Genomic DNA, 72089 nt, shown 5'->3' with positions numbered 1-72089 from the left:
ATAATTATTGTGATCTGTATTATGACTTTTGTTAAATAAATAACTTTACCCAGAGCACTAACACAGACTTCTAGAGGATATAAGAATGCGCCTTGATCTTTCCTTCCTTCGCGAACACTGTTTAACACGCTGAAAAAGCGTTCGATTTTACCCCAACGCACTGTAAGTATGTTTGCCTTTTCTTAGTTGCTTTGAAAGTGGCAGTTTTGTTTGTCTTTGGCAATAAGATCATTACGCCTCATTTATAAGTACCACTTTGGGGTAGAAATAGATCACGGTATAATCCTAAGCGGCGATAGCCTAGTTGGGTGTGGAACGGACTGCCAAGACGAATGTCCGCAGGTTCAAATCCCAAGGGCACACACCTCTGACTTTTCTAATAAATCATGTGTGTATTCTTTGTGAATATATCGTTCGCTTTAACGGTGAAGGAAAACATCGTGAGGAAACCTGCACATCTGAGAAGTTCTCTATAGGAATTTCGAAGGTGTGTGAAGTCTACCAATCCGCACTAGGCCAGCGTGGTGGACTAAGGCCTAATCCCTCTCAGTAGTAGAGGAGGCCCGTGCTCAGCAGTGGGCAAGTATATAATACAGGGCTGATATTATTATATTATTATTATAATCCTAAGCCTGGACTACTCCACCCCTCAGCTATTTCGGTCTTCGTGGTGCGAGGCGCTGTCAATTGTTAATTGTTAGAAGTGTTGCACGCGTCGGGCATTTCCGGATATTTCTGTTGACAGTCGAGACGTGAGAGTGACGGCGACACGCCCTGTGTCGCTTATTAGGGTGTATGCAGATGGCGTATGGATGGACAATGCGAATTTTTGATTATTTAACTTCCCGTAAAAAATATAAACTGCTGTCTTCTTTCTTTCTCTATTCTTATTTATCTCCATTCTTATTTATATCTCTTTTTTATTATTTGTTTTATTTTTTTCTCTTTTGTATCAGAATAAAGTTTGTTTATTGTTATAGATGAGTTATTTTTATTAGTTTAAATAGCTATTAACTTATAGTTAGCGGTTGGCAACGGAAGTAAAAGAACACAGTCCCAGATTGCGTCGAGTTCAATCTGGAAATAATATGCCATCTGCATAAGTTCTTGTGTATATGAATTGATAAAAACTCGAATGAGATCGTTTGTTTCAGGACATCTTAAAATAATATGTTGAATGATGATAGAGAAAAAAGTAGGTGCATTTCACTTAAATACAATTTATTTTAAATATAAAACCATGCTGTTTGCATCGTGGGTAATAAAAGAAATTATTACTTGGTTATAATAGCTGTTGGAAAAACTGCATGAAATCTTTTTTTTTTTTACCTTTAAAAAATCAGTCTATGTTCCCCTTCAGCGAACTAATTGACTGGATAAATTAAAAATGGCAGTATGCCAATCTTAATTTGCATTTGCACTTCCATTGTTAAAATACAATGTTACGTGTTTAATAATTTGTAAACACGTTTGCTTGACGAAGAAAAATGTTTGTAGGTGTACAAATATTTGTTAGTATTAGTCGTTCACGCGGAACAAAGGTTTTTTTTTATACAGGCATGTAAAAGTGTCCCCACTCAACTGATGGTAAGTGGGGTGGGGTTCAATAGAATGTCGACTGACGAGAGATGATTACCCCTGGGCAGTCGACACAATTATATTCACAAGCTGATTCCGGAACTCGACACACTTACATGAGCCACTATGGCGGGTTTTAACACATTGTGTACGGTGGTCGCTATCCGGGCGAATATAAAATATATCCTACCACCAGCAAACAGCTACCACCAGCGAACTTTCTTCATGTTTACATTTCCTTTCCTAACCCAACGTGAAGCGGACGCAACACTCTCATTTTATATATTTTAAATGAGTTGAATTTGGCTAAGCGATATGTGTAATATTAGACTTTGAGTTGCTAACGTAAAAATAACCTTATTGCTATAATCCGTAATGCGGTAATGGTAGCTAATAGAGATCAACCACATAATCACACTAAATCTGCGGTCATAATGGCTGATTTGAAATAAATTATAACGTAATAAATATTGTATTACATTGTTCATTTCACTCATAGATGATTAAGGGTTTAATTGTTTGGGGGTTAATTCGATGTGGTAATAATAAAATGCATTATATTAATTAACATTGAATATAATTTCGTAGAGTTTAATATACTGAATAAACTGATCATTAACTAACTGACAAGTTATTAATTGTAATAGTATAAATCACGTCACACATTCACAGGAGTAACTTCTGTCTATCGGTTAGAAAAGGACAGCACATTTTGTCTCTTTCTACACCCAATTTTCTATTGCTATATAACATACCAGTTAAGTTTAACACGCGGGCCGTTCCGCGTCCTCTTTTATGTCAAAGATCGGATAAATAAATAGTCGGGTATCACATGCACCTGTCGATTCTCAATTGTGTGTATGGAATAGGCTTGTGGAATTTTTATATCTAGAGTTATTAGATCAATGGTGGTAATTTTATTTCAGACCTATTTTATCAACGAGTAAAGATATTGTATGAAAGTCTCTTTACTATGATTAGTGATGAATTACTTTATTAAAATTGATATAGAGTAATAATCGATTAAGAGTCATAAAGTGATGCGCGTACGCTGTCAAACTGTCGCGAAACACTACACTACTATGAAACTGTAGATTGTTAAAAGTATTAAAGCTAATAATTATAAAATACTAGCTATTTCCTATAGCTCCGTCTGTAATGTAGCTTCCTATTAGTGAAAGAAATTTTAAAATCGGTTCAGTAGTTCCTGAGATTGACGCGTCAAACAAACAAACTCTGCAGCGTTATATGTATATGAGTATATGCAATCTAATCAATAACCGTTAATTATTAATATTCAATTTTAATATTCTTTGTTCGCAATGAATGCGTTAAGAGAAAATTTTAAGCCTGTTTATCTCCGAAAAAGTAGTTATTTTTTTCTCTAACGATATAGCCAAACGGAAGCGGATAGTGGTGGGTTTTTCCCCATTTCATACTCATTTATGGACCCAGCCGAGAAAATATTATATAAACCGTGAAAGTATTATCTAACTTAACCTACTTTCCTCGGGTTTTTCATCGCATTTTCCTTTGTTTTAAAAATTCCACGTCTAATAAAGGTGTTTTTACTAACTGGAAAGATAAGGCTGTCCGGCACAATAGTCTGAGTTCTAAATTAGAAAAAAAAAAAACTAGATATGATCGAAAAACAACACAAAAACTTGAATATAAGAACTTCATCCAAAATATAGTCGTTTGTGAAGATAATCAAAAAAATTAAAACGTATTTAATGGAAAGTTTCGAATATTGTAACAATTACCTAATCTCTGTAATTTCCTTATTATGGCCAGCAACGTATCCATAATAATAATTTTGTACGGGCACTGCAAATTCCATTGCACCTGATTGTAAGCGGAGTGGGGCGACATAGAGTGTTTTCTGACGAGTGGTAATCCTCGCCATTCAACAATTGTGCCGGCATTTTTGATCCCGATTTACATTGGCTGATTCCGGAACGCAACATACTTACGCGGTCCATTGTGGGTTTTAATACTTCTGGACAGTGGTCGCTATCAGGGCAGATGCAAAATATATCCGCTACCAACCAATATTGCGAAAAAAATGTGTGGTACTATGCGACATAAAAAGCTTCTTCCATATTATCCCATTCAAAAATAACCCGTAATATGACAATATCTAGTGTTAAATCGGAGTGGGGACAGTCAGGCATAATCTACTTCCCTACTCAAAAATATCTGACGGGAATATTGTCCAGTGATCCCCCGTATCCCCGATTTACCTTTTGTATTAACAGACTGCTTTCGCGCTTGCTTTATAAGCCCGGATTTTGAGGTTGGATTGGGTAAGCCTAAATGTTTATGGTAAAACTGATTTTAAATAAGTGATGAAACGTGTTATCGTGGTTTATGGAATTTGTAATGCATCAATTTTATCAGATAGTTATAGGCTTTATAGTTTTTATATTATGAAATCATACTATCGGTGAGTTTTTGGCTGTAAGAACATAAGCACAATAATGGGGGGTAATGGTACTGAGTTGGTTGTGAAAAGGAATGCCGAGACGGATGTCGGCAGGTTCAAAACCCAAGGGCACACAACTATTACTTTTCTAAAAAAATATGTGTGTATTTCTTTGTGAATTATCGCTAAACATCGCGAGGAAATCTGCATACCTGAGATGTTCTCTGTAGACAATTTGAAGGCATGTGAAGTCTACCGATCCGCACAAGACCAGCTTGGTGTACTAAGGCCTAATCCCTCTGAGTAGTAGAGGAGGCCCGTGCCCAGCAATGGGACAGAATATAATTTAAACCATTTATTTCTCTTTCTCTACACACAGAGTAATCACCCAATAAACATAATGCTGCAGCAAGCTGTTACTTCGCGTTTGTAAGGCAGTGGTATCCCGGTAGAGTCTGTCTTGCTGAAACTAGTATCTAAGGCTTTGCTCTCATACTTTTTTTTTAACTACAACGCTAAAGTGATCTCTTTGTATCTGATGATAATTGTAGGGAGGTCCAGATAGAGAGTCAGTCAACATGGATATTTATCAAATACCGGTTGAGACAATTTTGCCGGCCTGGTTGAAACTAGACATATGCAGGCTGATCCCGGAATGCGACACACACATGATTCACTATTGCGGGGTTTATTCTTACTATACTATGGTAAAAAGTTTGCATAGCAGTTTCATTGTTTATTTTGAAACATCTTGATACGGTAACAAACTTTCGCATTTCTAATATTACTAACATTAAACATACACCAGTTTTACTGTAGAATATCCAAGGACATCCGTGTCTTGTCGAAGGCAAACTTAAGATTTATTTATACGCGTAGGTATTGTCATGGGTGTGATAAAAGGCCACTTGAAGTTTCTTCTTGTTGTTGCCCCAGTTATTTTTGTATTTGGAATGTTATTCGGAAAATTATTTCAACTTAAAATACTTGGTTATTGGACAAGGTGAGACTTGTATTTTGACGTTTAATGTATATACTGTTAGGATAAAAATATTTTTGTGAAAGTATATGTGACAGTTATTGCTATAAAAGCAGAGCATTTGACAGACCAAAGCATTCTCTCAGTGGCCGTCCTAAGCCGAGGCCGTGACCCTTTAGAGGGTCGCCCTCAGCATGGTCACTTAAGGGCTCGCAGTGCCTAAAGCACTCACCCGCAAGACCGGTGTGTTCGTATAAGTCGACCCTGCCAGGCTAATAAACGTATATTCATGGGAAAAAAAGACCAAGGCTCTTGGTAACTTACAGTCGTACCGGTTATTTAGTTTGTGTAATATTTATGAAAGTATATTTGTAGTCAGTGACACTTCTTTTTATTTTAATAAAACCCCTTCGGTTCCTAATAATACTATACTTGGTTGCTCGCTGAAAATAACTTTTGAAGATGCCATAAACTTATTTATTTATATTTTTACTTAATGTTTAACATATCTCGAATGTTTGTGGAATCGAATTTTTACCCAATTTAATTACAAAATCGGTAGACGACAATTAATTCTAAGCAAAGAAGTCCGTAGGAAGCGTCTAGCTTCAGGGAAGCTCATTTTTAAAAGGGATGAAAGAAAAAAATCCCTTAATTGTAATCAATTTAAAAGATTTTTTCGACTTCCAATTAATACTTCTTGAGATATTTTAAAATCGATGATATTATTGGACAATTATACTATTTTTGCGACTGTTTTTTAGTATGTCTGCAAGTGGAAGTGATACATCTGACGATAACAAATGAACGGCTTTTCAAAAACGTTATATAAAGATATGATATGAGAGAGGACTATACCCAGCAGTGGGTCTTTACTGGTTATGGATGGTGATAATGTATGAAAAAAAGGCAAACGTGTTACCGACTCTGAAAAAAGAGACTACAAAGAGCAAGAAGGAGAATATGGACCTTTCGTAGTTTCTCAAAACATATGAAACCCAACATAAATATAACACATTCTCCCGAAATGTCCGTTTTAAAACCAAAACCGCCCGAGAGCTACCAAACAAACCTCAATAATTATTAATTATGAATAACAGTTCGTTAAAATATTTTATTACGATTCTTTGAAATCCTTTTAAGCTTAAATAATTGATACAAAATACGGCGAATTCATAAAATTCATCACTTTTGATTAATTTAAAAGCTCTTTGAGGCCTATTTGCTGAATTAATTTTCATTCAACTGAAGGTTCGGGTCACGTGGTTACTTGGTTGAGGCAAAGATATACCTGTCTATTAATAATGGCACTTTGAATATGCTGAGTCATATCATGTTGAATCATAATAAATAACATTATGCTAAATGGTCACCTAGCGGTCACAACCGCGACCAGACATTTTTTTTAATTATTATTTATGTACATTATGTTTATGTTGCGACTGTGACTAATAAGTCGTTTTTTTTTTAAATAATATAAAGTCTTATATAGGCTCATGGCATTTTCCTTAAAATGTCAAGGCGTAGGTATTGAATTTATTCTGCTGTTTATGATAAGCTTATAGAAAAATCGGGTCTCAAAAATGTGGAGTTTTTTCTTATATGGCTATCAAACCTAAGACAGACTAAAATCGTTGTACAAACAACAAATCCTGAAGTTATCCTAAAACAATTGTAACCTAACTAAATATTTAAATGAGACAATTTAACAAACATACAACTGTTTCATTTTCTATAGCTTGCTAAAGTAATCTCACTGTACCTGATGGTAAGTGTAGTAGGGTGGACCCCACTAGACTGGACTGGACTAATAGAGATGGTGTTGAGAGACGAGAGATGATTTCCCTTCGCCAACATAACTTTGCCTGTTAGAAATTGTTATTTTCCAAATTCCTATAGTACTAAAATGATTGATAAACATCCCTAATAGTACCTTCCTTTCTAAATGTAGGACATCTTGAATGTCCCCGTTTCCCAAGCGAGGAATATCACCCGTTTAAAATCTATTTTTCCCCAACAATATCTGTCTTCGTATTTATAAGGAAACCGTTTGTCTACTGCGCCTTCATTATTTCGAAACGGAACTAAGATGGCTTAGCGGGCTGTTCACGGGCTTGTGTTTTGTAGTATTTTAAATGTTGCTTTGTGATGTTGGGTAAGATCTTTTATAGATGATAAATTATAAATACGTACGCTTTGTGCGGGGAAGTATTAGATTGGTAATATTATATGAAAATCTTTATTCGATACACTAATCTTTGTAACATAAGCGATTTCAATATGTGTGTATGTCTGGTTGGTTTCAGCTTGATTTTTGACCCGATATGTGGCGGTGCAGTCGAGATTTAATTGAAAGATAGTTTACATAAAATGCGGTCATGTAAAGGAAGAGTCTAACGTCTGCCAGGCCTGCTAGTAATATTTTTAGGATAATCATATTTATGTGAAGGTATTTGCGACACTTTTTACTATAAAACCACTTGAACGCTTGACAGACTAGCAGTTGTCCATTAACAGTCGTATTAGAGAGTCAGTTTTGAAAATATTTCTGTAGTCAATGATATTTCTTTTTTTTTTAAATCACTAAAATTCCCAGTTTTATATTGAGATAAATATACAGACGGAGCCGGAAGCAAAATGTAGTAAAACATAAATAATGTTAATCCAACTGTAGTACAGAGAGTGGGCGTCTTTAGCAGAGATTGTTGCCAAGAATACAACATAGAACGCTTGAGATTTAAAAAAAACTAAACGGTTCCCATTCGGACAAAGAATAATAAAGATCAAATATTGTGAGGAACTTTACCATGTTACAAAAATGAATGAGAAAAGTCATTGTGACTTTTTAACTTGCCAGTATTATTCTTTACAATTCTGGGCCAGTTTTTAACTAATTCTGAAGATGTACACTTTTGTTTCATGAAAATAAATAGTCTTTATTTTACCATTGTTTTAATTTTGGTCGTGGGATGTCCTACATTGCATTTGAATAATTATTTTTGTACTGGATTGGTAGAGTGCGTATAATGCGTTGCAGTATAATTACCGCCATTATTTATCGATTATCGAAATATGTGTCCGCAGTTGTTAGGATTATGCTGACCCAGCAAGATGAGTGTAGTCCTCCGCTACGCAGAAATCTGTAAACGAACAAACTTTATGTGCAATAACGTAATTCAACATAACAGCTTATACAAACTCTATCATCCGTTTTGCGAGCGATATCCAGAATCCTTTCAAAACTGCGGTCCATTATCGGAATCCATTTTAAAGTTTCATTAGCAATTGCGTTTAGAGAGCAGTCGGTGCATATTTCAATATACATTTATGTTTATTGAACTGCAAACTTCAGCCGAACCAATTACAATGAAGTAATGAGTTTAATTAAAACTTTAGATCAACAGCTTAGTGTTTGCAGATTTTATAGTTTATACAAATATTTAATGATTTAAAATTATATTTACTTTATAGTGGCCTGAGTATGCGTGTCGCGTTCGGGGATCAGCCTGTGTATATCCCGTTCTAACAGGCCGGCATAATTGTGACGACTGCCGAGGGGTAATCATCTCTTGTCACACATTCTGTTGGACCCCATTCCGCTTACATCAGGTGCAGTGGAGAAACTTAGCCATGCTCGTATAAAAAAAAAACTTCACAAGCACTAAGACACAAAATAAGTATTATGGGTATGAGCAATTTGTGGTCCCGTAACGCTCAATACCGGAATAAATTAATGTTTATGAATGCAATGACTGCCTCGACGGCGTTGTATTTCTAGTCATCGCGAATACTGCTCTGAGGTTTCGGGTTCAGATATCAGGTCGGGCAAAGTGCTATTGGGTTTATTGCTTAATATCAGCTTGGGGTCTACCATTTGTGCCCGACATGGCGATAGACTCCCACACTGTAACATCACGGGAATGCACATGAAGAAAAGTAGGTTGCATCGCTGCCTACCTTTCCGGGTTTAAATGCGTGAGTGTGTATCTGTGGATAGTTGTATTTGATTATAGATAATAGGTGCAGAGTTTATTTCAACATAACGTAGAATAGAAGTAGATTATTGTAGTGAACAATCATATTGTTTTGGACATTGCCTGTTATTAATTGGAAATCATCTTACAGAAGGATCAAATCTAAACTATAAAAAAATCAAATATTTTTAATAGCGAAAGACTCACAGCATGTAAAATATCTAAGATCCATCGTCCGATTCTCATAATCAAGTCTCGTACTGAGATCGAAAGAAAAAATGCTAATGGGCCACGTAGAAGCAATATGGGCGAGGATCGGTCGAACACAGCCGAAATATTGGCTCACGTAGGGACGCCGCCACAATAGCCCCGTCTGATCGATCCGGATCATTTTTCGCGACTTAAATCTTGTTATAGCGTTCTCAATGGGCGCATAATGGCCGCAATCAATTATGTGATTTGTTATTGGGGTAAATGGATTCGGATGGGACATTAGTAAGTGTAGTATTTCAGTTCCGAGTTTAGTTTTGGAAGTTTGAGAAGTATTTTTTTTTTGAACGGCATAGTGACCTCACTGTGCCTGATGGTAAGTTGGGGTTCAATGGAATGTCGACTGCCGAGAGATGATTACCCTTTGGCAGTCGATAGAATTATGCCGGCCTGCTGGAACTGGACATATACAGATTGGTCTCAGAACGCGACACACTTACGTGGGTGAACAAGGCGGGTTTTAATACCTTGTGTACGGTGGTCGCTATTCGGGCGGATATAAATTTATCTGAAGAACTGGTAAGTCTCTGGACGAGAGCCCATCTGGTACCACTGTGATATATTATATTCCTTACGCCAAGCAGCACTGTGTATGGACGGTTATGTTTTTTATTTATATTGGCCAGCGTACTTACTGGATACTGGATAATTTGAGACTTAACATCTTACGTCTCAAGGTGAGAAGTGCAGTAAAGTGCCACGCAGTACTTTATAATACAAAGTTTTGTATTACTTTCAGAATTTAATAAGATGACGTGTGCAAGATACAAGCAAAGAAAACCCTTAATTTAGAAATCACAGACATTCATGTTGAATAATCTTCTATCAAATACAATACAAACTAAACTTATGGTTTCGAGTTTGGACCAGACAACATACTGTTATTAATCAAATAACGTAGACTAGTTGAGCACTTATGATTAACCACTGGTTGCGGCATCGATTGTGTGGCAGTTTATTTGTATTTTTAAGGAAAGGTTAGATATTTCCTTACTCAACAGCTTAAATACATACTGGATGTTTGATTAATGTAATAGGATCAAAGTCGGCTTAGCCATTTTTAGTTGTATAATATTGTCTGTGTATTATATGCTGTCCCACTGCTGGGCTCGGGCTTCCTCTACTACTGAGAAGGATTAGGCGTTAGACCGCCGCGCAGTGCATAGCTTGGTGCAGTGCATGTAACACATATTATACATAAGGTTAATTTTTTATCATGCCAAACTTTAATTATGCCAAATCCCATACTTTCCCTTGCGCGTAATGTGCTTATAAAGGGATACAATGTTTTTTTTTCACGTAATACAATATAGAAAAACAATATTTATGTCTTAGTTTGAGCACATACTTTAATCATTAACGAAAGAGTGTACTGGTATGTCATACGGTAGTGTGTAATATATTGTTATTTATTAAATTTATTTCAAATGTATATTGATTTCTTAAGTTTACGCGAATGTTAGACATTTAAATTAAACTGTCCCCCCGTGACCATGAAGGCTGCAAAGTCTTCGAAACGTCCGGAGAAAATTAAACTATTTTCCGGATTTTATCGCGGTTTTAATATTTTAGTTTTATTTCGAATTTTCTAAACTAGCAGTCTTCTAAAATATTAAAACATTAAAACCGCGGTAAAATATGTAAAACAGTTTAATTCAAATGTATATTATATAGAATTGTTAACTTTCTGTACTTATTCTCCATACAAATTTTACTAAATGCCACACTCCTCGGTTTTTGTTTACGTATTAACATGTAAATTACAAAGTGTTTTATTGATTTCAGTGTGGTAATTTTTGTGATAATAAGTTGAAAACGTCTGCGCTGTGAATAATTTTTATACCAAGTTATACCATTTCAAAATTCGTCTATTGTAGGAACAAATTAATATCCGCATTAAATTACGTGGCCATGTTAAAACCAGATCTGAACGGCCGCGCATTATCCGCTCTTCACAAATTCTGTAATTTAATATTTTATTAACAACTAGCTTCCGCTCGCAGCTTCGCCCGCGTGGATTTCGGACTTCAAAAATGGAGGAGGTGCTCAATTTGTCGGGATGTTTTTTTAAGTATGGTGGTATGCAGGTGGTCCGATTGTCCTGTCAGGGTCTGATGAAATCGAAGGAAGCTTATAGCATGATTCAGTATTCACGCGTGATGGCTTATTATTAGCGTATTTCATGTATAACTTTGGTGTTTCTATACCGATTTCTATGAATCTTTTTTAAGGAATATATAATAATGTTAACTTTTTTAATTAGGGATGACTGAGAGTGTTATAAACGTAAGAGTAGTCAAATATAATGAGAAAGCTTCAAACTGCTAAGCTATCGGGAGTTACACGTGTTATTGTGAGTCAACCATAAAAGATAGACATATGCTGTCGTGGGATATTTTTTACATAATTTTAAGGAGAACATTTCCGTCATACATGATTTTTGTATAGCTTTAACCATTAAGGTTGCACACGCGACGGAAGCTTAAAAAATGGAATAACTTCTCCCGTTTTCCCAACATTTCCCTTCACTGCTCTGCTCCTATTAATTGTAGCGTGATGAAAAGTATACTATAACCAGCACAGGAGTATGACAAATAATTGTACCAAGTTTCGTTAAAATCCGTCGAGTAGTTTTTGTTTCTATAACGGTTATACAGACAGACAGACAGACAGACAGAAAGACAGACAGACAGACAGACAAAAATTTTACTAATTGCATTTTTGGCATCAGTATCGATCCCTAATCACCCCCTGATAGTTATTTTGGAAATATATTTCATGTACAGAATTGACCTCTCTACAGATTTATTATAAGTATAGAAGAAGATAAATTAACATGGAGGAAGCCGGAACAAAATTGTATGCGAAAATTAGATACAATTTGTAAATTCTATTCGTAAATGATTAATAAAAGAACATAATCTGTCTATAAATATTATAAAACGAGGTCCCTTTTTCTGTCTGTCTGTATGTTAGCATGTTTTTTTAAATCTACTAAACGATTTTTATGAAATATGGTATAGAAATAGTTTAAGACCCTGGGAAGGTTATAAGATTTTTATCTCGAGAAAATATATAGCAGAACTTTTAACCCGCGAAAAGTCCTTCACGGGTGCGAAGCCGCGAACAAAAGCTAGTATTGTATATCTAAGTCGCATTGCAGAATAGGTATAAGTCGGTGACATGTAAGCGATATCAAATAAAATAAGTTCAGCGCATCGAGAGACCTTTTATCCGACGCGGTACCGGAAGACAGTAAATAGAGTCGACTTTTCACTGACAAGTTTTGATCTCGCGTCCAAATGTGTTCTTATAATTTTCTCATACGCGCTGTGTCTGGTACTGTTTGAAAGTAAACAATTTTGTTTGATGTAGTTTTTATAGTTCGTGTTAGTTAGTTGACAGTTATTTCAAACAATTGGCAGTTATATAACTCATATTTTCGTTAAGTTTTCTTAAATTTTCTAATTTTCCACGCAATTTTTTGATTTTATTCTTTCATAAAAACCTTCTCCTGACAATAAGAAACACAACAAAAAAAAAAATGTGAAATCGGTCCAGCCGTTCACGCGTGATGGCATGACCAAGGGAAATAGGGATTCCCTTGGTCATTATGAACCTTATAAACACACGTTCTGATGACGTTACAATGGACATTGCTTAACATTTAATTTCTTAACATTTTCGCTTATAACTTTTTTATTTATAGTTCTACGACAAAAAGTTACTGGATCAAAGTTCTAGAGAATTTAATTTGCAACAAAAAATGTTTATACATTTTTTTTGTCAGATAAATAGTTTAAGAGATACATCGTAAAAACCATTTCAACCCCTATTTTCAAGATGGCGTCCGTGGGACAAGGGTGGCGACCCCACAAACTTGGTTTTAGCGTTACACTGACCCCCCATACACTTAAAAAAAATAAAATTGCGTCCTCTAAAAAACGCAACCCCAAATGTAACTTTTCAATGGACTATCTATTGACTAATTATTTGAAGTAAGAACCGTCGCAAATAGTCAGTGTCAATGGTGATAAGTTAATTAAAGTTTAAAAAAATATTAAAACAAACAATCCCTTCTTTGGCTACATAGAACTGCAAATCAAATGCAAATAATAAATTATTTTAAGTACAAAATGTTACTATTTATCAACCTCAAACATTACGGTTCATAGTTCGAATGGTTATTACAACAGCAATTTGTATGTTGATAAAACATTATTTATCAAACGTTGTAATAAAAACAATAATTCAAATGAACTGGTGTACTGATGTTTTAGTGATAAGGACAAAATATCGATAATAAAAGCCTTGGCTAGTCCATATACCATTATAATAATGTATGTGACTTCGAAATAAACGAATCTCTCAATGTCGCTTGATTCTTTGCAGGTTACTTTAATCTGAACACCTAAAAATACTGTCTATTAAATTCGGATGAAATCTTAGGTTTAACTGCCGAGACGAATGTCCGCAGGTTCAAAACCAAAAGGCGTACATCTCTGATATTTATAAAATGAAGTGTGTTTTCCGTGTGAGTATTCGCTTGCTTTAACGGTGAAGGGAAACATCGTGAGGAAACCTGCATACCTGATTAATTCTTTAAAGGAATTTTAAGGGTGTGTGAGGTCTATCAATCCACACTAGGCCAGCGTGGTGGACTATGGCGTTATTCCTCTCAGTCGTAGAGGTGGGCCGTGCCCAGCAGTGGGACAGTATATAATATAGGGCTGATATTATTATTTACCGTAGCTGGTAAAATACAAAGAGTAATCTAAGCCACATTGCTCAAGGAAAAGGATTTTACACCGATGGAGTTGCGAGTTAAAATTGTGTCGAGTGAAATCGATTGTCTTCGAGCCGGGTTGTATTATTGCTTTTGACAAATCACTTTACTTTAATTGGATATTTTACTATTTTATAGTCAACTCTTGCTAACATTGGTTTTTAGAAGTTGAATTAGGTGTCCTGATGGGATCTTGAACTTGAATTCCAGGCAGTAAAGGAGTCGCTTCTTCATTTGCATTATTAAAGTTTGTCTGGACTTGTGGGTGTTTTATGACACTTACAACATTATAAGTATTTTTAAATACGGGCACAAGAAAGTGAACCCTCTGGACCGGATGTTAAGCGGAGTGAGATATAGATAGAATCTCAACTGAAACTTCTAGCGAAATGAAGATTATAGATCTCTTTTTCCTAACATAAATAAAAATTAAGATAGGACCTTGTAATAGTAAGATCTGTATATAGTCCCCATATTTTTTGCTACTTATGCTGTGATATGCAATACGATTGCTTATACATGAGGCGTGAGGTCCGCTTTATATCATATCGTGGCATGAGGTATGCTCATAGATAAGGCGTGAGGCCTTTAATAGACCATGGCATGACCAGAAGTTCGGAATTTTTTAAATTTAGTATTTACACATAACACCACAACAGTTATAGTACTAATGCGATGTTAAACAGACAAAAAAATTAAGTATTAATTTTAACAACTGGTTGCAAAACACCAATAAGCTATTTCCATGAATTCCTGCAGGTTGCATATAAATATATACAATTACTGGGATGTAATGTTGAGCAATCGCATAATATACTAATCGTATCTCTGCTTACCCTTTCTATTGGACGCTAACTGCAATTATAACATAATAAAAACATAAAATTACTTAGAAACTACTTAGAATATTATCGTGTCTGGATATGAAGACAGCTGTCAAGTAAATAATTGTTTCTAGTGTTTGTTAGGAGTATATTTACGTATAAAATAGTATCAACATTACTAAACGATACACGACTCACGAAGAAGAATTTTCTAGAAGCACCATTTAATTTGAAATGTTTTGTTGAAGACTCGATTTGCCTGGAATTCGAGGAATAATTCTTTTGAACCTTCTAGAATAAAAATAATCTATTTGTATTAATCCAGATGTAGCCAAGACACCATTCTAAAATCGTTTAGTGGAATAGAAAACAAAAATGTGTATGGGAATTACATATTCCAGGAATAACACTGTTGCTTAGATATGGCATTCTTATACAATTGTTTGTTTTCTATTGGTGTTAATGATTGTAAAAACTTCTTGGTTACTGCCTCAGATTTTGATCATGTGTTTTATTATCTCAATTACCTTACATACAGATTTCAGAATTAACATTTAAGCATTGAAATTAAACTTTCAAATTAAATTTGCAACAAGATAATTCTGTGTATTATTTAAGGCTATGCATTAAAAATACATTGTAAAATTTTAGCAATACAAATGAACTTTAAAAAACCACTTTATTACTTAATAAATATAACTTAAACTCCCCTTGCCACATCTAGTGAATTACATCCGACCTGACTAACTTTCTTGCGAGCTTTGCTCAGTCTAACCGGTGATACCGCGGCGGACAGTCGTCCCATACTAGTCGAAAGCTCCAACTAACTTCGTGTCGCGTCTACATTCTCCTGCCTTAAACGGTAATTATATGTGAATTATCAAAAGTGTCCACTTAAATGGGAATTTATCGTGGAATTTTTTCGGTGTATTTTCGTTAATATTTAATATGTACGCTTAAATTCCGTTTTCCGAAGGACAGGTGATGTAAATTAGTGTTGATGTTTAAAACGATGTTTTATGTTCAGAGTAATAAGATCAATTTTAAACGTTGTACGAATATTTTTGCGTTATGATTATTACAGAATATTTTGAGTTGATATTAAAATTGAACTTAAACATTTAAAAAATATACTAATTCTTACATCTTTTCCCTTGGTTTAAATCTCCTGTTTTATGAACCAATTCGATATTATGTTAAGAGGTTATTCCTTAACCTTCGGGATCCTATGGGAGTCGTTTTAAGAGCTTCATTCGTTATTTACGCGCTGAGATTAGCTCTGATCCAAATATCTTTATTTGATAAAATTCGGATTTCATTGTGGTGTAATGGGGAATAAGGAATTCGCTGTTTTACCCGACTCCTCTGGAACTGAGGGTTATTTTTTTGGGTCTAAACGTTACTTTATGGTAAGTTATATGCAATAAGAAAATTATGGCTCAGTTAGTGGCTGTATTAACTAAAATAATGCAAGTCTTCTTGTATTTGGACGTATTATTTCTATGGTCTAGAGTATCACAATATTTTTCTCTACTTTAAAAGTGAGTGTTTAATGTCAAGTATTTCAACGCAATACTTATTTCACTGATTAATCAGTTTTACTAAAGACTTTGTGATTAATAAAGTTTAATATTATAAACATCCAATGAAAAATCTTAATATTTTTGTTTATAAAATTACAAATATTACCATGTTTTTTTTTTATTAATTAGAGTAAAATGTGGTACTGTAATGTTTACTTTGTGTTAATATATTTTATTCTACAGTATCGAGAACGTATTTATATAATTGTTTTTCTTTCAAAATAGCTAGATTGTACAGTAAGGGGTGTATTTATTGTTACTGTTCACGCAAATAAAATGGAGTACTAGGTTTAAATTCGGATTCGTAGTACGCAGTTCACCAAAAACATTTTATTCGCAATAAAATATTTTGTCGATGAGTCAGTAGTTTAAGTTGAAATACTTATTTGGTTAACTAGTTGGTTGGAATAAATATAGCTGGGATTATATTAAGTAGGAATTGAAGTATTCAGTAGGGAAAGGAGACATTTTACGAAAGGGAACTGACACAACATTTAGGTACTAATGTGCATAAATGTGGTCTGCAAATCGTTCTAATGATAATTAGATTCTACATAAAGGAAAGCCGGCAGAAATCTGGTTATATGGAGCCTTTGCCACTGAAGTATTTTAGATTGTCTCAGTGGCTTAGTAATTAGTTGTATTACGTGCTCTCTGAGGTCCTGCGTTTGAGTCCCGGTTCGGCTAAGTGGCATTGGGTTTTATGGTTCAGTATTAGTCTGGAGTCTGGAATTTGTGCCTGATATGGCGATAGGCTCACCCCTATTACAACATGGATAGAATATAATATGACAAAAAGTAGTTGCACTTCTGCCTATCTTATGTTTGTTTGTTTTTATTTTAGGCGATTGACTGTCCGAGTAATAATATATTTAAAACTAATAAGGTGTAACTTTATATTTTTAAGTTATTACACCTGTGTATTATACATGTGTATTTTCATTAAGAAAATAATTATTGGAGATATATTTCATATTTCCTATTAAATATATTAGCTTAAAATATTTTCCTAGTTCAAATGACGTAAGAGGTATCATAATAAGAAATAAGGTGTACTTAAATTAATTCTTGTAATACACAGCAGTCTCCTATACAATTACTCTCCCACTGCGGGGCACGGGTTTCATCTATTACCAGTTTAGTCGTTAGTCCACGAGTTCTATACAAATGTCCGTAGTTATAAAAGTGATCTTGAGTGTTATTTAGGAATAATAATAATTCTTATAAATTGTTTTGACGTTTCAAAAATGCAACTTTGTTCGCCTTGGTTATTTATTTTATTTTTAAAACTGTATCCAAATTCTGTCATCAATTACTGTATAAATTCAGCCAAAGCCCTCACCAATTCAGATGCAGGCCTCCCCTAATTCTCTCCCTGTCCTGTTTTACGAGCCACTATTTGCCGCCCTATGTTTATGACAACCTTACCCTCCTATCCTTTTCAATATACTAAATTATTTACCGTTTTTCCGATACTTGACTGGAATTATTGCCTGTCGTGGCGTTTGTGCTTCATTATGTATAAATTGTTTTGTAGTGTGCGGTGTTTTTATAGGTCTGTTGGTGTTTTGGACTATTTTATTTGCTGAGTTTTTTCGGATATAAAATCCAATTTAATCCAATCCAATATTCAATTAAAAGCACTGCCTTAGTGGCGTTGTACTGCATGCGCGGTATGACAGCGCCCTGAGGTCCTGGGTTTGAAACAGCCAACAGGATCAAACTTCTTACTTTTAGGGTAAAAAGAAGTATCAAATTCACATTGTGCTATCTATGTTAGGTCCCATGCAATGGTGGTCTTTTGCTATTTATAAAAAATCTAGTTTAAGCGGACATTGAATAGAATAATCTAACATCACTGAAACAAATCAATATCAAGCAATTTGTGTTTGAATATTAAGGCCATCTAAATCGAACCTGCGACCTCACGATACAAAAGGTACGATATTATACTAAATGACATAAGAGTTATTTAAAGAATCAATCCATTGCATCTGAAATATTGTCAATATCGCCGAGAATACCTGACGAACGAAAGTCGGTCATGCTTCGGGAATATCTGCTGACTCAGGACGTCTCTCAATATTTCGCTTTGTGGATTGTTTGGGGATTTATTTTGGTATTTATATCAAAATCAGGATATTTTATTACATAGAAATTTAGAGGATGTTTGTGAAATTTGTGTTGGTGTTGTATTTTAAATCCGCCCGGATAGCGACCACCGTACACAAGGCGTTAAAACCCGCCATAGTGGCCCGCGTAACTATATCGTGATCCGGGATCAGCCTGTGTATATCCGGTTCCGTAGGGGTAATCATCTCTCGCCAGTCCAGTTAAAAGTTTCTTCGATTTGCTATATATATATATATATATATATATATATATATATATATATATATATATATATATATATATATATATATATATATAATTCTTTATAACCGATCGCTAGTATCGTATGAAGACATTATAGTTAGTAAAGAACAAAAAAGCTGTCTGAAAGTTCGAAAGTTTCTCAACTTAGTCCTTAAGGATTACATGCCTTACCCGCGTCTATTGATATGTTAATATGACAATAGATAGAGAGCCAACGGGGAATCGAATTCACACCACTGAAATTTTATGTTCGGAAACTTTTATTTTGTGTTATTTTAGATATGTTAGCGGGTTAGCAAAACTCGACTTGACAAAGAGTTGATAAGTAGTGCTAGGGACTAACGAAAGTAGTCTTTAAATTTATTGGCATAAAGTTTGACTTTCCTTACACATATTTTATACCTATTTTTCGATTATTTCTTTTATATACGTTGATATTGACATATATGTATTATACTATGGTATCCTCTGTTTTTTTTTTTATAATTTTCTGATCTTTCATATTATCTTAATGCACCTACCTTATTTAACTCTACACCACCCTAAGATTGACTGCTAGAGAAAACCTATGGCAATAAGTCCGCCTATATACATTTGTATATTAAGTGCAATAAATAAAGAAATCTTTCTTACTAATATATATTTATAAATATTTTTTTTGTAAAAATGTTTGGTTGTTTGTTAAAAATAAACGCAAAAACCGCTGAACCAATTTGGATAAAATTTATCCCACGGATAGACTATATCGTGATATAACTATAGGTTACTTTCTCTCGGTAATTTTTTCCTGTAGGTAATATTTGAACATTTAATCTTTTTTTAGGGCCCTATTGATTGCTACAGTGACTTAGTTTTTTGTAGCGGGAAGGAATATCACACTAGCGAAGTCGCGACTAACACCTAGTATAGTGTAATAGCTGCTAAATAACCATTGTTGAAACGTGAGGCAGCGGTTCGATTACAGGGGAGGTACAAATCTTTTATCCAAGATTTATTTCGTGGTTCCGTGTGAGAACCAACATTATGAACCGCAGCTCTATGACTACCGCCTCTGCCTATCCTCTTAAACATAAAGGACGTGAGTTACTAGTATTCAATCGCTATGCAAACGGAGACCTTACGTAAATGAAAATAATCAAACAATTAATTAAAATAACTTATAAACAACGTATAATGCTATGATAAGGTATGAAGTCTATAAAAATACATAAATAATTGGGTGGAAGTTACAAAATACGTAGTAAATTAGGGAGAAATATGACCAAAACAGCGGTAGGCCGCGATATCAGCTAATTGGGGTGCCTGAACTTCAAGTTAACCACTTTTGTTGGACAGTTTAGTTTATAGTCTTAGTTAATCGCGAACATGTTACTGATGATCTATTTATAAATTAAAAAATTACTACTTCTCTACTTCTTATTTTTATGTATTTGCTCTCCTGCGATTACTACTACTGTTTATTTGTATTGAGTTACATTACTGCCTTAGGTTATCCTGTAATAGTAGATGAAAGAGACGAAAATAAATAAATAAATAAGTTTGTTGCAACATACCTTTTCACGCATTTCGCAACGAAATATAGTTTACTTTCGATCAACAACCTACTGTCTAAAATATGTAATTCCAGGCTAATCGAATTAAATAGTCTGAATATTTTTGCTTAACCTAGGCATTGAACTTAAGACCTATCGGTTACAGACGAAGCCCACACCTTTTTTGTTTTAAATATTAATATGTTTAAGACAGAAGCTACAGCATCGTACCTTGCTTAGACATTTTGTTTGTCTGATAATGTTTGATAAATATTTTTGTGTTGTGAGGCAAAATGGGTACTTACTGACACCCACAAAATAGAAAATAAAATTTATAACGTGTACTCTATGTTGAGTCACGCTTGTATTTGACTGTTAAGTTTTAAATAGAATTCAGGCGACGTAAAACACCTAAAACCACTGTTTGAAAATTTGCATAAGTGCCATTTTAGGATTTAAAAAAATGAATCATAATACAATTGAAATAAGATTTATTTTTTAATTCGTATTCGTCTAAATTTTTCTCAATGAATTTACAAAATAAACATATTAAAAAATGTTTATTTTGTATACCGATAACGGCTAATTATTATTTTAAATCGCAGAAGCAAGTTTATCAACGACTTTATGTTGATATTTAAATAATTATGTACATAAACAAAAATTTCTAACATTCGTGTTGTAGAAATGGCCGCGCGTCACGACAAAATAAAACGGGCTGTTGACCCCACTTTTGGGGAAAGCGAATGAGTAAGTGAAATTAGAAAATCAAATTTGTATGAGTGCATTTATTTGTACGTGAACAGGCGGATTTAAACCCGCGTAATATAGATAACTGCGGATATAGATAACCGCGGACTGCCTCGGTGGCGTAGTTGTATTGCATGTCCGGCACAATAGCGCTCTGAGGTCCTGGGTTCGAATCCCGGGTCGGGCAAAGTGATATTTGGGTTTTTCTGCTCAGTATCAGCCCGGAGTCTGGAATTTGTGCCCGATATGGCGATAGGCTCGCCCCCTATCACATCATGGGACGGAACATACTTGGCGAAAAGTGGGTGCCCTAGTTGCGCCTCTGCATACCCCTTCGGGGATAAATGCGTGATGTTATGTATGTATGTAATATAGATAAAATTGAGTATTTAAGCAAAGGGCAAAATGTATTGTTTTATGTTTAATCCTTGAGGCATTGTCTATAATTATACATTTGATATTTATGAAGAGCTTAAATATTTTATATGTTATACTTTACATGATTGTCATTAACCATTAAGATTTTTGTTTTTGTTTAAACTCTTAACTTTTATCATAACATTCTTTTATTTCCATCTAGTTATAGGCACATTTCAGCGACAAGTATGAAATTTTAATATACGAAATTATAATCTAAACAATTGAAAATGTTAAGCCTCATTAACACAGATCAATAAATATTAGTAATAATCGTACGCAATTATTGCTTAAAAATAATTACCGTGCATGCGCAATGGTGAGGAATTTCTCGATCGCGTTAACGTATATGACTCTTTTGATAGATATTTAAAAATCGAATACTGCTAGCAATAATTGCTTCGCCTATTCTAGGCTTTGTAATCTATTGGGGTGAAGCGTGGAAGGAGGGAAACGGGTGGGTAATGAATAAATAAAACTCCTAATAGATAAAATATACCGTAGTCTAATTGATATATTTCTGTAATATATTTTTTTCTAAGGGCACAGAAAAATGTCCCTTCTGCACCTGATGGTAAGTGAAGTTGTATTCTTTAAAATGTCGACTGACGAGAGATGATTACTCCTAGATAGTCGACACAATTATGCCGGCCTGTTGGAATCGGATATACACAGGCTGATCCCGGAATGTGACACACTTACGTGGGCCACTATAGTGGGTTTTAACACCTTGTGCACGGTGATCACTATCCGGGCGGATAAAAAATATATCCTACCACAAACATTTCTGTAATATTTTGAATTGATAAGTATATCAATCCATTTGTGTAGCAGTGGTGAAGGGTGAAATTTTCCAAAAGGGATACCAATATAACATATAAGTACTAATAATATGCACAAATGCCGACTCCAAATCCTTCTAATGATAATTAGATTTTACATGCATTGCGAAAGGGAAGTCTGCAGGAATCGGGTGATATGGAACCTTCGCTACTGTTGTATAGAATATCTGCTTTGTTCCGATGCAAGTATCAAGTACTATAGTTTATACCTTAAACTGATTTTAAATATGTTCACATCTAGAAGGTTGTAAATATTTGTTATAACAATATATTAGTAAGACTGTATGATAGGAATTTCTAATTGTTTGTAAGTTATGTGAACCTAATAAAATAAAATAATAACAATAATAAAAACAACACCGCAGTTTCTTGTCCTTTCTCTGGTGAGAACTGCTTTCCGAACTAATAGAGTTAATATTGACGGAATCTAAACTATATATAACATTTACAGGTTCAAATAAATAATTTCATTTCAAGTGTCGTCCCCACTTGACTATTACAATATCGTCCTTCGTGCTTTCATATTATGGATACTGATTGTTCAACAATTTCACAACCCAATTGGCTCATGCTCCTAATACATAAATCGCTGTATGGTAATTAACGTTATCAATAATTAAAATATTCGAGTTGACAGCCGACACGGTCCGTTTCATGAATATTCAGTTTTAATTACAGCCACCGTTCGCTTTGTAAGCCCATGTCTGTATATGGCGAGTTAATGGCGCATTACGGTTTGGTTTTTATATAGAACTAACTTTTCGAAACCTCGTTCATATAGATATAAAATTATAACTAAAATTTATAGTAAATTGCAGATATCTTAAAACGACGGTATACCGAAGCGTCGCTCATATAGAAATAATCTAACAAAAGTTGTAATTTACAAATATTTAAAAATACTAACTAAAGTAGAAATGCAGATATCTTAAAATGGCGGTGTAGTTTTTTCGATATATAAAAATAGTGAGTATAAGAGATCGCCCAGGACAAGAAATTGATGGCCATAATATGACAATAGGCTCGCCTACAATACATCGGATATAACAGAGAAGTATTTTACAAGTTGTGATTCTGCCTACCACTTTGAGATATGAAGCTTATGTACATACTTTAGGTACTAGAAACTTTACCCCTATAGTAATATAACAATAGTCTATTTCTTTATAGAATATATTATTTCTATAGTAATATTCAACCTCTAAAGTATGTATAACAATAAAACAAAATAATCTTACACGAAATAATATAAACATCGTTCATAAAACATGCTAATAACTAAAATTACTATAAAAAGCTTTAAGGATGAACTCAATTCATTTATATTACATAATACCAAATCCCGAAGGAGGCATAAAAGTCTCTGGATAACGGAGCGTAACAATGGCAAAATATAAACATAAATACAGGAATAAAGGGACGTATTATAAAAATAATAGTTTTGTAGAGTCTATGTCTATTTGGGTAGAGTCATGTAGTACATGAAAAGAGAAGCTTGACCGGGGTAGTGATAGGATTTTTTTATTGTGGATTTAATGACAAAACGAGATTGCCCTTCGCCTGATGGTAAGCGATACGACCGCCTATAAATAGTAGAAACACCATCCAACACCTTGAATTACAAAATATTGTTTGGTATTCCACTGCACCATCCTGAGACATGAGATGTTAAGTCTCATTATGTCCAGTAGTTAGACTGGCTACAATGTAATTCAAACCGGAACACAGCAGTGACACACTGCTGCTTGGCGGCAGAAATAGACATTGTGGTGGTACTTACCCAGGCGGACTCTCACATATGAGAGACCTACCACCAGTAAAGGAATACCATCTACCACCAGTACTATATTATATTGAAATAGGGAGTCAGCACATTAATATTTAAAAGTATGCCGCTGAAATTATTCGATTTATTATAGCGTGACCAACGTCAACTGCTTAAGCAAAATCCAACTCTAAAATATGTATGTTTAAAGCCACAAAAGTCTATTGAACCCAAGACATCACAGTAAAATAAATTCTGTAAAATCAAGGCGACAAACCGCAGAATAAATTTATTTTATTAATAAATTAATTCATATTCTTGGAACCTACAAAAGGCTGTGGTTGATTGAGGGTTTATATTGAGAGATAACAGTCTACATATCGACATATATGCTGAAATATCACACCAAGGAGGTCATTATAAAAAGAACAATAATTACATACATTGTCGCCTTTTATCCCTAAAGTGGTAGAGGTGACACTAAGCTTCTGCTGGTGGTAGGATGTATTTTATATCTCCCGAGATAGCAACCACCGTACACAAGGTAAACCCGTCATGGTAGCCCATGTAAGTGTGTCGCGTTCCGGTATCGGCCTGTGTATATCCGGTTTCAACAGGCCGGCATAATTGTGTCGACTGTCGGGGGTAATTATGTCTTGTTAGTTGACATTCTATTGGACCCCACTCCACTTATCATCCGGTGCAGTGGGGGACATTGAAAATAAAAATAAACTCAGACACCGACTTTTCACCATGTGTGTTCCGTTTCAAGATATGATAGAGGTGAACTTATCGCCATATTGGCCACAAAATCCAGACTTCGAGTTAATACTGAGCAGGGAATTCTAATATAACTGCTCAACCCGGGATTCGAACCCAGGACCTCAAAATGGCGGTCGTACCGCGCACGCAATGCAACTTCACCACGTGAGCTTTCGATAGCGATAAATTAATTTAATTCTATTATTAAATAAATCTAAATTCTGAAACTCAAACGAACAAAAATAAAACATTTCGAGTGAATTAAAAAATATATCGAGGAAAGAAGTCTTGCTCTTTACTATTACTCTGGTCGTTAACCCGGCGAGCGTGTGGTGAAAAAATGTAACAAGGAGTATGAGGCAGGGTATGACATACCCCTTAAAAAAATTGGCTATAAAACTTGTTTCTGAAGAAGTATTATACTATTTATTTTTTGGTATAATAAGACAATACCATCATGACGCATTGGAAATAAAACAATCGCGCCATTTTAACAATTTTATTTTTTTATTTCGATGGAAATAAGTCACTTTGAATTTCAAACAAACACTTTCAGTCTCTTAAAAACTAAAAGGAACTAAAGTAAAACCAGTTTTATGATAAAAAAACTTAATCGTATGATAGAATATGAAATAATTTTCTTTATAAACTAAAAAAAATCACAAAAAAATTTAGGAACATCTTAGGAACTGGAGATAAAATCTGTGCAGTTTTTGCAAAAAAACGTTGCATGCTCCACACTAATAGCCTTTCCTCAGCTTGTTCATGAGTATTTTGTCTTATGATTATTTTCTAAATCTAATAAAATGACCAGGAACATTTTGAGTCGATGAAAGTGATTCGTTGATCTGGGAAGAAATTCTCTGACGTATATAAATCGGAATATATATTTTTTGTCATTTCACATCTTCAGGTGTTCGTAAACTAAAGCCAAGCCTAAGTTACGGATGAAATCGGTCCATTTAGTGTCTTTGCCCTGATTTTCACGAAACATAGGACCCCTGGGGGCCCGTGGGCCCCTCTCAGGGGATCCGCAAGTAAAATAAAAGTTAAAAGAAAAACTATAAAGTGCACGCTTTTGCACTCTTGTATATCAAAAAAAATAAATACAGAAGTAAACTGCTAGTAAAAACAAATTTAAGAATCCAACTGAACAACATCAACCCAAACATTACGACTTTGGTCGCAAAAAAAGTCGCATAAGGTGGCATTAGTGGTCCGCACTAAATAAAAGTTTGCGAAACCCTGTAGAAGTAGAAGTACATCTTCTATCATGGACCGAAGTTGTTTTTTTCTATTTTCAACATATATTTTCTATTAAAATCTACAATTAAACAAAGAAAATAAGTTAAAATAGCAGAAAAAGCAATTTTAGTTTTTGTCACACCAGCTATGAGGCGGGGTATCACGTACCCGAACTCAGTTTGCAAGCGTGTAACTCGAATGCAGGTTGCCGCGACACTGTGATCACCCCACTATTACCTTCCGCAACCCTGTAACTCCAGCTACTCAAAGAGACTATAAGTTTGAAAGTCAGGCACAAAAAATATACGCCAGTAATTAACATGGGGGGTATGACATACCCCGCCACACGCTCGCCGGGTTAATTGTCCAAAGCAATTAAACTTCCATCCAGTTTCATTGCTACTTCGCAGTAAGTTTCCATTGCGAGTAAATTATTTTCTTACGAGATTTAGTTTTAGCCGTTACTCTGAGTAATTGTTGAGAAACCACTCAAATTTCATAATCTCTTATTAACTGAAGAAATAAAACTGCTTCGACAGCGTAAGGTCGAACCATTTCATCATAACTGAGTGTAAATATACTTTTATTACAAAACTAGGTTTTAATCACGGTTTTGCCCGTCTGAAAAGCCTTTTCTCTAAAGCCACTAAATCACTGTACCTTTTAATAAACGCCAGCTAGCCAGCGCACTCTACTTAATTTTTTTTATTGAAATTTCAAATATGTCACACAGGATTCAATTATCATGATAAAAATTAATCCTAAATAATAAAAAGTAAACCTAAATACTAATTCAGGACATGATCTATCCGTATACCAAATTTCATCTAAATACATTCAGTGATTTTTATGTGTATTCCTAACAAACATTCAAATATTTTTAAAAATATTCGCATTTATATAAATATGGGTTAAGATAAAAAGTAAATCGACGATATTAAAAGGTTTCAGAATTTGATGCAGATTGTTATAGTTTTAACATGTTTTTAAAATAGCCAGGTAAGATGTTGGTTACTTAGATTGTCTCGGTGGCGTCGTTGTATTGCGTGTGCGGTACGACCATTGTTCTGAAGACCAGAGATCGTATTTCGAGTCGAGCTAAGTGATATTGGGGGTTTTCTGCTCACTGTCCTATCCTGGAGTCTACCAATCCGCACTAGGCCAACGTGGTGGACTAAGGCCTAATCCCTCTCAATAGTAGAGGAGGCTCGTGCTCAGCAGTGGGCAAGTATATAATACAGAGCTGATATTATTATCCTGGAGCCTGGAATTTATGCCCAATATGGCGAGAGGCTCGTCCCCCATCACATCGTGGGATGGAACACACTTGGCGAAAAGGGGCTTTGTTGCACCTCTGCCTACCCTGTGATGTGTGTTTGTTTTGTTTTTACTTAGAATTTTTACTACACTGTAGATAGAAGTTTCACGCTTGTACAGTAACCAACTTATATGCTATAGACCGAAGTTTCACTTCGTACAGTAACCAACTTGCATATAATAGTAAGATTTCCTGAAGCCAAAAACTCTGTTGAAATTGTAAGCGCACGTATAACTGGACAACTAAGCTATTTTTGAACCTTACACACATAAAGTTACGTCACAATTTTGAAATAACAAATCACTGTTCATTATCCCACTAGCATATGTGAGTGTGCGTGACACGCGGCCCTTTATTCTGTTTTATTATAATGTATTCTGTTAATTGTTCCGACAGCTGACGTGCTGTGCTGTGCTTCCTATACTTTTCCAAATGAGTCGTCATTAATTATAGGTCACGCCTTACTAGCACTTTTTTATTCAGTTAAAGTATAGGATATAGTCATACTCATGTACAGAGAATCAGGCTTCTTACAATTAAAACCAAACTGAGGTATAGTTAGTAGAAAAATTTTCGTCGGTCAGCAAAAATATGGAATTCAAAATTTGGAAAGATATTTCGGGGAGGTATGTAAAAAATATTATAAACGGTAAGTACTAATAAAGTCTTAACGGAAAATGTGCCTCACAATGATGGTTACATAAAAAAAAACGAAAATCGAAAATTATTTTCATGTTACTTAAAGATCTTTATCCTGGTTAAGCAAAGAGATATTACCGGACGTCAGTTTAGGTGCTAAAATTAGGTAATATGCCAGCTGTATGCGTGTCCTCTGTCTCCAGAAGTTTGCGGTTCATTTTATTAGATTGGTCCCGGAGTGCGACACTTCCGAACGAGTCACTAATAATAACGATTTTAACCATGTGATGGTCGCTGTGTACTCAGATATTAAATATAATCGGTATTCTCACAACCACAACAGAGGAGAGCAAGTGCAGCGTGATCAAATAACAAACAGGGTCAAATCTTTCTTCATTTAACTTCGCGTAAATTATTATAATGCATAATTACATGTACTACAAATAGGAGTTAAGTGAAGTAGGAGAGATCAAAGACGTTATCATCTCTTTATGACCTTTTTTTGCGAGTCAAAAACACGTTGTCACTACCACCTTGGGAGGTGAGCGGTTATGTTGGTTTTACCGGTCTCACGGCCTAATGCCGACTTAGGAGTATAGCATCTTCCCAGCGAGCATAAGACCCAGTCCCTAAGGCTTATATACCCTGCACTGGCATACAAACTAAAACCCGCGGGGCGGGGGGACGAATTACGTATCAAATAGCGGAACCTCGCTCCTCATCCTATGTGAGTCACAATGGTTACCTATCTTCGATTACATGTAAAGGCCAATTTCGTATCATTTGGAAAAAAAATACAAAACCCGCGGTGGCTTTCTTCAGCGCATACGGGAGGGCCTCGAGATATCTTCTTGCACTAAGATAGTTGCTCAGAACCGTCCCTGATATCTCTATAGCCAGTCTAATTCCCTCTTACCACTTCACAGGCCTTTGAACTCAAAATCAAAACCACGAACAAAAATGAAAATTTGTTAAACTGTCAGATGGTGTTAAATAGGATCTAACGAGGTCGAATAAAACTTTACGATTATGTCTTCAAGTTTGGCAAGCGAAACCTGCGGAATTGATACTTCGGTGCCGCGCGCAGTATTCTTTTGGGGAGTTCTAATAACTATGAATATTAACTAGATTTTTGATGTTACGTCATTACGCGAAAAGGTGTATTTGATTGTTGTTATGTTAAATTTTATTGTTACTATATTATGTTATTGGTGCAAGTGAAATAATGATTTGCAAAAATGCCTCGTATTAGTCGTAATTTATAGATGTTTTATGTTAGAAACTAGAATTGATTTTAACATCAATTTTGTCTTAAAAATGTATGGGATATTTTCTATTCCATTTTATACAACAGCGGAATTAGGAAGTGGCAAGCAATTTTCAACCAAATCTAATGACCCAACGTAGCCAGCAGTTAACTCTTGGTAATCGTTCTAAGTGCCCAAATTACTAAATCGGGTTTCATTTTCTAAAATAACCAGTAGCAAGTTGCTGCCCATGCGCCGGCCACCATCCACTTTGTCACAAAGCTATTATCGTCATCCTGGCACTTGTTAACTCTCATAAAATTCATTAATTACCGACTCATCTCTCAATACGCAATGTCCAGTATATTGATCACAATTTTCACCACTATAAAGTTCAAAATCCAAATCAAACTTAACTGTTCACGCTTGTAGTTTTTTAAAGCTTGAAACTTGCTTTACGTAATTTTACATTTCGTGCCTGCCCCATATCGGGCTGCTCAAGGCCGTAACTCAGATAAGCGGTTATTTTATTGCCTAACAATACAAAACAACATTATTACAGGCCTTGTGGAATTCCTTCACATTCGGAAAAACCTTGAGGTCTGTCTTGTTTGTTTTTGTACAAATATTTGTATATTCGCGTAGCATTTGTGAATTTTATTGAGCATTATTAGTGGTGTATTCTATTATAATAATGTAAGACGGTAGCTAAACAAATGAATCCGATATTAAACGTTCTTAATAAGTTGTAAACATTATTTTTTACAAAGAAAACAAGTTTGCTTTCTTGAGTATAAAACACACCACAGTAGTTCATGTGTGTCGCGTTCGGGGATCAGCCTGTATATATCCAGTTCCAACAGGCCGGCATAATTGTATCAACTGTCGACGGGCAATTATCTTGTCAGTTGACACTGGACTATAATTCACTTACCCTCAAGGGCACTGGAGTCCTTAGCCGTGTTTGTATAAAAATACCTTTTGATATCACATTAAAACAGTTAACATAACTATTGAACATGAATGTGTTCTAGAATAAACAATTCTCATAAACCATCTGCGCATGTAATATTATAATTCGTATGGAACAAATGTTAATACCTTATAATGTATTAACATTTGTTCCATACGAATTATGGACTGCACAAATTTTTAACCTGTATACAGGTTAAAAATTTGTGCAGTGGATTACGCTACTAATTTTCCAAAAATTAAATTTGGGTTTGTAATATACTAAAAATAATGTATATAAAACCTAAAAATTAGTCATTGATGGTCAGTAACTACATCTGCCTGAATTACTATTTTATTTGGAAAACTATAGAAAATACATAACACTTAGGTTAAACAATTAAATAACACATTATCCAAAACAGTTTCTACTATATGTTGATATTACAATAGTATGTAAACAAAAACAAAGATGGCGCGGCGCAATATATGTATGTATGCACCTACACCCATAAACCAATAATTAAAATTGCTCTAATACTATTGCATTTAGTTATAATTTTGTACCGAGTTAGAGAAAGGTGAAAGATTTCAATGCCGTCAGTATTCACAAATGTAATATTATACAATTGACCAGCTCGTTTCATAAATACGTAATTTACGTAGAAAAGAACGCGATTCTTTGGATATTTCACTATTTTCGTTAGTTGCTATACAGTTATAAATGATATCGAATACGTATCTAGAACGAGTGGTGTATTCTTCTCAGTTTATAGCTTTACCTCAATACAGATAATAATAAATATGTTCTTATTACCGTTGGGAGCACATTTTTTTTCCTTGCCTAAATTTTATCGCGGTGCGAGTCGTTTACGGTTTATTATTGCTTTATTTGAATGTTGGCTTATAAATTCACAAGAAAAGTAATAGAATTGTTTGCATAACAGTTGGCAGCGAATAGGAAGGTTGCTGCCAATAACCTATTTTATAATGTTTAATTAAAAATATATATAAAAAATGATATATAGTTAATGGTATTGAAAACGAGGCTCAAGATTGAGCTCACTGAATTGAATTTGAAGTTGGATCCTACTTGTTCAGGATTAAGGTCGAAGCCGAGCGAAATCTTGGTTACTAAGATACCTCGGAGCCGTCTTATAGGCGCTGAAGAAGACCACGCGCGGGTTTTAGTTAGTATGCTGTTGTAGAATGTATTTAGGTTTGGGGCTCCGGGCTCGGTCCAATGCTCGCTTGGATGATGCTATACTCCCGAGTGTCCCTATTGAACCGTAAGACCGGTGAAATCAACATAACCGTTCCACTTGCTCCCCAGTGATAATGTAATATCGCCCACGAAAAACAAAGCACTGGTCCAGGATTAATAAAAGAAAAGAAAGGTATCAAAAAATAATTTCAGCGTCATTTTATTGCGGCAAAGGATAAAAAATGTTTTGAATTTATTTTAGTTAAAAAATGGTTGTCGTCATAGGCAGATAGTAAATCAACATTTGCCAGTTAAAACAATACTGAATGCATTATTTTACCATTTCGGAACGTTACTTTTTTTTTTATTTTTTTTTTATTATTGGTTCACAAACCAGACAATACAATTTTACTTAATTCTAATTACATTTTCTTTACTTATTTATATAAATTTATGTCCTAAAATAGTGAACGCGGCGTACATAAAACTTAACTTTTATAAATTATCTTATAAATGTGGGCTCAAAATCTTTTAAACTACACATAAAATAAAAGAGAGAAAGAAAAAAAAAAAAAAGAAGAACATAACAAAAAGGGTGTGATACAATTACCTTTAAGCTAAATTTACAAAAACAATTATAAATTAATTAAGAATATCATATTTTGGGTTAGAATGTGGTCGTTTATATTATAGAAGATTACCGTTTAATCAGACATACTTGAAAAGGCGCTTAATTCTATTTCCTATCACTTACCCGACTAGCGTTTACCCAAACAACGTAAAGCTGATTCTCAATTCTATATTTTATTACTTACCAGGTACAATACGTCACCAATCTTAGTCACGAGTCGTTTAAAATCCACGGCCATACACCTCACTCAGACACCAAAGAATAATAACTAAATAACGAAAAACACTCAAGAATACATTTGAACTTACATGGTATATTACTAATGCATAGAAAATTAGTATCGCGTGCATAACATTCCGTAAAACATGTATTTGTCAAGGCAAATGCGATAAACATTTTCACCCGAAACCCCTCGTATAAATCAACATTCAACCCCAACTAAAAGGTTATTTTTAAGTAATTAAATGGCCCGATGCAGTTATCGGTCACCGACAAACACACTTCATAAAAGGTTCTATTAATTTTAATTAACTTTCAACTATGGGCTTAATTAAAACTGATAGTTTCGCAGTTCGGTGTTGCTAGTTTCGGATAGGGCATTTTTAAGTTTTAAATTTAGGTTCGTTTTTACATAGTTTTATGTCTGCCAGCCTTGAGGGAAAATTAATATACATTTTACATAGTTAAGTTACTTACAAACAATTAAGTTATGTAAAGAACTTTGTAAGCTAGTTACAGTAATACGAACTTATTTTTCGCGAATTATATTTTACATACAACTAACATAAGTAACTTAAGACAATTTAAGAATGTAACCACCCATCTTTCTTAGATTTTTCCGACTTTATATTTCAGAGCTCTATATAACCAAGTAGATTGTAAGGATATCCCCAATATTATTGTAATAAATTATTAAAATTAAAATAATAAAATAAAATAAAGGTTCATAAAATATATTATACAAGATTTATTAAAACACTAATTTTTACTCACAACTTCGCTTGTGTGAAAGAGATTCCCGTGAGATAAACATGACCTATGTCCTTCTTAGTATCTCAAAATATCTCCATACCAAATTTGATCGAAATCCGTTGTGTAGATTTTGAGTATGTCGCGTTCAGACAGGCAGACAGACGGGATCTTTGTTTAATAATATGTATGTTTTATAATGTATATTGTTTTATACCTTCTAAGAGGAACAATTCCATCATACGTATTTGTTGCATAACTGTTTATGTAGCGCGCGCAACGGAAACTCTTAAAAGTTTTAATTTTTCCCTGTTTATGCAACATTTTTTCATTGATGTTCCGCTCCTAATGGTCATGACGTGATGTTATATGACATTTATTGATAAATGGGTTATGCAACAAAAAAAAAGAAATTCGCACTAGTAGTTCATGAAAAAAAATATTTCAAAGTAGTAGTTCCCGAAGTTAGCGCCTTCAAACAAACTCTTCAGCTTTATATATTAGTATAGATAATTTCAGAATACATATAGATTAATATTAAGAATTTAAAAACATTTAACAAGTTAATAATAAAGTAACAATATTCCACAAAAAAAAAAACAAAAATTCCTAAAAAAAAGTTCAGTCATCATGACGCCATAAAGGACCAAGTACCGGCACCTTTCACCTTGATAATTATTTATGATCATTGACGTATATTCTATAGACACGAACATACATATAAACTATTTATTCAAAATCTGAACTAAAATGGCAACCAAAATGTCACTGTTATAATCTATTTATTCATTTGAACAGCAAATAATTTTACTTATTTGACAAATATTTTTATTCACATCCAAGTTTGCACTTAGACTAGCGTTTTTATATTATGAGCGCCACTCCGTACACAGCCACAAGCATAAATATTGACACCATACTAAAATCAGTTTGAATGGATAACAGTTCAATTCAGTTGAACAAAGTGAATGTTCGGAACGCCAAATCTAGTACGTAGTGTATATATATATATATCGATGTTTATAACAGTTTCCACACAACTTCCCGCAAGTCACGATAACAATTTATCTTTACTTTACTAGAGGTAGTTGCACTTAGTCCTTGAGGTTTCGATGCTAACATTGAATTGTAATTAATTAATCGATTCAAGTGACACCTTGGGAGTCCCAATTTAATTATCAAATGGATTACAATATTTAGTAATTGGGTAATATTGTAATTAAATGGGATTCTCGTAGTATTCTCTTTGACACAATGCTGGCTCTCTATTACACGGTTCTATGTTATATTTTTTGCAGTTTGAATTATAACATATATATCACTTATATATTTCAAAGTATTTTTTTGAAATATATACCTAATAATGAAACCATATACTTATCTGCTTGGACATAACACTTCACAATACGTTACTTGAGCCGTAGATGTAAAATAAAAAAGTGTAAATTTCGAACAAAGTAAACATCAACAAAAAGTAATTATAATTTTACACAGTCTAATGTCACTACTACAGCTCCTAGAGCTAAAATATAAAAAAATACCTTGCAATATCCCTTATATAAATACAACTTTAATGCTTAGAAAATAGTGATATAAATAGAAAATGCTTAGGCTCCCAGATAAATTCTCGTAAAACACTTATAACTTAACGAAAACCTTAATTACTTCTACTATTATACTGACATCATTAACGAAATTGACGAAAATACGGTCCTCTTTCTCCATGCGTATATTTTATTCGTGCAGAAATGACGTAAAAAGTAGACGGGCTCTCGTCTCGTTTATGCTAAGTTGATTTCTCTATCCATTATTTATTTCAGTAATAGAGCCTAACATAATTCAAAAGGGCGACGAAGTCTTGAATTTTCAATACGATCGCGCGTTTTCATCTCACTTTAACTTGCTTATATACACACATCACGCATTTATCCTCGAAGGGGTATGCAGAGGTGCATCCGGGCGCTCACTTATCGCCAAGTGTTCTATCCCATGATGTAATAGAGGGCGAGCCTATCGTCAAATCGGGCATAAATTCCAGACTACGAGCTGATACTGAGCAGAAAAACCCAAATATCACTTTGCGCAACCCGGCATGCGAACCCAGTATATCAGAGCGCTGTCATACCGCGCAAGCAATACAATTACGCCACCGAGGCTGTCAACGTCAACGGCAATTGTTGTTAAGTTGCTTGCAGCCTAACAATATAATTTATATATATTTTTTTATATTATAATCCAATATAATATACTTTGTGTTGGGCACGGACCTTCTGTGCTACTGAAAGAGTACCCATAGTCCATACGGTGCCCTAGTGTGGGTTAGCAAACACATATCTTTGAAATTCTTAGGTTCGCAGCTCCCTCGCTACATTTTCCTTTGGCATTAAAATAATAAGCATAAGGGATAAAATTAAATATTTAAGAATACATCATATATTTTTATTAAAGTTTGCAGTGTGTATCTACGGGGGTTTGGTTTAACCCAATCTTCACTTAGCACTAAGTTTTGCTCCCTAGCAATCGTATTCATCCCTTACTAGCACCAAAATTATTCTATTAGATTTAAGCCAAGTCTAAAAGGTAAATGTGAGACTCGGTTAAGCACTTAGAATCAAAGAAGATAGAATTAAGTTCAAAGTCACCACTGAATTCCAAGGTAGCCCTGAATTATAAATGAAAGGTAATGCGTCTGAATTACTGTTTGTGAATAAATAAAAGAGAATATTGGAAATGAAGTTTCTTGGACCATTACAATATTTTTATGGAAAATGTTATGATTGTAGTATAATGTTGAACTACTTTAGTTCAAAGTGTAATAAAGTATAGTTTGGATTGACACAAATATCTATATATATAAAAAAATGAATCCCTATTTCCCTGGGTCTCGTCATAACGCGTGAACGGCTGGACCGATTTCACTATTTTTTTTGTTGTGTTTGTTATTGTCAGGAGAAGGTTCTTATGAAAGAAAAAAATCTTAAAAATTGCGCGGAAAATTAGAAAATTTAAGAAAACTTAACGAAAATATTAATTTTATATAACTGTCAATTTTTTTGAAATAACTGTCAGCGATTGAGAGAATGCGCGCTGCAATTCCATAGTTAAGACGGACAACGTCTGTCGGGTCAGCTAGTTAGCTATAAAATGTCAAGATACTAACCATGGAAATTAATGCTCGTAAATGTAAAATCAATATTTCTACTCTATTATTAATTTACAATAAAATTGAAAAGTTGTTTTTTTAAGCGCGCTACTCTTTGTTAGTATTGCTTTGAATCTAAAAGATTAATAAAGAGTAAAATTATATACTATTGACTTTTCTGCTCAGTATAAGTGTAAAGACCAGAATTTCCGCCCGATATGCTCGCCCTATATTGCAACATGGTACGGAACACACATGGCGATAAGTGGATGTCTTGGTTGCACCTCTGCCTAACCCCTGAGATGTGTGTTTGATTTCACTAAAGGGTACTTTGATACTAAGAAGGGATTTTGATGCAAGCGGAGTCGCGAACGGAGATCAGTGTCATTCAAAGTAAGCATAAATTATATTTAATTGAGGTACGATCTCACAATAATTCTTGTTTATTATAATTTTATGGCATACATTTATGGTTTACACTATTCCAATAGTTCTGCATCAGTTACAGAATTTTGCCGACTCAAAGGTACATGCAATTTATTGTTCCAATCCGAAAATCTCGACTGAGATTGGAGCTTTGAAAGAAATTTGAACCATTTTTCTTGTGCACTCTCAAAGATAGTACGTAATCTTGAAATATGTATGATGGGATAAAATCGGAATATTTCAATCATAAATCACATATCGACACAATAGAAGGATATTTAGGCTTTAAAATGTGAAGTTTTAGATAACAAAAGAAACGTGATTTAAGATTATTTTTTTTTATGCTTTGCATGACGAGACGAGCTTGCCGTTCGCCTGATGGTAAGCCATAAGACCGTCCATAAACAGAAGAAACACCATCCAACATCTTGAATTACAAAGTATTGTTTAGTATTCCACTGCGCTCGCCATCCTGAGACATGAGACGTCTAATTATGTCGAGTAGCTACACTGGCTACAATATCTTTCAAACCAGAACATAACAGTGACTACACACTACTGTTTGGCGGCAGAAGTAGACATTGCGGTGGTACCTACCCAGGCGGACTCTCGCATATAAGAGACCTACCAACCGGTAAATCGGACTACCAAAACCTAAAATTTTAAAGAAAATGTATAACTGTAAAATGTAGGTAGATATTGTAACTTTGACTTTTCGGATGACCAACACCTCAGTCCGCCCCATGACCAGAAAGACTGTAAAGTCTTTGAAAAGTCTGGACAAAATTATAATATTAAAAAACGCGATAAAATCAGATGAATAGTTTTATTTTAATCTAAAGTTTTAGGTTCGTTACGCAGGTTAGATGATAGTAGTGACTGGTTGGTGGCTTCCTTCTATGTGAGAGTCGGGTTAGGTGATTGCTACTGATTACACCTAAGGCTGCAGCCAAGATTTATACAATCGTTAACGCTAACGTTATGTATGAGAATGTACTGTCCTAGCGATAGACTTATCGATAGGATATGTGTCATTCCCATATTTTTTTCTGTTTTCTATTAGCCATAAAGATTGCAGACATGAGTCTTGGTTAGGGCCCGAAGTTTCAAATAAATAATAATGTTTCCAACATGAACTCTTTCATACGAATATAAAAAAATATTTTCACCTTTTTTATTTATACACTAGTACTGCCGTGCTAAGCGCAAAAGCGGTATGTCAGGGAAACCTTATTTCTAGATAATCGAAGTTTTGTAAATATAGTTTTATAGTTTAGTATGTAAAATTGAGATAGAGATACTCTTTTAAGTTTTTTTTAACAAGTTCTAAACAAGATACCGTTATTTAGGTAAGTTCATTGGATGAGTATTTCTTTAAACTATCTTACGACATAAAAATCAAGATTTAGATATGTTTTTTAGATTTTTACCTCAGCACGGTAGAGTAGTTCTTAATCCCCAATAAAAAATGGGGTATGTAAAAGGCGTACACAAGACTTTTTAAATATGCAGTCAGAATTTATGTTTATATGTAAATGACAGAGATATGACGATTTAATTTTTTCATAAATCCTGCATACATTATGGACACAAGACGTAGTAACACAAATACTATGTAGACCATACGTTGGATTGACATCAATGAATACTAAAAGGGCGTAAAAGGCGATTATTAAATGAATAACAATAAAACATAAATAAATTGACACATTGACGCTAGCAAACGCTAGCAAAACAGAATTATGTATTAATGTGGCTTGAGTTTTTTTGGAATATCTTTATGCCATCGTACATTTTCAACGTACGCAACGAAGCGACCACCGTACACAAGATGTTAAAACCCGCTATAGGCGCACATAAATATGGCGCGTTCCGAGATCATCTTGTGAATATTCAGTACCAACTAGCCGGCATAATTATGTCGACTGTCGAGGGGTAATCATCTCTCGCCACACATTCTATTGGACCCCACTCTACTTACCATAAGGTGCACATTGGCATACACGTATAAAAAATATAATCTTAGCTGAGAGAGAGAAGACATGGAGATAAATATTATTTGTACTTCACGCTACACGGAAGCTCGATATCAGCAGTTCAAAGGTCGGGATTGAAACGCGTTCAAAATGTGAGGAAGCATTGTCTACTATAGGGATCAAACGAATGCACTGTCTTCAGTTGATATGACACGTTTTATCTGTATTGAAAAGGAAAATCCTGCCATGCTAAGCTCAAAAGCGGCATCTCAAAAAAAAAAACATAATCCTGATTTTTATAATATCCATATAATGACTTACCTAAATATCGTTATTTGGTTAGGACTTGTTTAAAAAACCTTAAAAGAGTTTCTCTTAGTTTTACATATAAAACTATATTTACAAAACTTCGATTATCTCGAAATAAGGTTTCCCTGACATACCGCATTGCGCTTAGCACGGCAGGATGTAGGTTTTTAAGTTCTGTACGAATTCCAAACTTCGGGCTGACACTGAGTATAAAAACACGATATCATTTTACCCGACCCGAGGGTCGAACCCGGGACCTCAAAGCGGTAATTATACCGCGCACGCAATACAACTACGCCACCGAGGCCTTCATAAAGCATTTTCGTAATAACCATAATCCTTTTAAAAACCTGTCCACTTACCACATTTTATCTGAAAAAGAAAATAAAGAATAATCAATAACTTTCGAACAAAACAGAACAATTAAGATCATTAGTTCGACGACATGTGAATCCTCGTCCCCAGACAGTCGCTGAACGTAGATTAAATGAATACAGAAAGTTTGAAACGATTTAGCAAATTTTACGAGGGAACTTTGCTAATGAAGTGGAGTGTCCGTGCCTAGCTCGGGCCGGTAGATGCGGTTTTGTAGACTTTGTGATTAATAGTCCAAGTGTCAGAGTAGAAAAAAACTTGGAATGAAACAACTTCGCAGTGATTGGCGATAGTTGAAATGTATGCGACAATGTATTTCATTGTCCCAAGTTTCTTACATATCATATGTAAGAAACTTGGGACAATGAAAATAACATTCTTAATTTAAATAAGTGTTCTTAATTTAAAAGTTTCTTTTTTTTAAATAAATAATTTACTTCATGACAGTCAAGTTCAGTATAAAATAAACAAAAAGTCGATGAACGATACACTCTGAAATGGTCAGAAAAATGTTAGACTATCGTACTTAATTTATATCTATCGCACAATACCGATTCAAAATGACCTTTTAGGTGGTTTTATAATATTTACCTACGGAATAGTAAAACAGCTAGTTAAAAATGATTTGCAGTGATCTCCCAACAGTAAATTAAAAAAAAAAAACAATTGACAATCGTTCGCCGTTTATTAAAAAAAAACTCGCATCAACGATCTATTAAAACAACTGGCAAGGCTATATAAATCAAACCGCAAATAAAACAAGTTCGTATTTTAAATGACAGTGAAGCATAAAGTAATTATGTTTTCTAAATTACGTGCCTAATTCGTGTGTGGATTCATAATTCTCGGCTTTGTCCCGAGTCCTTTGGGACTCTGGCGTGAGTTTAAAATGTACATTATAAAAACAGAACCGGGATTGCTCTGTGATAGCTAATCTAAATCTAGAATGGTTTTATTATAAAATTTCCTGTTATAAAAGAAGGAAAATTGTGTTTGTCACACAGACATACTAATATATTAAGTTTATTATCTCGTATTATCTTTGATGTTTATATTTAAGTAAGTATTTATAATAAAAAACAAAGACTATATTTTTAAAGCGATCATTACTATTATTTCAGAATTTATTATTCTATTAAAAATAGCATGAAATAGCTTTGGAAAGTTGTACAAAGAAAATGTAGTTATATTACCATTAACATTTTTTTTCAATGATAAGACGATCTTGCCGAGCGATGGTAAGCGATACGATCGCCCATGACCAGTAGAATCCATCCACTTTGAATTACAAAGTATTGTTTGGTATTCCACTACGCTTGCCATCCTGAGACATGAGATGTTAAGGATGTGGCTTTGTTTTAACCTTACATAGATAGATCTAAACGTTTCTAGAAATAACCCATTAGTCAATTATAATTATTGGATTTAAACCGGGGTACAAATTGAAATTCAACGTCCGTGCGCTAATGAACCCATTGTAGTTCGAACGTAACCGTTTTTACTGTGCAATTAACTCGAAAATCCGTTCCGTGTGTGGTTAGTTTAATCAGTTCCGAATATGCCGACGACACTTGAGTTGTATGATAGCGGTCTGTGTTCCAACGATAAGAGATTTTAATTGTTATCATTTTGTTATATGTAGAGGTAAAGTTTATGCTAAAGGTTATGTTTTGCACCATAACAGAATACTAATGTGATGTTATACAGACGAAGAAGTTAATTATTCATTTTAACAATTGGTTTCAATACACCGATGAACTATTCTGTGAATTGCAGGTGTGCGTGACAAGGATGCAAATCTCAGCACATTGGTATAATAATAATAATATTAGCCATGTAATGTATTCTGTCCCACTGCTGGGCACGGGCTTCTACTGAGAGGGATTAGGCCTTAGTCCACCATGCTGGCCTAGTGCAGGTTGGTAGATTTCACACACCCTGAAAATTCCTATAAAGGACTTCTTAGGTATGCAGGTTTCCTCACTGTGTTTTATTTCACCGTTAACGCAAGCGGTAATTTACAAAGAATACATGCATAATTCTAGAAAAGTCAGAAGTGTGTGCCCTTGGGATTTGAACCTGCGGATATTAGTATCGTCGCTTACCATGTTAGCATATATTGAAAATTATTCTTCCACCAGTTCTACAGTAAAATTACAATGTGGTTTGGGCGCAATAGGCTTTTTGGAGCATAATGCAGAAACGCCGTCAAAACAAGAAGGTATAACTTTAGGTTTTAGTAACTAGAATAAAGGGTAGTAAATTAATTATAATGGTATTAAAGAGTTGACCTTTCAAGCATTGTGGGCGGAAAATGGCTTAGTTTTAAAGGTCAGGGTATATACTGCATGTCGGTGCACATATTGAACGACCAATCCTCTATTTCTAACAACCATTCTTTTTACACACACTCACATTTAAGTCCCAAAGGAGTAGGCTAAGGCGCAATTGCACCCACTTTCTGCCGTGCGTATTCCGTCCCATGATGTGATAGAGGGTGAGCCTATTGATGTTTCAGTAAAATGGAATTTGGAATAGCGTCATATTTTGATTTATATGTTATGTTTTAATGTTAATAATGACATATTTTTACTGGCTTATGCTTGTCGAACGTAAAAGTCTGTTCCCGTGATATTATGTATCCCGTACAAATCCAGAATACCATTGGACCAGGTATAGAGTGATATAAAACTATAATTAATTAATTTCCTAATAAAAAGTGAGCAAAATTATTCATCTACTTAGAATTATAGAATTTGCGACAGCCGATAGCTATTTTAACGTCAGAGATGAGTGATATGATACTATAATTAATTAATTTCCTAATAAAAAGTGAGCAAAATTATTCATCTACTTAAAATTAAAGAATTTGCGACAGCCGATAGCTATTGTAACGTCAGAGATGAGTGATATGATACTATAATTAATTAATTTCCTAATAAAAAGTGAGCAAAATTATTCATCTACTTAGAATTATAGAATTTGCGACAGCCGATAGCTATTGTGATGTTAGAGATTGTTTAGTATAGAAAGTTGTCTAATTCAACAGCGAACATGCAAAGAATACTTTACTGTAACATACCATCCTCCATATGTAGTTTCTAAAACGACAGGAAACACTAATATGGAACTGTTTTATTTATTTTATGCCGTGGCTTACGGTTCTATTTATTCGACGGCAACGTTTTTCTGCACAAAACCGACTACGTCACAAACTACAGAACCAAATGTCGCAATTCGAGGATTGGTTGCATAGTAAAAACGTAACATCAAAATAAAACGAACTAACCGTCGGATTTATGACTCTATTTTTACAATGTTAGAATATATTTTGACTTTTTTGTAGCCCTTTTATGAAGATAAACGAGTTATCTAATGGTTAGTTAGTTAGACCATCGATAATAAAAATGTTCAGGTTTAGAGGAAGCATTAATGTGTTTTGTGTCTTGAGGACTTTATCAACTGTCGTTTGAGACTAACAACAAAAAATTACGGTTACTTGGAAGGACCCGACAGGCCACGGCTAGTTATAACAAAAATATTCTTGTGATGATATTTTGCTATAAAGACACTGAGCGTTTGACAGATCGAGCAGTAACGTAGCTTGCCATAGACCCCTCTATATCTATATTTGTCGGGGGCTCTTCAGGGCAGTGCAAACTTTTGAGCGCCCGCTTAGTTTAAAGTAGGTATGGGCCAAGAGGGGCCCCAAAACTCGGGGGCCCTGTATCACTGACACCGCTGATTCAGCGGTAGCTCTGTGATCGAGTTAGTTGGTCATTGATAAGTTGTATAAGTCGGTTGGTTGATAAAATATTAGTGAAAGTATTTCTAGTCAATGATATTTCTTTTTAATTTCATCAAAATCGATTCAGTTCCTAACAATAAAAAGATATTACAATAATATTATAAAACACCTGCATCGCAAATTGGTAACAGATCGTTAATGCACAGCGCACTAAATATTACTCCAACTCATAAAATAAGGGACAACTCTATGGCCACGTCGAGTTTGCACTCCAATTTCAAATAAAAAATTATAAGTTGAATTTCTTAAATAACGCCAACTTTACCTAACAAAGGTAAGGCTTCGCGTTTAATTTTTCCAACCGTGTATCATAAAACTTATTAAACTAAGTACGAGGCGTTGTAACTTTACCAATTTTGGACTGATCCGAAAGTTTGCCGAGCATTTAATGTGATTGCAAATTACGCAAGACTAGAGCGTGTGTGAGTCTTAATGAAGTTCATCTCGGTGATCGGATTACTAACTTCTTGGATTGCGTTTGTGCGTGATTTTGTTAGTAATATGCGGTCAATGCTCTTGAATTATCGAGATTTGAATGTCGAATAATGAATAATTAAATTCTAATTGGATAGTCTTTAATGTATTGGCAAAGATAGAAGCATGAAAATGAGTGTTTAGAAATGTTATATCGAACTAACAGTAATATTTTAATATTAATTTTTAAGACACATTTCAAATGGGACTTAAAGATAATATACTTGTAATTCTATAAAATATTATAATATGTACAGTGATGTTAACATTCTTATAGCTTATAGAATGTACAGTGGTATTAATATTCCTATACAAAATTATACTATGACTAAGTATAATATAATATTTCATGATTCCTGAGAGGGTTGAACAATCATATGGTTAAACTCGTATCGTTTTAAATTCATTTATTACTAAAGAGACATCAAATAAAAATGTTAAAGTTTTATTTTTACAATTAAATTGAGAGAACCTTGAGTTTTCTATTCCTTAAAATGTTTTTACTTAAATTGAACAAAATGACTCCGACCGTCGAGTACCAAGAAAGATCATTAAAAGTTCACATTCGAATCGTATTTTGTTAGAAGTTTCCCTCTTTAAATCCGAAATGTTTAGGAACTGCGACAAGATCGACTGCATAGATATACAAGTACTTTAATAAATAATATTAGCTTATGTGTATGACTAAATTTTTTTTTCAAAATACATTAAAGTAAGTAGATTATACGATTTTTACTCAACCAGCGTATATGCATCGAAAGGTTTATGACTTTGATTGGTAGGTTTAGCATATTGATTAGATTTTAACACGATATTGCCTGGACGATATCACCTGGGAACTACTGAGGCGATTTCAAAAGCTCTTTAATAAAATATAGCTACATTATTCCTTAAATAAGGTTTTTAATTTATTATCATTCGCTTTAACGTTGAAGGAAAACATTATAAGGACATCTACATACCTAGGCATTGTAAATTAGAATTTCGAAGGTATACCAAATTTGCTAATTTAATGGCCAGCGTGACGGACTAATGATATACCCTCTGTGGGCCTGTGCCCAGCAGTGGGACAATAAAACACGACTAGTAACAAGATAGTATGGTTGCTTTTTTCTGTAACTAACTTCCACGAACACCAAAAGCTAGTCCCTAATATATTATAGATAAAACATTACCCCAAATAAAGACAATCTAGATAGTAGCATGCTTTCAGCGTCTGCAGAATGGTTGACCTAGGTCCCACGGTAGACGTAGATACTTTAATTAAGATGGGTCCCGGATCGAAGTTAATTTGCTCAGTGATTTATTGGAGAACTAAATTAGCAAATTCTTATTCTTAATCTAATTATAAGTTGGTCGTGTCGAAGGAATGCCAATGTTTAAGTTGTTATTGTGATGATTAAGCGTGAATTCTTAATTATAGGATTTTATTATGGTGTTAAAATTTAAGTATTTTTCGGATTTTACCGACTTCAAGACACTGTGAGGTCATTCTGCGTAGATCGGACCACCAACAGATAAAATTTAAAAAGTTTAATAATTGTAAAATGTAGTTAGATATTGTAACTTTGACTTTGCGGATGAACAACAGCTCAGTACCCCCCGTGACCAGGAAAGCTACAAAGTCTTCGAAACGTCGGGAGAAAACTAAAACATTAGAACCGCGATAAAATCCGAAAAATAGTTTAATTTAATGTCTAACATTTGCGTAAACATAAGAAATCAATATTATCGTGTGTTAGAACAATGTTTTGTTCACGGCTCCGCCTAATTAAGACGTGTCCCGATATAAAATTTAACTGTCAAATTTTCCGGGTTGAAAAAATAGGGGTTAGTAAGTCTGTATGCTAAACTTCCAAATTAATTACAGTACAGTCGGAAAAAAAATTAAACAATCACACATCACGCCTGTATGACCGAAGGGGTAGACAACCAGGACACCCACAAAAACACTGCCCGACTCGGGACTCGAACCCAGGGCTCAAGAGTGGTGTCATATTATTGTACAGGGTATCCAATACGACGCTACCAAGGTATTGTTGATAAAAACATCTTAGGGAATCCACTAATACATATACAGTTAGTTACTCTAAGCTATGCTTCGTTAAAACACAAATTTACTCGATCAGCTGTAAGTCAAAACCCGCCATGTTGCCTCTAAATAAGGTTTAAACTACTAACCGGTGATGTTTTTGACAGCTATTTAAGCAATTCTTAACCTCTTAACGCTAAAACAAGTTTATAAGTCCGACTAATAGTATAAAACATTGTTTAAATATAAATACATGTTGGAAATTGCGAAACGTAATGAAATCCTAACATGTAAGTAAACCATACAACATCCAACATGACGTTGCAAGTTGGACGTTGGCGGGTTGAAATAAAATGTATAACTATTTGAGCCGGGCCGGGTGAGGTCACTTTATTAGGTCATCCGACATTTATGTATTAATGAGTGTTGCGGATTACGGATGATATATTTTTGATTTTAATTTTATTCGATTCGTGTGTCGGTGCGGAATTATATTTATTTTTTTAAAGTATTTTCCTGATATCTTTTAGTTCATATGGTTACTGCTTTCAATCAAGATTAGTAATGGAAACTGCATTAAAATCTGTTTAATATGTGTGATGTTGTGTGCGATTAAAGAGTTTTGTAATACGTTTGATATGAAGATAATACTTTTTTTTTACTAAGTTAAAATAATTTTATTATACTTCAAAATAGAATAAGTTGCTGCATGTTATAAAGTAGATATAGGTAAGAGAGGGAGAGAAAGAGACAGAGAGATACATATTATGATAATACATAATATAAAACAAAGTCCCGGTTTCTGTCTGTGTGTATGTTATCGATTTTCTCAAAATCTACTCAACGGATTTTTATTAAATTTTGTATGGAGATAGTTTAAGATCTTGGAAAGATTATAGGCTACTTTCTATCCCAGTAAAATTTATAGCGGGACTTTTATCCCGGAAAACCTTCAGGCGGGCGAAGCGCCGGCAAAAGCTAGTAAAGAATATTTTTTATACTAATTATAATGCTAAAACACTTAACATCCGTATTCAGACACTATAACCTCCCAAAATAAAATTCACACGTCGCAATATCACTCACACCATAAACCTACCATCTTAAACTAACCGTGTAATCAACAAACAAAGAATACATAATAAGTACCTAATCTCACTTGTTTATCGACTTTCCACCCTCATAAGCCGCGTGTCATAAAATATTACACCTGGACTCCACAAGCTCGTTTGAACCTTAATCGCGAGGATATACGGCTTAAAGTTGAATGTGTAATGTGTGAGGTATGGTCTTTTATGCAGCGGATAACGATAAATGCTAGCCATGTTAATTTGGAGTATTAAATTGGGTTCAATCTATTGTTTATTGGTTTTGTTGGATAGTAAAAGTATTTTCCTGGAATTAAAGTTTAGTAGGAACGCATTACCGACATTAAAATAGCCTATGGGGTAATCCAGAAAATGCTGTATCTATGTGATGGATCTTAGTGTCCAATTATAATTCATCCAAATATGTTAAGTAGTTTGCCTTGTTCGCTAACAATATGCAAATATCTTAATATAAAAAAAAAACTATCTGTCATATACCCGCCGCGGCTTCGTAAGAGCAGCCGAGCATAAAATCCCTGTTTTTTGTTTTCCTACAAATCATCGACGAATAATACACAGAATCCTTCCTACGGAATCACCCGTCCATTGGTGAAAAGGAAACCCATGAAATTCCGTTAGATATTTATTGAGATTATTGCGTACGACGTACCGCAGCAGGGAGGGGAAATGTTTTATAATATGAAAAGTCGTTTGTTTTTACTTCTAAAACTGAAGCTAGATTTGATTTTACTGAGATAGATTTATTTTGTTATTTAACAAACGAATTTAATCATTAAGCGTATTTTTGTAACATCACTGGATCAGTATGCAGTTAACCTATCTCTTTATCGAGTAAATATTTTATTGTATTTAGGACACAAACAGTCATTTACTAAATTAAATTACAATCTAAGTACACAAAAAGATCTATAGGCCCATTTATAGTTATAAAAACTAGATACGAGTTAACAATAACGAGAGAAATAAGCTAATATCGCGGATTTAACGTTAATATGACGAAACACGCTGCCGCTCATGCCATAGTCCCTTTCCCGCTGTAAGCCCGGCCGCGTCTGAATATAAATTTATTAAGCGATCGTCCCCCGGCACGCGGTCCCAGTTACACAGTCCGTTAGTCAAAAGGATGTTTTCACGAGCCTTGCTGTGCACAATGCACACCCTTAATTATCTACTTTGTAATTTTGCTAGATATGCTATCAGATGAGTGGAGATTAGACGTTATTTATAGATTGAATTATGATGGTAAGATTTGAAGAAGAAGGAAAAATATGTTTAATATATTTTTTTATTTGTAGCCTAGCAGTAATGGCAAATAAAATATATATATTAGATTTACGATTCATGTAATGTTATGTTCTAAATTTCCTTCGATAGAACTCTTATTTATTGCGATTTTATTAGTTCTCATATAATTAAAACTGTTAAAGTTAGTCACAATATTTTTTTTTGAGTTATTGAAAAAAAAAACGATTCTCGTAAATAAATAATATTAGCATTAACGACTATTCAGATAACCAACGCTGTTAGTCTTCTAGAAGTGTATTTCAAACTAACCGAGAAAAAAAATCACAGAATTCACTATAAAAGAGTTAAAAAAATCAAACTTACCGAAAAAAATACAAAATTCACTAACAACGTAATCTTTGATATTTATCGGGTTTATACTGCGCCCAACACGCCACATCTAGTTAGTTTTCCTATTATTCCACGTTAATTATAAGAAGGTATAAACATGTCGTCTTTAGTGCGCAGGGGCGGTTCATTAGGGGGTCAGGGCCCCGCTTCTGTTTCGAATTACTTAACCGAATTAGTATTATCTTCGTAGCGCTATAGGGTATGCGTAAACTTATTGCTTAACGTTTACGTTCTTCCTTATTGTTAGGGAGGTTTTATAGATAGGTCCTTTTGTTAAGTGATATACACTGCCTATAAACGCGTAGCAAAAGCATCATGCGGTTGTCCTTTAAGGTAAAGGTATTAGGAATTCGAGGGGTGATTAGGGTTTTGAAAATCATACTGACGTTAATAAAAGCGGTTATTTTACATACAGTTTTAGTCTAATTGCTTATAAAAGCTGTTATTTTACATACAGTTTTAGTCAGTCAATAATATCATCTCATATAGCTGGCTCAACATAAATTCTACAGGAAAATTGTGTATTCTTTTTATCTGCGCTGCGGACCGCTATATAATATACGCGCCGAGCCTAAGGCACTTATTTCCAACCGTCACTTAACATTCGTTGGTCATCATTTAGCTCTAAAGCTAAAAAAATACGTGGCGTTTCTAAAACATCACATGTTAATATTCTGTTCCTCACTCTAATTCGCTTCACGTCAATAACATTAATAGTAGACGGATATATCACCATTATTTTAATACATGATTTCATACAGATATACATTTTTATACTTAATTTTTTTTCGTATTCGAATTTTTATTCATAGAAATCATGTTTACACGAATGTTAAACGTTAAAATTAAACTTTTTTTTCGGATTTTATCGGGCTTTTTAATTTCTTTTATAATTCATAGAAATCACCTAGAAAACCGTTACAGTATTTACATTTCAAGCGAAATTGTTATTTAGAATCCAACAACCAATAAATCCGTAGCAAATTCCGAAAATGGACTTTACTAAATTCATCCTCCAAATCCGTCCCTGGCCACAACGTAAATACGTCACAGCGTTCCGCCGGCACTTACTCATAAACCGAGTTCCGGACACTACGGGTCATGGGCTACAACCAAATGAAATTTAATGGACATTACGGCCCACGCTTTCGCTACAACTTTTCGACTTAATTGATCCTTAGTTGAAATTGGCCCATATTTTATTGTAGTAGTGTTCGGATTTATCGATTAAAATATTAAAATATTCGCTTGTTAGTGAATGAGTTTGTTAATTGCACATCAGGTTAGCACGTGACGCTTATGGCTTGATTTGGGGCGAATTTCTTAATTGGTCACGTGCACGAATTAATATTGAGCATTGTTGAACGATTTTTTTATATTTGCGATACTGTTGAATGAAATTAAATCGTATTCTTTCTTTAGTTATAATTACACTACTATTTAGTGGCCTACTTGAAATATGCAATAATAGTGCAAGTCGTTCTAATGATCAATAAGATTTTATAAGTTACGAAAGGGAAGAAGGACTTTGAAGTTATAAGGACCCTTCGTGCCTGCTACTATTACTACTAATTAATTGTTTTTATAATTAGCGCGACATAACACTGCATCTGGTTTTAATTGAAGTCCAAGGAAAACGGTGACCGGTAAGAGGTGAAGGCATCCGACAGCAGGCACAATTATGCCGGCCTGCTATAGTTCCATTTTCACTCCTCGATCCCTAATTTAATAAACCTCCTAGGGCAGGAATGGCGAATCTTTATTGGTAAACGTTGCTTTATTTATAAAAAATAAATATGAGTTTTAACATGCCATCCAGTTTTATCTATCCACAAAAGTTTTATCGATCTACAAATAAATTTGCATGCCGTGAAAACGATGAAACCTGTAACTGTTACAATGATTCTTGCAAATAAATAAATAATTAAATATCCGAGTACCCCTTTTTAGCGACTTTTTCATGACTCGACTGTTTTTTTTATCGGAGCGAAGTAGCTTCATTGCATTTGATGTTGAGCAAAGTGAAGTCCAAAGGAAGCATATACAATATATAGCATATTACTAAAGTGCCTGAATTATTTTGTAACGTGTCACCATTGCTACGTGTGCCATTAATTTTCCACCATGTCCTAAGGGTTCATTAAATTAAAAAAAATGTAAACAAACAAAACAGCTACTGACAAAATATGTCAATGTAAACATACATTGGTATGCGTCATGCATTTTCAAACGAAGTATCTTATCAACAAATTAACGTTTTAATATCGTTTTATTAACGTCTTAGTCTCGCCTGCATCCTTCAATAAAACTCAATTATGGACATGGAGACGTTTCGTAATAGATTACTCGGGGTCCGGTTATTAAACGTTAAATTAGAGATGGCTTTTAATGAAGCGCAGCTAATTTTAGGACATTATCCTCATGGGTTTTATTCTTGATATCATGCAAAGGAAGTGAGATTTTTATTTGCATTACTTACGTTCATTTATTGCTGAATTATCTGAAGGTACATACTTGCATAATGTTACGCCTATATCTACAGGGGTAGAAAGAGACTATTAATTGCCAAATTGCTCGATTTTGCCACACTTTTATGATTTTTTTCATCCGAAAGTAGAATAGTAAAAAATTGGATGTCTTTTGATACATATTACTGATAATATATAAGTAAAGTTTGTATCAGGAACATTAAAACAATACCAAAACCAAATATGCTCGCAAATAAAATGTCCCAAGGCGGGTAATGAACTCACAGCCTCTTGTTTTACAGTCAATCAGATTCGTACGCTAGTCATTATATATTTAAAGTTATTTTTTACAGTCAAATTTGTACGCTAGTCAATGTTGTGTATATTTTAAAGGTATTTCTTTCCTTCTATAAAAAAACAAAGTCTATACTTGTTTTTCTATATTATCAATGTGCAAAATATTTATTTATTGTGTTCTGAGATAAAACTTATATTTTCGTATATCTATGACAAGCGCCCTTATCACTCCAACGTTCTAAATAGAATAGACGTGCCGAATCATAAATGTTATACGCTACAATAATACAACGACATTGAATTAACTGAAGGAAACAAATGTAGAGTTGGGATATGTTTTATATTCGCCCGGATAGCGACCGTAAACAAGGTGTTAAAGGTTTTTCGGGATCAGCCTGTGGTTATCCGGTTCCAACAGGCCGGCATAATTGTATCTATTGTCGACGGATAATCACCTCTAGTTAATCGACATTCTATTAGACCACATTCTACTTACCATCAGGTGCTGTGGAGTATATTAGCCGTGTACCTAAAAAATCGAGACAAAATTATTATGCAAACATTTAAAGACGCTGAATATTCAAGTATCGGAATCAAATATATCGCTAACTTTCCTTAAAATACAATTACGTTAATTAAGCACCCGCTTAATGGCATCACGATTCAAGATCTAATCGACAAGTTCGCTAATGCACGAAACAAACGGTAATAAAATAAGACAAAGGATACTAATGAAACCTATTTCTTTGTTACAGATAACATCTCCGATGTGAACCGGAATAATGGACCTTAAATACTTCATCTTGATGATTGCGTTCGCAACGGTCGAAATAAATGTCACTGAGAGTCGGCAGAATGACAAAAGACGATGGAAGAATGACAAGAGTGTTTACTCTCATTACGTTAACATCTGCGATATACAAGACAGAGGGTCGAAGGTACATTGCTATTGTGAAAGTATTAAGATAAAGACCGCTACTAAAGCCGATTGCTGGGTCTTCAACGGAGGAATAGCTGAAGACGATCCGTTTTGGTCAAATTTTTACTCTCAACCGAAAATCGAAAAGCTGACTTTCAACGTCCGAGCCGACGGCGGATTGACGTACGTCCCCGCCAAAGTGATCGTCAGGCTTGAACGCCTTCAGTATCTAAACATACAATACGCCAATATCTATAGCATACCGTCATTTGCCTTCACAAACTCGACGACGCTGCGGGAAATAACTTTGCCTAAGAACAAAATAGCGAAACTCGAAAAGATGTCGTTCGCTCATCTGATAATGCTGTCAAACGTCAGCTTAGTGGAAAATCAGATATCGGAATTGAAACGGGACGTTTTTTACGTCCTTCCCAATTTGCAACGGTTGTACTTATCGAAGAACACGCTCAGCGTTCTGCACGACGGATGTTTCAAACATCTAAACAATTTAATCAGGTTAGATTTGGACAACAATCTGTTGACAGTTGTCATCCGCGAAAACTTCCAAGGACTGTCCAATCTTATTATGTTAGATATGAGAAACAATAAATTAAGGATGATAGGAGACCTCGCGTTCGCGGAACTTTGGAGTCTCCAAGAACTTTACCTGGACGGGAACGAAATAGAGCTCATAGACGAACGGGGTTTAGGTGGATTGACTCAGTTAAGGAAACTTTCGTTGGCCGATAATAAGTTGGTGACATTGGATGAAGGAATTTTGGACGACGTTCAAAAGTTGAATGTATTGGACTTGAGGAACAACAACTTGGAAACATTGAAGTATGAGGTTATGCAAAATGTTCTGGAAAACATGAAGTCGAATTATGCCGTAATCTCTCTCGACGGTGAGTTGGATTCCGATAACTTTGTTTTAATTTATATCTGTTTGTTCAGTTCCCAATTTCTTCTGTTATTAATTTACGGGGAGGCTTACAAGTTTTATTGCTCTCACATCGTTTCTAACAAAATCTTGTCTTAACTTTCCGGGACATGAACTCATTAAACGTAATAATTCATCGAAGTTTACATAATTCGTATTGGGCTTTTAATTAATTGAATATTCGTATTTTTTTGATAACATCGACGTGTAAAAATTATTGTTTTTTTTATTATGTGTAATAATGAAATTGATAGAGAAAGTTATCGTCTGGAAATTTTTGTAGGACGCCTATGTTTAGAGACATACTATGTGGCAGACTGTGGGACTGTGGGATACTTTGTGGCAGATAATGATTATTCACGATGCACAAAGAATTCAGAACCTTGCTCTATTGCCCTTTGCTTTTAAATTGTTTTATATCAAACATTTTAGTTTTTAATAAATAAATGTAGTCTTCTAATAACTTTAAGTGACCTCTATTCTAATTAACCCAATTTGATGTTAAACAAAGTTTTTAATTTAGCTTACAAAAAGCATTTTTATGAGTGCTTTGTTTTTCAAACTGTAAACTAAATGTATTTTGAGGGCTTTTTTTCAGACTCGACATTCTAATGTTCTAGGCTTTTAGGTTTTTAAATACAATGTACATTTTATATGACAATGTTAACTAATTCAGTGATAGGCTTCGTCTATATTAAAACCCGTTTAGGTGCTACAACTTTACCTTCTTCTGCCAATCGATAGTGTGTTAGTACTTTGTATTGGTTTCAAGGACATAGTAGTCAATTATTAGTCATTAACGGTTTCGATATATATTATATTCTATGTGTCGCATAGACAATTTATAGTCTATCGTTTAAGAGCAGTCGTAATATAAGACCAGTAACGCTTACCATGAGGCGAGTAACTTGATCATCACGTTTCCCACCCAGCATAAAAACAGGGATAATCGCTGGTGGTAGGATATATTTTATATCCGCCGAGATAGCGACCAACGTACACAAGGTGTTAAATCCCGCCATAATGGTCCACGTAAGTGTAAGTTCTGGGATCAGCCTGTGTATATCCGGTTTCAACAGGCCGGCATAATTGTGTCGACTGCTGAGGGGTAATCATCTCTTGTCAGTCGATACTGTATTGGACCCCTCTCCATCAGGTGCAGTGGGGTCACTTTACCGTCCACGTATAAGAAACAAAAGGAATCAATCACTGAACACAGCAATCTAGAACGTAAATTCGATATTGCAAACAAAGACTAAAGGCTATCGCAATACCATTTGGTTTAAATTCGAAAAGCATTTGAATAAGCAAGCCTTAGCAGTTGAACTTTAAACAAGTTCCACTCGTGAAAGTCGCTCCATTCACAGCGACATCTGTCAGAAAACTTAATTAAACGAAACCACATGACTCGCTCCTTTAGTGGAATAATTAAGTTGTTATGTTGATCAGTTGGTTCGTTTGCAACGACATCTCAACTTGAAAGAATGAATTTTATAATTATTTCAGATGTTTTGATATGTTAGCAATTAATTAATTTTCTAATTGTGTTCGTTTTTCTGACATTCTAGCGTGACATGAATATGCTCTTTATTTTGTTTTGAGAATTATAACTTACTTAGCACTGTATTGAATATTATTAAATTAACTAGTATATTTGCTGTACCTAAAATAAATTGTACTTTTGCGCTGAATAAAAGTAATAAATGCTGATGCATTTTGGTACCAAATATCATCGGTCTTCATAAAAGTGTAATATAACGCTATATCAAACAATCCTCTTTCATTTTGTTGTATTTGATAGCATTTATGTTTACTTTGAGATACCTATATTTAATAATAATAAAACAGATGTTTAAGAGCACTAAGATAGCTCCGCGGAACCTTCTCTAAAGTATCTTAATGCGTCGTAATTGAATTGGTAGGAGTTACATAACTTGATACATAACATATCGGTTTGCAAGCAGAAATAGTTACAGATATATCAATTTGCACTCGCATACGAATTACCGTAAGACAGCGTGGACAAGAGATAAATGGTGGAAAAAAAACGAAATTTAGTTTAAGATACACAAAAAAACTACAACATCCTAACAGCATTCTAAGACATAATTCTTGGAAAATATATAATTTGGTATATTATAATATCTTTATCTTATAATCTTAATTAATCCCCCCCCCCCCCCAATTGATTATCACCCTCTTCTCACTACCAAGTATTAACGCATACCACACTCCCCATCCATTAATGAAGTTAAGAGTACCACCCAATGTATATTAGTAGCAGAAAACATAATTCAGTTCGTAATATACCACGGCCGGTGCTGTGACACTTTAATGGTCCTATATTTTGCGGTCAGTAGATGTTTTAAACACTAGCCAGCAGTTCTAGCATTGTTTGTTATGATTTAATACAAATTTCGCCGTGTTCCGCTCTTCCGTTTAGATTTGTGCCGTTTTTTGCTTCCAGATATTTGGTTACTTTATTGCTTCCATTACTCGCTTGGATTTATTTACGCGGACTGTGGAGATGGTTTATTCGATGTTTTTGTTTTATTAACGTGTAGTAAACATAATGTAATTATTATAAGATTATTATTGAGATTAATTGCGGAAAATTGAAAATATTGATGAAACGACTAGTTTGGGGAGTGAATAAGATCTTTAAGTCTTAGGTGTAATGCGCTTCTGTCTACCCTCTTAATACTAAGGGCGTTAATTTACAATAATACATTAATATTTAACGTTAAATTGGTAAAAGCTTCAAACATTTCAGAATGTTACGTCCAACTGACATCTGCTCACCGTTTGACATATTTACTTGGAATATTGATTACTCTGTTCCAAAGCAATATTGAAAGCGAACTCAACTTCTAAATTCAGTTTAGTTCTTGTACAAATATTGGATCAAACTTATACTATATTTTTGTTCACAGGTAACAAATTAACTTGTGATTGTCGATTATCCTGGATGTATAAACTGCGAAACGAGACAAAAAGTAAAAGAGTTAAAGCCTCTCTCAGTCGACTTAGTTGCGTCACCGATGTAAAACTCAAATCCAGCGCCTCTAACAAAATAGATAAAAACAACGAAAGACCTCAAAGAATCAATCAAATTGGTCCTAGAAAGGTTTTCGACAATGATTATGAAGATGATGACGTTGTTGAAGAGAAACAATATGAAGATACGATGCAAGATCAAGAGAATGATGCCGATGAATCAAAAGTGGAGTATCGACGTCGATTACTAGAGATTCCGGCCGAAATGTTACCGTGCCCTAATCGCTTAGTTTATGAAGCCACTTACTCACCTCCCACTCAGGATGAAGTGAAATATTACAAGGCTTCGTCAAGCGAAACGGTACCTTTGACCTTTAATTTGATAATACTATTTGCTGTCAGCATCACGTTGTAGCACTTTGGATTATAAAAGCAGATGTACATAGCGCAATTTTCTTATTGAAGTGATGAATATTTAAGGGAATTTAAATTAACAGTGTGCGTAATGTTATTTTAGAATTGACATAAAATTGACGTTCATTAAAATTGTACAAGGACAAAAGTAAACAAAGAAATTTTTTAATAAATTCTAAGTACAGTTTTTGCAAATCAGATAAAAGTTTCTACACTTACAATGAATTGCTTGAAAGAAAAAATATAATTTAGTACTGATTATAAGAAATAAGAAGACTTTAAGTTTTTTGTATATTTAAGCAATTTAAACACAAGTAATATTTAGTTTGTAAAGTAATTATAAATTTAATCTATGTTCGGATCGATTGTCAAAGTTTCTTTGTAGCTGATAATTTAACTTATAGGAATTGATAGACTTAGGTATTTGGAACCAAAAATCGTTGATGCTGTAAATAAAGTAATTGTAATTTTCAATTTATCATACACTGTAAATATTTCCTAGTAGTAAATAATTGTCAAATTATTTTCTCTACTAAAATATTTAACATAGCACTCTGATAAGTCAATGGATGGTCTTGTCAAAAGTAATTTGTAGACGCTAATGAAGGCTTATTTCAACATAGCTTTTGTTTGGGTTTCAGCTTGTTACAGAAATACAATGCTTAGTGACGTGCGAATTACGTAAAATGGATTTCAGCCATTAACATGGAAAATGTATTGAAGACATTTAGTATATTGAAAGTTTTCAGTAGCGAAAATACGTTGTGACCCTTACTATGGAGGCTCATTATGTGAAATATCTACAATACATTCTTCCAAACCCACATCCACTAATGGCTCATATTATTTTCCTCTTAAATTGACTAAGCCATCACAAACTTGTATTTTATACCGTCGAAGCATAGTAGGGGTAGCTTTAATTAAACTATTTGTAACTTCTATATTAATTTTACAAGACTGTTCCACGTAGATTTTAAGCTTCGGTACATTAATTTGGTAGTAAAATTTATTCATAACGAAACACCGATTTACATACCGAAGATTATTTTGAAAACACAAAGTTCTGAATTGGTTCCTACTGTTCGAAATTTGTTTTATTATTAACAAAATGTATATAAACACGATGATATTGCTATTCTATTTCGAGTGTGAAAATAATAAATTGATACTTTTTCAAATTGAAGTGTTTCATTTGTTATTGAATGTAGGGTTTATTGTGGCAGTTGTTTGCTTCTTTAACGATCAATTTGAAAGTAGCGTTTTATTTGAGCTTGGTTGTAAAAGTAAGAGATTGGAAGAAGGAAGCTGAAAGTATTTTATGCCAGCTAACAATTTTAATTGTGTCGACTGAGGGGTAATCATCTCTCGTCAGTCGACATTCTATTGGACCCTATTCTACTTACCATCAGGTGAAATGGAGTCAATTGCTATGTCCACAAAAAATATCTTGTTTTTCATAAAATTAAACACAATGACGTAGAACGGGTTTTTGCATATCATTAACGAAACAAAATTTATAATGTATATGATCAAACACTTATATATGAAGTTTATTAGGTTTCGTTTGACATAACATTATACCCTAAAATTACGAAAGAAAAAGTAAGTATTAATAAAAGAGGGCCACAACTTTTTTGATATCGAATTCAAGTTACTCGGAAATATAATCAAGGCCACGTAACTCATGTTATCTAAAGACCAAGACGAACCTTATCAGAGCGTGTAGTTCCGGGAATACTCTATAATTAAACCAACTATATGTGCATAGAAACCCAACCCATATTCAACTAATCAAAACATTCTATTCTGTGTTCCAAAATTAACAGCACTAAAGCGAACTCGTTGAAGGAATAACAATATGTAAGGGTAATTTGAGCCTTTTGCTATTTTGACATGTGGAAACAGAATTAATGTGGACGCAAAATAAATTCGGCGGAGTCTGTCCACCCCTGTGATAGAAACGTGACTGGGTTTTGAGATCTACAATGGAATATTTGTGGAAAATATGTTTGTCATCTACTTATATTATAAATTTGAAAGTTTGTGAGGATGGATGTATGGATGTTTGTTCTCCTTACATGAAAAAACTATTGAACGGATTTGGATGAAACTTTGCTGTAATATTGGTTATACATCAGAATAACACATGGACTACAATTTATAATTTTGTGTAATTTGGTCATAATATAACGATACATATCAAGTAAGTCGGAAAAATATTATCCCGAAAAACTCCTTTACGCGCGCGAATCCGCGAGCAAAAGCTATTATTTTATAATATATTTAGCACACAGCTTGCACAGGTCGCATTAAAAAAGAGGCTATTCTGTTTTAACCTTTGCTTCAGTTCTTTAATAGTGGACCCCAATCCAGACTCCTGTGATAAGTGAAATGTAGCAAGTAAAGGAGATGATGTAAGAGGAAATACACACTAAACCCGGCAGATAGATACTTTAGTCAATAATAGTAGACAAAAAAGAAGTAAAATTGTCGTTTTACTAATTTAAATTTCAATTAAAGGCAGAGTAAAAACCGAATGTCTCTTCTGTAGAATGAAAGTTATCAATAAGGTTCAAATCAAAAACAACTCTATATTAAGTTACCCCATAGATGAATCTTCTATATTATTCTTTCACTGCGTTTATATATTTTGGTATATTAGAAAATTACTTTCAAAAACCTGTAGAACTCGGTGGAATGAGGCATTGAAAACCTTCGCAAAAATATTCTTACTGTAAACGTGAACAACTAATATTTATATTTTTGTCCAGTAATTAGCAGGTCATGTATCCTTTTGCTTAGCTAGTAATGTTAGAGAATTACATTTATATCAGATAATGAAACCTAAGTAATGCACCCTAGGGCTAACATATTAATGTTACTGAATAAACATCATACAGAGACAATATTATGATATTTTACTAATGACTATTGGTCTATTTTAAGATAAAATGGTACCACCAATAATACGTATCGTAAAGTAACAAGAGAATTAAGAAATAATGAAACGGTTCTCGAGGATACAATTTATTACCCTCAATCTAAAATCTATTTATAACTTCTTGAAGAGTCAATTTACGTTATTAATATCAAAGTAGTAGAGGCTGTGGTTTGTTGAGAAAAATTGTTTGTGGAATCGTAGTTCTGTTGGCACAAAATTTAAAATGGTTTATATTAATATTAACACCCACCTAACTTATAATAAAGGTGGTAGAATTATGCATGTTTGGTAGGCAAATTATTGATATCACTCATGATTAATTATTTTAGTTAATTTGGATTAGGTTTTTTTTATTGCTTTGAATGGTGAGAGGCTCTTGCCATTCGCCTGATGGTAAGTAATACGTCCGTCAATAAACAGTAGACATACCATTCAACACCCAGAATTATAAAGTATTGTTTGGTATTCCATTGCGCTTGCCATCCTGAGACATGAGGTGTTGTCTTATTATGTCCAGTAGTTACACTGGCTACAATACTTGACTAATAAGTACGAATGGGAGTGTGAGATAGGGAGGATCGACTGTCCGGACTAGAATAGTTAGGCAGCTTCATATATACAAAAAAGGCAGCCATACAGATTCTCTTAAAGATGGTTAACCCGATGAAGTCGAAAAGACGTTTATGCTGAAAATAAGCCAATAGCGTGTCTACTATTTACATCTACTTATAAATTTATTGGCATAAAGGTACTAGTAATAGGATCCATATTTGCATGACGCTAAAATACGATGAGAGCTTTGGCGACTTAGCAACCGCACGAGACCAGCTTGTATATTAATCTTACCTTCAGAGGTAACGGAGGTCTTTGTCTAGAGCGTAGTAATTGTAATAAATAATATCACACAAACACACACATAACGCATTTATCCACGAAAGGGGTATGCAGAGGTGCAACCACCCAAGTTTCGCGAAATGTGTTCCATCCCATGTTGTGATAGGGTGAGCCTATCTCATCATGTTTATTTCTGCCGCCAAGCAGCAGCGTGGAGTCACTGTTGTGTTCCGGTTTGAAGGACATTGTAACCAGTGTAACCACTGAACATAATGAAACTTAACATCTCACGTCTCAGGATGGCGAGCGCAGTGGAATACCAAACAATACTTTGTAATTCAAGATGGTGTTTCTACTGTTTATGGGCGGTCATATCGCTTACCATCAGGCGAACTGCAAGCTCGTGTCGTCATTGACAGCAATAAAAAAAAAAATCGCCATATCGGACACAAATTCCTGACTCCAGACTGATACTGAGCAGAAAAACCCAAATATCACTTTGCCCGACCCGGGATTCGAACCCAGCACCTCAGTGTGCTGCCGTACCGCGCGTACTGGAGGCAGTCAATAAATAGTATCAAAGTTAGTTTAGTAGATCTCCAGCAGTGACCGTCTTTAATGTTTTAAGCAAATATTGATAGAGAAAATTAATTGAATATGGAACTGTTATCTAACGAATTTACTGTTCGATCTCTTTAAATCCAATAAAATGTCCAACTCAATAAGAAATCTTAATTTCAAGAGCAATTACGCTATTCCACCTGAATTGTACAAAAAATTAAGAACAACGTTAAAGAAAGTATTCAGTGAGCGGAATACGTAATTATTGCCCTCATCAAAGAGATGGTTGGTGATGTAAAAAATGATTTCCTTCCTCCTGACCTTAACAAATGCATTTGACAGAAATCCGTTCCGATCGGAACGTATTAATAATTGTAATGAATTGCCTTATAGGAAATTTGAAGAACACGAAGGCGAGTGAGTTGACTTTCAATTTACTGTCACAAGACGAGGGTTTCTTATACGGTCTGCTGCTTCTTGCCTTTCACATAGGATATAAGAGGTACAAGTCGATTGCTTGATAGAATGTCTGCATGTAAATATTAGGATTTAGTGCCATTTAAAAATTAGAATTATTAAATTCTTCATGGTGGTGAACTGCTTTGGTCATTTTGGGCATATAATGTTAAGTCCCATAGTGCCTAACATTAACAAATATTCTAAAGACACGAACATATAAACTATTTGTTCAACATCTGAACTAAAACGGCAACCAAAACGTTACTGTTATAACCTATTTATTCACTTGAACAACAAATAATTTTACTTATGTGACTAATATTTTTTATTCACGTCCTGGTTTACACTTAGACTCGAGTTTTTATAATATGAGCGCCACTCCGTACATAACCACACGCTGTCAATGTTGAAATCATACTAAAGACAGGTGTACGGATTGCAGTACTATTGAGTCGAACACAATGAGTGTACGGAACGCCAGATCCAGTACGTAGTATATACATATCGATGGTGCCTTATATTTTGATTTAGAATTTTTATTTTGTATATATTAGTGCCGTTGAAGCACACGTTTATACTTCTTTCAATTAACATTCTATAACCGGAATTTACTTAGTACTCCTTAAAATTTGATTTAGCGATGACCTTTCGAGGTCATAATCTATTTAAACAATGAATCTATTCTTAAAGGGTTCTATTTTTGAATTCAAATAATACACTTAAAACGAGAGGCTTATAGAAAATGGACTAAAATTAATTATCAGAAGGCGGTGCGGCACACCACTTAATTAGTTAATGAGAATCGAAACAGTCGTGTTTAATGAAGTAGACATTCATAATAAATTTGTTTTAATTCCCTTCGGTTACATTACCTTTGAGTAATTGATAAACTTTAGCTAATTGGTGTGTGAAAACCCATTTAATAAATAGATTAGTCCAACATTAGTTTTGGACATCCATTTTTTATGTTCTAATTCCATTGACCTCATGTGTCAACATGCTCTAATTTATGATAATAAATAATTGTCACATTGTTGGTCTATTTTAGTCATATCTATACTATTGTATAAAGCTGAAGAGTTTGTTTATTTGAACGCGCTATCTCAGAGAATACGGATTCGAATTAAACAATTATTTTAATGTGAGATAGCCCATTTATCGTGGAAGGCTATAGGCTATCATCACGTTATGACCAATAAGAGCGGAGCAACAATGAAATTTTTTGCAAAAACCGCAATATTCTTTTTTTTCAGAGCTTTCGCTGTGTGTGCTCCGTAAACGGTTAAAGACGCAACAATCATGTATGAGGTATTGTTTCTCTTATAAAGTTCGAAAAATATATTTTAAAACAGACTACTTCGTCGCATCTGATAAACTCAAAAATTACCAACACTTCTAGAAGGGCATGTCTAACTATGTGACCCATATTTTTTATATTATGACTTGTATACCTATTATTTTTTATTATGTGTAAGATCTAGTTTAGTGAATCAAATAATATATATTGTAATGATAACATTATATCATTAGACTACACTGAACATGCTGGGGATACGCTTTTGAATTTTATAATTGTCGTGACACTGTCTTCAATAACTTCAAATCGGAAGAAATAAATGCTAATCAATTTTAATTTGCAGTAGGAATACATAATAGTACTTACTTATTTTCCAAATTGTCTACGGCATAAATGAGAACTAGTTTATAAGTATTAAAAAAATATTCATAGGATAAAATTTTGCATGAACAAATTAAATTACTGATATGAATAAATAATTGTACTTTAATATTATTCAGTCAGCTTATAACTTATTATATTTAGTATAATAGATAACTTAATCTATTGATTAAAACATCATTATACAATTAATTAAATTTTACGAAACGATTCAATAAGAAATTTTTGAATGAAAATGGTTTTTAAAATTTAAATGAAAATAATTAAATTCCTCGCTTGTGCTAGTTATGGTATATTCGAAACCAACTTATTATTTGATACATTGTATCTCTCAAAGTGCTTTTGAAGCAGAATATGCAACGAACTGGACAGCTGCATAAATATGTCACAGGTAGTATGTTAAAATGTGCATTTCTGAGAATTTATTAGTAGAAATTCTAAATTCGTGTTTTGTATTTAAATTAAACCGTGGATTTTCGCTCGTGGGCTAACTCCATATAAGCTTTTTTTTTAATTGCTTTGAATGATGAGACGAGCTTGCCATTCGCCTGATGGTAAGCGATACGACCGCCCATTAACAGTAGAAACACCATCTACCACCTTGAATTACAAAGTATTGTTTGGTATTCCACTGCGCTCGCCATCCTGAGACATGAGATGTTAAGTCTTATTATGTCCATTAGGTGCACTGGCTTCAATGTCCTTCAAACCGGGACACAACTGACTATACTACCGATTGGCGGCAGAAATAGACATTGTGTTGGTACCTACCCAGGTGGACTCCTACATATGAGAGACCTACCAGTAATTTATAGGGGTAAAAAAATTTACAGAAAAAAAATAACACAAAGACGTCGACCCTAAGACCACGCTTCATAAGTCACAACACCTGAAATATCTAAAATACCGTATACAAGGGCAGTTATCAAAGGTTTATCGTTGAAAAGCCCTTGTTTACCGGCACGTTTGTTCGCAAATTGGTCAGCATTTCTGTTAAGGATGATATATTTTTGTTATATTTTGTACTTCCGCCATCTTTTTCAGCCGCGTGCCACTCTTTAGGGACCGTTTATAAACGTTTAATTTTTGGTCGAATGGAAGGTTGATTTTCCTTTGACAGCTTGGGTATTGACTTGCGCTGTTTGTTTAGAGCAGTGTTTCCCAACCTTTTTTAGGCTATGCCCCACCTTAACATTTGTATTTTTTTTTACGACGCCTAACATAATTTTTATCCTTTAAAAAGTGTTTTGTTTCCTTAAGAAATATAAGTGATAAGTTTTAGGAAATAATCGCTATGAAATTGTTATCAAAATATCGTAAGTAAAATTTCAAAACATATAATAAAAAACTGAAAATTCTGTTTATATTGCTCCCCTTAATTATTAAATTTAAATTGCCCCCCTGTGGGGCATGGGTCCCGTTGGGAAACACTGGTTTAGTGGATATAAATGCAATAAATGAGACGTTATTCACCTTTAATGTATTGTTAATTGTCAACATGAAAATAGACTCGTGTTTTAAGACATGTTCGTGGCTTCTAAAATAATATTGACGAATCTTAGGTGAAAATGAAATTGAAGGTTTTTATAGTGGGTAATATTAAGTATGCTTTTAAATGGATTATCCGATTAGGGATGCGTAAATTGAAAAATAAAATGGAATCTGTACTCTATCACATAGTATTCAGTATTAGGTTCAATGTATATTTTTATTGCTTTGAATGACGAGACGAACTTGCCGTTCGCTTGAGCGATACGACCGCTCATAAATAGCAGAAACATCATCCAAATTCTAACACCTTGAATTTCAAAGTATTGTTCGATATTCCACTACGTTCGCCATTTTAATACATGAGAGGTTAAGTCTTATTATGACTAGAAGTTACACTGGCTACAATATCCTTCAAATCGGTACACAACAATGACTACACATTGCTGCATGGCAGCAGAAAGAGACATTGCGGAGATACTTACCCAGGCGGACTCTTACATACGAGAGATCTACTACCAGTGGCACTAATCGAGAGTTGAATTAATCGTTAATAGTAATCTCAATAAATTATTTCCGCTTTCATGATCACCATTAAGAATCGGCATATGATGTGTATTCATTAATATTCCGTACAAAACACAATAAAATGAAAGACCAAGACTATTCTTATATCGTCCCATCACGAGATTCATTCAAACAACACCACAGAATTGTAAAAGGACTTTTACATTGCGTAATTGATGAATATCGTAATGAGAAGCGATCCAACCGTGCATTCAATTTACGCAGAATGTTAGCTCGTTTTTAAAAAATCGAAAAAGTTTTTTTGCGGTAACAATAAATTTAAATGTTTTGTTTTAGAATGTTTTTTATTCGCCGTTGGTTTTTGTTCTATGGAGTTATGCACGTGTGAATGATTCATTGTTTTCGATTTAGGTTTGTTGAGTTCGATTTGGAAGAGTTTAAGGCGTGTTGCAACATTTGAGAGAAATAAAATATATTAAGTTATATTTTCAATTGTATTGTTGACACTACATCTCACGATACACTTTATTTTGAAATTAAATATCAACAAATAGATTTATTATGATGGTACTATTATTGTTTATAAGCATGTTTAGTTTATTTGGACATTTATAATACTTAGGGCTATTTTTCAAACATCTGATAATACTTATTTGGTGAATAAAATATAATACTAGCAAATTAAATATGACAGTTGTATGAATAAGATTGTTCAATTGTTCTACTTTTATAATGAATCAGGTTATAAATAACTTGATAGATAACTTTGATCTGACAATGGAAAAATTAGAACTTAAAGATAAAAAATATCTGTATATTTTTACAGGTATCGGTATATGTACTAAGTACTAGATCTGGCGTTCCAAACCCTCACTGTGTTCAACAGAAGTGTACTGCAATCTGGTATTGCCATTTTACTTATATTTTATTTAAAGCGCTTTAGCACTGCATGTTTAAAGTTTGGTTAGACGACGATTGATGTTTTACCGCTGAAGCGAACTTTAGTTCTAACTCCAGATTTTGATCAAATATTTTTATGGACGTTCGTGTCAATAGAATCTACATCAATGTCTACAGGTAAATGATTTCGAGTTTGATTATTAATCGTACTTTTACTAAAGGCACATAGAAACTAATAACTATTCTTTACTGATTAATTATTTGCTCTCATCTACAAACGAGCGCTGAAATCCGGGGCTGGAGCTAATTAGGTCAAATATGTATCAACATTTTCTAGTTTTATTTTATTTTTCTACTAATCTGATATGCTGAGAGTAAATACTGGAAATCTAATTAAGTTTTATTAATTTAATAACTGTATTAATTTACAGGGCCCCAGTCTACGGTCCCCTTCGTACTTCCAAACAGTTGTTAATTAGAAATCAAGAACTATATTAGTTTTGGGCTCATGTTGTACTAGAGTAAGCTACTTGACAATGATCATGATATTTATAATTCATACAATTCAAAGTAGAATGTGATCCGGCGGAGAATTAATTGGGCTTCCTAATGCTACAATACTAAATAACATTACAGAAAGAGGGTTTTTGTTATATAGAGATTAATGGACTGTACGTTATACGGAAAATATGTAGAAATCGGTTGTTTAATATTATTGAAATTTTTAAAGATTCATTATTAAAAATTCCTCGCATGGCGATGTTACCTCATTGGTCACGTCTACCTTTTTATATTATATATATTAATATCAGCCCTTATATCTTGTCCCATAGCTGGGCTCGGGCCTCCTCTACTACAGAAGAAATTATGCCTTAGTCCGCCATGCTGGTCTAGTGCGGATTGGCAGACTTCACATACCCTCAAAATTCTTATACAGAACGTGTCAGGTGTGCAGAATTCCTCACGATATTTTCCTTCACCGTTAAAGCAAGTGATAATTCACAAAGAATGCACACATAACTTTGATGTCAGAGGTGCGTGCTCTTGAGTTTTGAACCTGCGGACATTTGTCTCAGAAGTCCGTTCCTTCATCGCTTGCCTTTTGTCTTCGTTCGCTTGCCTTCGCTTTACCATATTTCTCATGTCTAACAGAGGGTTTATTCAATATTTCCCCTTATCAAGGGACAAATCTTTGTGAGTGGGGTATAATATTACTTGTGAGGAATCGCGTGCAACGTGCAGTGAATTTGGGAAGGAAAATGGTAGAGGGGTGTACGTTATATTTTATGCATATAAATGTTTATATTATCGGTCTAATTTACGCCATATTTTGTGAATAGATCTGTTAGGGTGTTAATAGCGAATAGCGAATAAAGTAATAAACAAAATTTTTGTATTGTTAAATATTTATCAAAAGCTGATACTTTTCTTGCTAAAATATCACGATAACAATTAAATTGTTTTGTTTATATATCTCGTAAAGGCACAATTATACGGGCGTATATGTTATACGACCATAAGGTGAAATTATACAATTGGTACCATTACAAAATCTAAACGTGCATTAACAAAAACACATTTTCTTAATTTTTCTACTCTGAGTTCGATTATGTATTTTTTTTTTAATACTTAATTTCGAAGAAAAAAATTAAAAACCGAGGAAGGTTTTAAGTCGTCATACATACGGTTGAATAAAGTAGTTTTTTCGGCCCACCTTACAATTTATTTAGAAAGCTAAGACACTGTCATTTGTTAATGTCAAATGTCAACTATCACATTTCACTTTATTTTTTACTGCTAAGCAAAGGCCATTACGTCCGGAGCTGTTTATATGACGTCATTTTTTTATTGACATTTTAAAATAAAAGAAAATTGAAATAAGAAAAAATATGGGACTCATAATTTTAGATCTAGTTTCTTAAAATATAAACATATGAGTATGTGACGCGAAAGGAACGAACAATATAAAATTAAAAAAAATCTCTACTAACAACAAACATTCAATCATAACATCAATTTAAATAACGTCAAAATCCAATATCCTAGAGCACATACAAGTTTTTTCATTAAACACTAGAACGGCACTGCTATTAGTCGCGCTAGATTATAAGACGCTAAAGGGTCGCAGATGGTACCGCCATTAACGCTGATATTGTAACAAATGGCACCGGAGCAGAGATTTGTAACGTATTAACGTATTTATGGGAAGATTTGTGTACGGCCCATTATCTAAACTATTTCTATTAGTGTTAGGTTTGTTTTAGCTTGTTTAGTGTAATTAGCTTCTGTCACTCAATTTGAATGACGCATTCTTCCTTCATTTGTTTTTTTTTTTATTAAAATTCACAAGTGGCCAGTTCGAATTTTTAGTCTTAATTTTTGGCTGTTCAAAGGAATTATTGCAAAATAATTAATTCTATTAACGCATTTATGGGCAGATTTGTGTAAAGCCCATTATCGAAACTATTTCTATTAGAGTTAAGTTTGTTTTAGCTTGTTTGGGTGTAATTAGCTTATGTCACTCATTTTGCATGAGGTATTCTTCCTGCATTTGTTTTTTTATTAAAATTCACAAGTGGCCGGTTCGAAATTTTTATTCTTTATTATTGGCTATTCAATGAAATTGTTTTGCACATTTTATTTTTTTAAAGCTACTATAGTTTTTTTTGTTTTAAAGTCAACGTTGTTGGTAAAAAGAAATTAGTTCCATATTATGTTGCCGCATAGAGAGGTTTTTTATTTTCCTGGTTAGGCGATACGTAATTACACTTTTGACGTAAATATAGGTAATCCAAATATTCTGTTACAATAAAAATAAAATTAGTTATCGGATTTTATCGCTGAATTTTTTATTGTAATTTTCTTCCGACGTTTCGAAGACTTTGCAAACATGATCACGGGGCGAACTGTGTTAGTTGTCCGAAAAGCCAAAGTTACAATCTACCTACATTTTACAACTATAAAAAATTTCCTGTGAGATGTTCGGCTAAGTGCATGTTCGCTATGAAACGTTACAAGCGTATATAACCAATTGTATTATCGAGCGCAGTCTTACAAGCAACTCATTAAACCAGCCGGTTCATTAATAAACGTTAATTAGTTGCCGAAGTGTGCTTTAAACTCCATTACGGGTTGTTAAAATGCTGCACCAGAATTCTGGTTACGTTAGAAACTATAGTTTTTGTGAAACTATTTTACGAGGTTTTTGTGATTTTTTTTTATTATTTTCTATAAGCTCATTTTAAAATTCTGTTTAATTGTAAAATGTAGGTAGATATGTAACTGACTTTTTGGGTGACCAACACCTCAGTATCCTCGCTGATCATTAACGCTTCAGTCTTCGAAACATCGGAAGAAACTTATAACATGAAATATCGCGATAAAATTTTTATAAGAGTTTTATTTCAATGTTAAACATTCGCGTAAACATAAGAAATCATAATAGTTTTTGCGTTTTGTAAGTTATAGTTATGTGGAGAATGAGTGGTGTCGCTTCTCCGGCGGTACATTGTGTGGTTTATTTAAAGGTTTGTAGATCGGTCGTGATATAAAGGGTTCGATTCCTGGAAACGAACCTTTGTGTGGACCACAAATATTTGTTCAGGGTTTTTGCAAAGGCTCGCAAGTCCTTCGTAATTCATAATATCTACTAAACAAGGGTACCTTTATAGTTATTGCCAGTACAGTGTGCTATATTAGCTACATTATTTAAATTTATTTATGATAATATTTCAGACATTTATAAACAACTAGGTGTAGCTTGCGAGTTCGCCTGCGTGAAAGGCCGTTCCTCGTACAAAAGTCCCTAAAATACTTTATGACGCCTGCGCAATTTATTTAAAAACTAGCTTCCGCTCGCAGCTTCGCCCGCGTGGATTTCGGACTTCAAAAATGGAGCCGGTCGCGAACGTTCGAGAATGTTCGTTTTACGAAGCTACTCGCTAGGTGATTCGCTAGCCTCTAGGTGCCAAGCAAGCCGCCTGCCTGTGCGTTCGCGACCTTATATATATACAAAAATAATCCTTATAGCATGATTCAGTATTCACGCATGATGGCTTATTATTAGCATATTTCATGTATAACTTTGGTGTTTCTATACCGATTTCTATGATTCTTTTTATGGAATATTTAATAATGTTAACTTTTTAATTAGGGATGACTGAGAGTGTAATAAACGTAAGAGTAGACAAATATAATGAGAAAGCTTCGAACTGCTAAGCTATCGGGAGTTACACGTGTTATTATGAGTCAACCATAAAAGATAGACATATGCTGTCGTGGGATATTTTTTACATAATTTTAAGGAGAACATTTCCGTCATACATGATTTCTGTGTAGCTTTAACCATTAAGGTTGTACACGCGACGGAAGCTTAAAAAATGGAGTAACTTCTCCCGTTTTCTCAACATTTCCCTTCACTGCTCTGCTCCTATTAATTGTAGCGTGATGAAAAGTATACTATAACCAGCACAGGAGTATGATAAATAATTGTACCAAGTTTCGTTAAAATCCGTCGAGTAGTTTTTGTTTCTATAACGGTTATACAGACAGACAGACAGACAGACAGACAGACAAAAAATTTACTAATTGCATTTTTGGCATCAGTATCGATCCCTAATCACCCCCTGATTAGGGATCGATATTTTGGAAATATGTTTCATGTACAGAATTAACCTCTCTACGGATTTATTATAAGTATAGATAGATATAGATAACTCATAAATTCCCACAAGAGCCAATTAAAAAGATAAAAAGTTCTCTATATGTTAATCCAGGCTGGGATCTACTCATGTGTGAAATTTCTTCCAAATCCGTTCAGCAGTCTTTGCGTTTACTTCTAACAAACATACAAACATTCATACATTTTCATAAACTTTCACAATTGTAATATTAGTAAGATTATTTTATGTCACATAAACTCTAATAAGAGCATATATTTTTGTTATACGATTGTCACAAGTGGCGATAGCCTAGTTGGGTATGGAACGGTTTGTCGACACGAATGTCCGCAGGTTCAAATCCTAAGGATACACACCTCTAACTTTTCTAAATATTATGTGTGTATTCTTTGTGAATTATCGCTTGCTTTAACGGCGAAGGAAAACATTGTGAGGAAACCCGCATACTCCAGAAATTCTCTATAGGAATTTTAAAGGTGCATGAAGTCTACCAATCCGCATTGGGCCAGCGTCGTGGACTAAGGCCTAATCCCTCTCAGTAGTAGATGAGGTCCGTGCCCAGCAGTGGGACAGTATATAATACAGGGCTGTTATTATTATTATATTATTATTGTCAAATTACATATATAGTAAACAACTGTCATTACTATGAAATCTATCGCAAAATCAACCTTAACAACACCTAAGAGAGAATCAGACAGCTATAATGTATTTCAACGAAACCGAAAACGATGTGCGCGGTCTATGTATCTTTTTAATCTTTTCTAATTTTTATTTGGTACAAGGCTCAGAGTTGAAAATTGTGCGAAGTGAAGAGAAAGAAAATTAAGAGAGTGGGCGGCCCCACGTACAGTCGTTGGCGGAAATTTATACACGTAAATGGTTTTGAAAATAAAAAAAACAGTTTCTTCATGAAATGTTTTTAGGACCCTATTTAATGAATTCGAATAAGTAGGTCATTACAATTTACTTTTTATAACTTGTTTCGAACTTGTAACTTAACGAACATAGCTTTATTGTTTCTGGTAATTAGTCTTACTTATAAAAAAATTGCAAAGCTATGCTCAGTTATAATACATATATACTCGATCGGCATTAAGTCAAAACCCGCCATCTTACCTCTTAATAAGGCTTAAACTAGGAAATCGGTGATGTTTTTGACAGCTATTTAAGCAATTCTTAATCACCTCTTAACACTAAAACAAGATTATAAGTAAGACTGTATATGTTGAATTCAATATTAGTAAGTACATATTTAACTTGAAATACCCAAAATATGACAACTGTCGCCGACTGTACCCAAACTTCTTTAGAATATAACGTAATCGAAGCCCAAATTACATTAACGCGAAATGGAATTTACCTTATTGGATTTCCAATAGTAATGACATTTTTTATAAATATTGATTTTGTGGAGATTTCCCGCGGTATATTATCGTACATGTTCACAATCGCTACGGGAACGGCCATTGCGTTCCTCCAATTGCTTGTGTTTGAAATTGGGTTTGGTTCATTTAAAGATAACGATTTTGAATATGGAATGAAAATTTATTTGTAGCAACACTAGCAAAATATTTCGGGCGCAAAATTAACCGCTTATTTCTATTAGAGTAATTAATTCGGTCGTTTTATC

The 72089-nt window shown here is 34.1% G+C and overlaps 1 protein-coding gene across 1 annotated transcript; it reads left to right on the top strand.

Moving 5' to 3' along the window:
- The first annotated feature begins 15615 nt into the window (after positions 1–15615).
- On the top strand, positions 15616–57529 carry LOC115452576 (connectin). The gene is made up of 3 exons (XM_030181148.2): positions 15616–15698; positions 51874–52942; positions 55911–57529. Exons 2-3 carry the CDS (start codon positions 51901–51903, stop codon positions 56387–56389), a joined length of 1521 nt encoding a protein of 506 aa, XP_030037008.2. The 5' UTR covers positions 15616–15698; positions 51874–51900; the 3' UTR covers positions 56390–57529.
- The last annotated feature ends 14560 nt before the right edge of the window (positions 57530–72089 follow it).

Source organism: Manduca sexta, chromosome 11 (assembly GCF_014839805.1).
Source record: "Manduca sexta isolate Smith_Timp_Sample1 chromosome 11, JHU_Msex_v1.0, whole genome shotgun sequence".
NCBI lineage: Eukaryota > Metazoa > Arthropoda > Insecta > Lepidoptera > Sphingidae > Manduca > Manduca sexta.
This window is presented reverse-complemented; position numbering and strand designations above follow the sequence as displayed.

Coding starts and splice junctions, on each gene's coding strand:
- LOC115452576 (XM_030181148.2), top strand. CDS start 51,901: ATGGACCTTAAATACTTCATCTTGATGATTGCGTTCGCAACGGTCGAA. Junction 52,943..55,910: donor TGCCGTAATCTCTCTCGACG/GTGAGTTGGATT, acceptor TTTTGTTCACAG/GTAACAAATTAACTTGTGAT.